The sequence below is a fragment of the Callithrix jacchus genome, chromosome 3 (genome assembly GCF_049354715.1).
Source record: "Callithrix jacchus isolate 240 chromosome 3, calJac240_pri, whole genome shotgun sequence".
In the NCBI taxonomy this organism is placed as follows: domain Eukaryota; kingdom Metazoa; phylum Chordata; class Mammalia; order Primates; family Cebidae; genus Callithrix; species Callithrix jacchus.
The window spans coordinates 27,125,404-27,197,492 of record NC_133504.1 but is presented as its reverse complement, the minus strand read 5'-3'; positions in this window follow the sequence as shown (position 1 = coordinate 27,197,492).

Here is a 72,089-nt window from a genome sequence, read left to right as displayed (position 1 = left end):
AGAAAAGTTTAGGCAGGGCAATTTCAGGCAAATCCAGCCAAGGCAATTCGAGCCAATACAACATCAGGCAATTCCAAGCGAGGAAATTTCAGGCAAGGCTTTTCAAGGCCATTTTCATCAAGGAAATTTTAAACAAGGAAACTTAAGAAATACAAGGCAAGGCATTTCTAGGCAAGGCAATTTCAGGCAAATCCAGGCAAGGCAATTCCAGGCAATTCCAGGCAAGGCAATTCCAGACAATGCATCTTTAGGCAATTCCAGGGAAGGACATTTCAAGCAATAAAATTAAAAACAATTTCAGGCAATGAAATTCCAGAAAAGGCATCTCCACATTATTCCAGGAAATGCAATGTTGTGAAGAAATTTCGAGGCAAGGCTATTATAGGCAAGGTAATTCTAGGTATCTCTGTGCAACACCAGACAGGGCAATTACATGCAAGACAATTCCAGGTGATTTCCAGCAATTCACATATAGGCAAGGCATTTTAAAATAAAGAAAGGCAGGCAAGGCAATTTCAGGGGAGTCAATTTCAGGGAAGGCAATTTCATGGAAGGCAATTTCAGTCAATTGCTGAAAAAGAAATTCCTGGCAAGGCAACTGCAGGCAAGGCAATTCTTGACAAAACAAGTTTAAGCTAGGCAATTCCAGGAAATCTCAGGAAAGGCAATCTTTGGCAAGGCAATTCCAGGAAAGGACATACCAGGCAAATCCAAGATGAGTAATTTTAGTCCAGGCAATTCCAGGCAATGGAATTTCAGCAAGGCAAGTCTAGACAAGGCAATTCCAGGCCACACACTTCGAAGCAAAGCAATTTCTGAAAAGGCAAAAATAGGTAAAACCATTCCAGGCAAGGCAATTGCAGGGAATTCCAGGCAAGGCAATTCCAGGCAATGCAACTCCAGAAAATTTTAGGCAAGGCAATTTCAAACAACTCCAGACAAGACAATTTCTTGCAAGGCATTCCAGACAACTTCAGGCAAGCAGTTTCAGGGGAGGCAATTCCAGAAATTTCTAGGCAAGTAACTTTAAGGTAGAGCAATTCCGGGCAATTCCAGAAAAAACCATTCCAGCGAGGCAATTATATAGAATGCAATTCCAGGCAAGGCAATTCCGGACAATACCAGGCCAAACAATTTCAGGTAAGAAAATTTCAGGCAACTTGAGGCAAGGTAATTTTAGGCAAGGCAATTCCATGCAATTCAAGTCAAAATAATTTTAGGTTATTCAATGCCAGTCAACTCCAGGACAGGCAATTTCATGGAAGGCTATTCCTGGCAAGACAAATCCAGGGAATTCCAGGAAAAGCAGATTTAGACAAGGCATTTTCAGGCATTTCTAAGCATGGCACTTCCAGGTATGGCAATTCCAGGCAATTCCAGGAAAGGCAATTTCAGCAAGGCAATTATCCAGAAGGCAATTCCAGGCAATGCAATTTCAAGTAATTACATGCAATGCAATTCCAGGCATTATTTTAGGCAATCCAAGGCACAGCAATTCCAGACATGGCAATTGCAGGCAATTTCAGCCAAGGCAATTCCAGGATATTTCAGGCAAGGCAATTTCAGGCAAAGAGATTTGATATAAGAAAATTCCAGACCATTTCAGGCTGCACATTTTAGGCAAGGCATTTCCAAGCAACTCCAGCCAAGGCAGTTCCAGCCAGTTCGAGGAAAGACAATTCCAGGCAAGGAAGTTACGGGCAATTCCAGAGAACACAATTCCTGGCCAGGTCATTCCACGCATGTTCAAATAAAAATGTTTCTGGAGAGTCAACAGCAGGCAAATCCAGGCAAAGCAAATCCAGGAAACACAATGTTAGGAAATAGAATTCCAGGCAATTAAAGGAAATAAAATTTCAAGAAAAAGTTGTTAGGCAATTTCAGGAAAGGCAATTACAGACAACGCAACTACAGAAAATTCCAGACAAGGCAATTTGAGTCAAAAAAACTTCCAGAAAATTCCAGGAAAGAAAACTCCAGACAGGGCAATTCCAGGCAACTCCAGCCAAGGCAATTGCAATCAAGGCAATTTCAGGCCAGGCTTTTCCAGGCAATTTCAATCAAGCCAATTTTAAACAAGAAAACAAGAGAATTCCAGGCAGGGCCATCCCAGGCAAGGCAATTCAAGGCAATTTTAGACAAGGCAATTCCAGAAGAGACTATTTCATGGAATGTCAGGCAGGCAAATCCAGGCAATGTAACTTTAGGCATTTCCAGGCAAGGCAATTCCAGGCTAGGCATATCCAGGCAAAACAATTCCAGGCAAGGCAATTTCAGGATATTCCAGGCTAGGCATATCCAGGCAAAACAATTCCAGGCAAGGCAATTTCAAGATATTCCAGGCAAGGCAATTCAAGGCAAAGCAACACCACAGAATTACAGGCAATGCAATCCCAGGTAAGGAAATTTCAGGCAATTCCAAACAAGGCAATTCCAGGAAAGGTCATTGCAGTCAAGGAAATTCCAGGCAATATTAGGCAAGGCAATTCCAGATAAGGCAACTCCAGGAAACTTTTGAAAATGGAACTGGAATCAAGAACATTTCAGGCAATAACAGGCATAAAAACTTTAGGCAGGGCAATTCCAGGCAAATCCAGCCAAGGCAATTCGAGCCAATACAACTTCAGGCAATTCCAAGGGAGAAAATTTCAGGCAAGGCGTTTCAAGGCCATTTTAAAAAAGGCAATTTTAAACAAGGAATCTTTAGGAAATACAAGGCAAGGCGATTCTACACAAGGCATTTTCAGGCAATTCCAGGCACTGCATCTTTAGGCAATTCCAGGGAAGTCCATTTCATGCAATAAAATTTAAAGCAATTCCAGGCAATGAAATTCCAAAAAAGGCATCTCCACATCATTCCAGGACATGCAATTTCGTGAACAAATTTCCAGGCAAGGCTATTATAGGCAAGGTAATTTCAGGTATCTCTGTGCAACTTCTGGCAAGGCAATTACATGCAAGACAATTCCAGGCTATTTCAAGCAATTCAAATCCAGGCAACGCATTTGAAAAAAAGGAAAAAAGGCAAGGCAATTTCAGGGAAGGCAATTCCATGAAAGGCAATTTTAGTCAATTGCAGAAAAAGAAATTCCTGGCAAGGCCACTGAAGGCAAGGCAATTCTTGACAAAACAAGTTTTAGCTAGGCAATTCCAGGCAATTTCAAAAAAAGCAATCGTTTGTTAGGCAATTCCAGGAAAGGACATACGAGGCAAATCCAAGATGAGTAATTTTAGTCGAGGCAATTCCAGGCAATGGAATTTCAGCAAGGCAAGTCTAGGCTAGGCAATTCCAGGCCACACACTTCCAAGAAAGCAATTTCAGTATAGGCATGGATAGGTAAGGGAATTCCAGGCAAGGCAATTCCAAGCAATGCATCTTTAGGCAATTCCAGGGAAGGCCATTTCAAGCAATGAAATTAAAAACAATTTCAAGCAATGAAATTCCAGGAAAGGCATCTCCACATTATTCCAGGAAATGCAAATTGGTGAACAAATTTCCCTGCAAGGATAGTATAGGCAAGGTAATTCCAGGTATCTCTGTGCAACTCCTGGCAAGGCAATTACATGCAAGACAATTAGAGGCGATTTCCAGCAATTCAATTCCAGGCAACACATTTTAAAAGAAGGAAGGCAGGTAAGGGAATTTCAGGCAAGTCAATTTCAGAAAAGGCAATTCTATAAAAGGCAATTTCAGTAAATTGGAGAAAAAAAATTCCTGGCTAGGCAACTGCAGGCAAGGCAATTCTTGACAAAACAAATTTTAGCTAGGCAATTCCAGGCATTTTCAGGAAAGGCAATCTTTGGCAAGGCAATTCCAGAAGAAAACATACCAGGCACATCCAAGATGAGTAATTTTAGTCCAGAAAATTCCAGGCAATGGAATTTCAGAAAGGCATGTCTAGGCAAGGCAATTCCAGGCCACACACTTCCACGCAAAGCAATTTCAGAAAACGCAAAAATAAGTAAGGCCATTCCAGGCAAGGCAATATCAGTCAATTCCAGACAAGGCAATTCCAGGCAAGGCAACTCCAGTAAATCTCTGGAAATAGAACTAGAATCAAGAACATTTCAGGGAATACAAGGCAAAGAAAGTTTAGGCAGGGCAAATCCAGGCAACTCAAGCCAAGGCAATTCGAGCCAATACCACTTCAGGCAATTCCAAGTGAGGAAATTTCAGGCGAGGCTTTTCAAGGCAATTTTAATCAAGGCAATCTTAAACAAGGAAACTTTATAAAATACAAAGCAAGGCGATTCCAGTCAAGGTGATTTCAGGCAATTCAAGGCAAGGCAATTCCAGTCAAGGCAACTCCAGAAAATTATGGGCATGGCAATTCCCTGAAAGGCAATTTCAAATAATTCCAGGCAAGAAAACTACTGGCAAGGCAAATCCAGGCAACTTCAGGCAAGGCAGTTTCAGGCAAGGCAATTCCACCAATTTCTAGGCAAGGCAATTTCAGGTAGAGCAATTCCAGGCAATTCCAGGAAAGGCCATTCCAGCAAGGTTATTATATAGAAGGCAATTCCAGGCAAGGCAATTCCGGGCAATACCAGGCAAAACAATTTCAGGTATGAAAATTCCAGGCAACTCGAGCAAGGTCATTTTAGGCAAGGCAATTCCATGCAATTCAAGTCAAAATAATTTTAGGTAAGGCAATTCCAGTCAACCCCAGGACAGGCAAATTCATGCAAGGCAATTCCTGACAAGGGAAATCCAGGAAATTACAAGAAAAGCAGATTTAGACAAGGCATTGCCAGGCATTTCTAAGCAAGGCCATTCCAGGTATGGCAATTCCAGGCAATTCAAGGAAAGGAAATTTCAGCAAGGCAATTATAAAGAAGGCAATTTCAGGCAATGCAATTGCAGGCAATTACATGCAATGCAATTCCAGGAACGTGTATTATAGGCACTCCAAGGCAAAGCAATTCCAGACATGGCAATTGCAGGCAATTCCAGCCAAGGCAATTTCAGGATATTCCAGGCAAGGCAATTTCAGGCAATTCAAGGGAACTCATTCAATATAAGGAAATTTCAGACAATTCCAGGCAAGAAATTTTAGGCAAGGCATTTCCAAGCGACTCCAGCCAAGGCAATACCAGCCAGTTCAACACAAGACAATTTCAGGCAAGAAAGTGATGGGCAATTCCAAAGAACACAGTTCCTGGCTAGGTCATTCCACGCATGTCCAAATAAAAAAATTTTTGGAAAGTCAGCATCAGGCAATTCCAGGCAAGGCAAATTCAGGAAACACAATGTTAGGCAAAACAGTCCCAGGCAACTACAGAAAATGAAATTCCAAAAATAAAATTATTAGGCAATTTCAGGAAAGGCAATTACAGACAACGTAACTAGAGGCAATTCCAGGCAAGGAAATTTGAGTAGGAAAACTTCCAGATAATTCCACATAAGGAAACTCCAGGAAGGGCAATTCCAGGCAACTCCAGCCAAGGCAACTTTAGGCAATTCCAATCAAGGCAATTTCAGGCAAGGCTTTTCCAGGCAATTTCAATCAAGGAAATTTTAAACAAGGAAACAAGAAAATTGCAGGCAGCGCGATCCCAGGCAAGGCAATTCAAGGCAATTTCAGACAAGGAAATTCCAGAGGAGGCTATTTCATTGAATGTCAGGCAGGCAAATCCAGGCAATGCAACTTTAGGCATTTCCAGGCAAGGCAATTTTAGGCAAGGCATATCTGGGCAAAACAATTCCAGGCAAGGCAATTCCAGGATACTCCAGGCAAGGCAATTCAAGGCAGAGCAACTCCACACAATTACAGGCAATGCAATCCCAGGTAAGGAATTTTCAGGCAATTCCAAACAAGGCAATTCCAGGCAATTCCAGAAAAGGCCATTGCAGTCAACCTAATACAAGGCAATATCAGGGAAGGCAATTCCAAATAAGGCAACTCCAAAAAAATTTCTGGAAATGGAACTAGAATAAAGAACATTTCAGGGAATAACAGGCAAGAAAAGTTTAGACAGGGCAATTCCAGGCAACTCCAGCCAAGGCAATTCGACCCAATACCACGTCAGGCAATTCCATGCGACGAAATTTCAGGCAAGGCTTTGTCAGGCAATATCAAACAAGGCAATTTAAAAAAAACCAAGGAAATTCCAGGAAGGGCAACCTCAGCCAAGGCCATTCGAGGCAATTTCAGACAAGGCAATTCCAGAAGAGGCTATTTCCTGAAATGTCAGGCAGGCAAATCCAGGCAATGCAATTTTTGGCATTTTCAGGCAAGGCAATTCCAGGCAAGGCATATCCAGGCAAAACAATTCCAGGCAAATCAATTTTAGAATACTCCAGGGAAGGAAATTCAAGAGAAAGCAACTCCACACAATTACAGGCAATGCAATCCCAGGTAAAGAAATTTCAGGCAATTCAAAATAAGGCAATTCCACGCAATTCTAGGAAAGGCCATTGCAGTCAAGAAAATTCCAGGCAATATCAGGCAAGGCAATTCCAGATAAAGCAACTCCAACAAATTCCTGGAAATGGAACTAGAATCAAGAACATTTCAGGGAATAACAGGAAAGAAAGTTCAGGCAGGGCAATTCCAGGCAACTCCTGTCAAGGCAATTCGACCCAATACAACTTCAGGAAATTCCAAGCGAGGAAATTTCAGGCAAGGCTTTCCACGGCCATTTTAATCAAGGCAATTTTCAACAAAGCAACTATAGGAAATACAAGGCAAGGCGATTCCAGGGAAGGCAATTTCAGGCAATTCAAGGCAAGGCCATTCCAGGCAAGGCAACTGCAGATAATTATAGGCAAGGCAATTCCAGGCTAGGCAATTTCAAAAAACTACAGGCAAGACAATTCCTGGCAAGGCAAATCCAGGCAACTTCACGCAAGGCAGTTTCAGTCAAGGTAATTCCAGCCATTTCTTGGCAAGGCACTTACAGGTAGAGCAATTCCAGGCAATTCCAGAAAAGGCAATTCCAGGAAGGCAATTATATAGAAGGCAATTCCAGGCAAGGCAATTCCGGCCAATACCAGGCAACACAATTTCAGGTAAGAAAATTCGAGGAAACTCGAGGCAAGGTAAGTTTAGGCAAGGCAATTCCATGCAATACAAGTCAAAGTAATTTTAGGTAAGGCAATGCCAGTAAACTTCAAGACAGGCAATTTTATGCAAGGCAATTCCTGGCAAGGCAAATCCAGGGAATTCCAGGAAAAGCAGATTTAGACAAGGCATTTCCAGGCATTTCTAAGGAAGGCACTTCCAGGTATGGCAACTCCAGGCAATTTCAGGAAAGGCAATTTCAGCAAGGCAATTATAAAAAAGGCAATTCCAGGCAAGGAAATTTTAGGCAATTACATGCAATGCAATTCCAGGAATGGGTATTTTAGGCAATCCAAGGCAAAGCAATTCCAGACATGGCAATTGCAGGAAATTCCAGCCAAGGCAATTCCAGGCAATTTCAGGAAAGGCTATTGCAGTCAAGAAAATTCCAGGCAATATCAGGCAAGGCAACTGCAGATAAGGCAACTGCAGGAAATTTCTGAAAACGGAACTAGAATCAAGAAAATTTCAGAAAATAACAGGCAAGAAAACTTTAGGCAGGGCAATTCCACGCAACTGCAACCAAGACAATTAGAGTGAATACCACTTCAGGCAATTCTAAGCAAATAAATTTTAGGCAAGGTTTTTCAAGGCGATTTTAATCAAGGCAATTTTAAACATGGAAACTTTAAAAAATACAAGGCAAGGCGACTCCAGGCAAGGCAATTTCAGGCAAGGCAAATCTAGGAAACACAATGTTAGGCAAAACAATTCCAGGCAATTACAGAAAATGAAATTCCGAAAAAAATTATTAGGCAATTTCAGAAAAGGCAATTACAGACAAGGCAACTACAGGCAATTCCAGGCAAGGAAATTCGAGTCGAAAAACTTCCAGGAAATTTCAGGTGAGGAAATTCCAGACAGGGAAATTCCAGGCAACTCCAGCCATGGCAACTTCAGGCAATTACTATCAAGGCAACTTCAGGGAAGGCTTTTCCAGGCAATTTCAATCAGGGCAATTTTAAACAAGGGAACAAGAAAATTCAAGGCAAGGTAATCCCAGGCATGGCAATTCAAGGCAATTTTAGACAAGGCAATTCCAGAAGAGGGTGTTTCATGGAATGTCAGGCAGGCAAATCCAGGCAAGGCAACTTTAGGCATTTCCAGGCAAGGCAATTCCAGGCAAGGCATATCCAGGCAAAACAATTCCAGGCAAGGCAATTCCAGGATACACCAGGCAAGGCAATTCAAGGCAAAGCAACTCCACACAATTACAGGCAATGCAATCCCAGGTAAGGAAATTTCAGGCAATTCCAAACAATGCAATTCCAGGCAATTACAGGAAAGGCCATTGCAGTCAAGGAAATTCCAGGCAATACCATGCAAGGCAATACCAGATAAGGCAACTCCAGGAAATTGCTGAAAATGGAACTAATATCAAGTACATTTTAGGGAATAACAGGTAAAAAAAGTTTACGGAGGGCAATTCCAGGCAACTCCAGCCACGGCAATTCAAGCCAATACAGCTTCAGGCAATTCCAAGCGAGGAAATTTCAGGCAAGGCTTTTCAAGGCCATTTCAATCAAGGCAATGTTAAACAAAAAAACTTTAGGAAATAAAAGGCAAAGCGAATCCAGGGAAGGCAATTTAAGGCAATTCCAGGCAATGCATCTTTAGGCCATTCCAGGGAAGGCCATTTCAAGCAATGAAATCAAAAACAATTTCAGGCAATGAAATTCCAAGAAAGGCATCTCCACATTATTCCAGAAAATGCAAATTGGTGAACAAATTTCCCAGCAAGGCTAGTATAGGCAAGGTAATTCCAGGTATCTCTGTGCAACTCCTGGCAAGGCAATTACATAGAAGACAATTCCAGGTGATTTCTAGCAATTCAATTCCAGGCAACACATTTTAAAAGAAAGGAAGGCAGGCAAGGCAATTTCAGGCAAGTCAGTTTCAAGGAAGGCAATTCCATGAAAGGCAATTTCAGTAAATTGGAGAAAAAAGAATTCCTGACTAGGCAACTGCAGGCAAGGCAATTCTTGACAAAATAAATTTTAGCTAGGCAATTCCAGGCATTTTCAGGAAAGGCAATTTTTGGTAAGGCAATTCCGGAAGAAAATATAACAGGCACATCCAAGATGAGTAATTTTAGTCCAGGAAATTCCAGGCAATGGAATTTCAGCAAGGCAAGTCTAGGCAAGGCAATTCCAGGCCACACACTTCCAAGAAAAGCAATTTCAGAAAACGCAAGGATAGGTAAAACCATTCCAGGCAAGGCAATTTTAGTCAATTCCAGGCAAAACAATTCCAGGCAAGGCAACTCCAGGAAATCTCTGGAAATGGAACTAGAATCAAGAACATTTCAGGGAATAAAAGGCAAAGAAAGTTTAGGCAGGGCAAATCCAGGCAACTCAAGCCAAGGCAATTTGAGCCAATACCACTTCCGGCAATTCCAAGGGAGGAAATTTCAAGCAAGGCCTTTGAAGGCAATTTTAATCAAGGCAATATTAAACAAGGAAACTTTAGGAAATACAAAGCAAGGAAATTCGAGTCAAGGCAATTTTAGGCAATTCCAGGCATGGCAATTCCACGCAAGGCAACTCCAGATAATAATAGGCAAGGCAATTCCCGGAAAGGCAATTTCAAATAATCCCAGGCAAGACAATTCCTGGCAAGGCAAATCCAGGCAGCTTCAGGCAAGGCAGTTTCAAGAAAGGCAATTCCAGCAATTTCTAGGCAAGGCACTTTCAGGTAGAGCAATACCAGGCAATTCCACGAAAGGCCATTCCAGCAAGGCAATTATATAGAAGGCAATTCCAGGCAAGGCAATTCCAGGCAATACCAGGCAAAACAATTTCAGGTAAGAAAATTCCAGGAAACTCGAGGCAAGGTAATTTTAGGCAAGGGAATTCCATGCAATTAACATCAAAATAATTTTACGTAAGGCAATTTCTGTCAACTCCAGGACAAGCAATTTCACGCAAGGCAATTTCTGGCAAGGCAAATCCAGGGAATTCCAGAAAAAGCAGATTTAGACAAGGCATTTTCAGGCACTTCTAAGCAAGTCACTTGCAGGTATGGCAATTAAAGGCAATTCCAGGAAAGGCAATTTCAGCAAGGCAATTATAAAGAAGGCAATTCCAGGCAAGGCAATTTCAGGAACATGTATTTTAGGCAATCCAAGGCAAAGCAATTCCAGACATGATAATTGCAGGCCATTCCAGCCAAGGCATTTCCAGGATAGTCCAGGCAAGGCAATTTCAGGCAATTCCAGGCAAAGAGATTCGATATAAGAAAATTCCACATAATTCCAGGCAAAAAATTTTAGGCAAGGCATTTCCAAGCAACTCCAGCCAAGGCAATTCCAGCCAGCTCGAGGCAAGACAATGCCAGGCAAGGAAGTTACAAGCAATTCCAGAGAACGCTATTCCTGACTAGGTCATTCCACGCATGTCCAAATATAGAAATTTTGGAAAGTCAACAGCAGGCAATTCCAGGCAAGGCAAATCCAGAAAAGACAATGTGAGGCAAAACAATTTCAGGCAATTACAGGAAATAAAATTCCAGAAAAAATAAATTTTAGACAATTTCAAAAAAGCAATTACAGACAAGGCAACTACAGGCAATTCCAGGGAAAAAAATTTGAGTCGAAAAATTTCTAGGAAATTCCAGGTAAGGAAACTCCAGGCAGGGCAATTCCAGGCAACTAAAGCCAAGGCAACTTCAGGCAACTCCAATCAAAGCAATTTCAGGCAAGCCTTTTCCAGGCAATTTCAATCAAGGCAATTTTAAACAAAAGAACAAGAAAATTCCAGGCAGGGCGATCCCAGGCAAGGCAATTCAAGGCAATTTAACACAAGGCAATTCCAGAAGAGGCTATCTCATGGAATGTCAGGCAGGCAAATCCAGGCAATGCAATTCCAGGCAAGGCATATCCACAAAAAACAATTCCAGGGAAGGCAATTCCAGGATACTCAAGGCAAGGCAATTCAAGGCAAAGCAACTTCACACAATTACAGGCAATGCAGTCCCAGGTAAGAAAATTTCAGGCAATTCCAAACAAGGCAATTCCAGGCAATTTCAGAAAAGACCTTTGCAGTTAACAAAACTCCAGGCAATACCAGGCAAGACAATTCCAGATAAGACAAATCCAGAAAATCCCTGTAAATGGAACTAAAATCAAAAACATTTCAGGGAATAAAAGAAAATAAGAGTTTAAGCAGGGCAATTCCAGACAACTACAGCCAAGGCAATTCGAGTCAATACAACTTCAGGCAATTCCAAGCGAGGAAATTTCAGGCAAGGCTTTTCAAGGCCATTTTAATCAAGGCAATATTAAACGAGAAAACTTTAGGAAATAAAAGGCAAGGTGAAACCAGGCAAGGAAATTCAAGGAAAGGCAACTCCAGAAAATTATAGCAAGGCAATTCCAGGCAAGGCAATTTCATAGAATTCCAGGCAAGACAATTCCTGGCAAGAAAAATCCAGGCAACTTCAGGCAAGGCAGTTTCAGGCAAGGCAATTCCAGCAATGTCTATGCAAGGCACGTTCAGGTAGTGAAATTCCAGGTAATTCCAGGAAAGGCCATTCCAGCAGAACAAATATATAGAAGGCCATTCCAGGCAAGGCAATTCTGGGTAATACCAGGCAAAACAATTTTAGGTAAGAAAATTCCAGGCAACTCGAGGCAAGATAATTTTAGGCAAGGCGATTCCATGCAATTCAAGTCAAAATGATTTTAGGTAATGCAATTTCAGTCAACTCCAGGACAGGCAATTTCACGCAAGGCAATTCCTGTCAAGGAAAATCCAGATAATTCCAGGAAAAGCAGATTTAGACAAGGCATTTTCAGGCATTTCTAAGCAAGGCACTTCCAGTTATGGCAATTCAAGGCAATTCCAGGAAAGACAATGTCAGGAAGGCAATTATAAAAAAGACAATTCCAGGCAAGGCAATTGCAGGCAATTACATGCAATGCAACTCCAGGAATGGGTATTTTAGGCAATCCGAGGAAAAGAAATTCCAGACATGGCAATTGCAGGTAATTCCAGCCAAGGCAATTCCAGGATATTACAGGCAAGGCAATTTCAGGCAATTCCAGGCAGAGAAATTCGATATTAGAAAATTCCAGACAATTTTAGGCCAGAAATTTCAGGCAAGGCATTTTCAAGCAACTCCATCCAAGGCAATTCCAGCCAGCTCGAGGGAAGACAATGCCAGGCAAAAAAGTTACAAGCAATTGCAGAGAACACACTTCCTGGCTAGGTCATTCCATGCATGTCCAAATAAAAAAATTCTGAAAAGTCAACAGCAGGCAATTTCAGGCAAGGCATATCCAGAAAACACAATATTAGGCAAAACAATTCCAGGCCATTACAGGAAATAAAATTCCGAAAAAAAATTATTAGGCAATTTCAGAAAAGGCAATTACAGACAATGCAAGGACAGGCAATTCCAGGCAAAGAAATTCGAGTTGAAAAACTTCCAGGAAATTCCAGGTAAAAAACTCCAGGCAGGCAACTTCAGGCAATTCGAATCAAGGCAATTTTAGGGAAGGCATTTCTAGGCAATTTCAGTCAAGGCAATTTTAAACAAGGAAACAAGAAAATTTCAGGCAAGGCGATCCCAGGCATGGCAATTCAAGGCAATTTCAGACAAGGCAATTCCAGAAGTGGCTATTTCATGGAATGTCAGGCAGGCAAATGTAGGCAATGCAACTTTAGGAATTTTTAGGCAAGACAACTCCAAGCAAGGCACATCCAGGCAAAACAATTCCTGTCAAGGCAATTCCAGGATACACCAGGCAAGGCAATTCAAGGCCAAGCAACTCCACACAATTACAGGCAATGCAATCCCAGGTAAGGAAATTTCAGGCAATTCCAAACAATGCAATTCCAGGAAAGGCCATTGCAGTCAAGAAAATTCCAGGCAATATCAGGCAAGGCAATTCCAGATAAGGCAACTCCAGGAAATTTCTGGAAATGGAACTAAAATCAAGAACATTTCAGGGAATAACAGGAAAGAAATGTTTAGGCAGGGCAATTCCAGGCAACTCCAGCCAAGGCAATTCGAGCCAATACAGCTTCAGGCAATTCCAAGCGAGAAAATTTCAGGCAAGGCTTTTGAAGGTCATTTCAATCAAGGCAATGTTAAACAAGGAAACTTTAGGAAATACAAGGCAAGGCGATTCCAGGGAAGGCAATTTTACGCGATTCCAGGCAAGGCAATTCCAGGCAATGCATCTTTAGGCAATTCCAGGGAAGGCCATTTCACGCAAGAAAATTAAAAACAATTTCAGGCAATGAAATTCCAAGAAAGGCATCTACACATTATTCCAGGAAATGCAATTTCGTGAACAAATTTCCCAGCAAGGCTATTATAGGTCAGGTAATTCCAGGCATCTCTGTGCAACTCCTGGCAAGGCAATTACATGCAAGACAATTCCAGGTGATTTCCAGCAATTCAAATCCAGGCAACGCATTTTAAAAGAAAGGGAGGCAGGCAAGTCAATTTCACGGAAGGCAATTCCACGAAAGGCAATTTCAGTCAATTGGAGAAAAGAACATTCCTGGCAAGACAACTGCAAGCAAGACAGTTCTTGTCAAAACAAGTTTTAGCTAGGCAATTACAGGCATTTTCAGGAAAAGCAATCCTTGGAAGAGCAATTCCAGAAGAAAACATACCAGGCAAATCCAAGACGAGTAATTTTAGTCCAGGAAATTCCAGGCAATGAAATTTCAGCAAGGCAAGTCTAGGCAAGGCAATTTCAGGCCACCCACTTCCAAGCAAAGCAATTTCAGAAAAGGCAAGGATAGAGAAGGCCATTAGAGGCCACACACTTCCAAGCAAAGCAATTTCAGAATAGGCAAGGATAGGTTAGGCAATTCCAGGCAACGCAATTTCAGGCAATTCCAGGCAAGACAACTCCAGAAAATTATAGGCAAGGCAATTTCAAACAATTCCAGGCAAGACAATTCCTGGCAAAACAAATCCAGAAAACCTCAGGCAAGGCAGTTTCAGGCAAGGCAATTTTAGCAATTTCTCGGCAAGGCACTTTCAGGTAGAGCAATTCCAGGCAAGGCCATTCCAGCAAGGCAAGTATATAGAAAACAATTCCAGGCAACGTAATTCCGGGCAATACCAGGCTAAACAATTTCAGGTAAGAAAATTTCAGGCAACTCAAGGCAAGAATATTTCAGGCAAGGCAATTCCATGCAATTCAAGTCAGAATAATTTTAGGTAAGGCAATGCCAGTCAACTGCAGGACAGGTGATTTTATGCAAGGCAATTCCTGGCAAGGCAAATCCCAGAAAAGCAGATTTAGACAAGGCATTTCCAGGCATTTCTAAGCAAGGCCCTTCCAGGTATGGCAATTCCAGGCAATTCCAGGCAAGGCAATTTCAGGCAATTACATGCAATGCAATTTCAGGAACGTGTATTTTAGGCAATCCAAGGCAAAGCAATTCCAGACATGGCAATTGCAGGGAATTCCAGCCGTGGCAATTCCAGAATATTCCAAGCAAGGCAATTTCAGGCAATCCCAGGCAAAGGGATTCGATATAAAAAAATTCCAGGCGATTTCAGGCAAAAAATTGTAGGCAAGGCATTTCCAGGCAACTCCAGCCAAGGCAATTCCAGCTTGTTAGAGGCAAGACAATTCCAGGCAAGGAAGTTATAAGCAATTCCAGAGAACACAATTCCTGACTAGGTCATTCCACGCATGTCCAAATATAAAAATTTTGGAAAGTCAACAGCAGGCAATTCCAGGCAAGAAAAATCCAGGAAACACAATGTGAGGTAAAACAATTCCAGGCAATTAAAGGAAATAAAATTCCAAAAAAAAGTTTTAGGCAATTTCTAAAAAGCAATTACAGACAATGCAACTACAGGCAATTCCAGGCAAGGAAATTCGAATTGAAAAACTTCCAAGTAATTCCAGGTAAGGAAAATCCAGGCAGGGCAATTCCCGGCAACTCCAGCCACGGCAACCTCAGGAAATTCCAATCAAGGCAATTTCCGGCAAAGCTTTTCCAGGCAATTTCAATCAAGGCAATTTTAAACGAAAGAACAAGAAAATTCCATGCAGGGTGATCCTAGGCAAGGCGATTCAAGGCAATTTCAGACAAGGCAATTCCAGAAGAGGCTATTTCATGGAATATCAGGCAGGCAAATCCAGGCAGTGCAACTTTAGGCATTTCCAGGCAAGGCAATTCCAGGAAAGGCATATCCAGGCAAAACATTTCCAGGCAAGGCAATTCCAGGATACTCCAGGCAAGGCAATTCAAGGCTAAGCAACTCCACACAATTACAGGCAATGCAATCCCAGGTAAAAATTTTCAGGCAATTACAAACAAGGCAATTTCAGGCGATTCCAGAAAAGACCATTGCAGTCAAGGAAATTCCAGGCAATACCAGGCATGACAATTCCAGATAAGGCAACTCCAGGAAATTTCTGGAAATGGAACTAGAATCAAGAACATTTCAGGGAATAACAGGAAAGAAGCATTTAGGCAGGGAAATTCCAGGCAACTCCAGCCAAGGCAATTCCAGCCAATACAACTTCAGGCAATTCCAAGCGAGGAAATTTCAGGCAAGGTTTTTCAAGACCATTTTTATCAAGCCAATATTAAACAAAAAAACTCTAGGAAATACAAGGTAAGGCGATTCCAGGCAAAGCAATTTCAGGCAATTCCAGGCAAGGCAACTCCAGGAAATTATAGGCAAGGCAATTCCAGGCAAGGTAATTTCAGGCAATTCCAGGCAGAGGGATTCGATGTTAGGAAATTCCAGACAATTCCAGGCCAGAAGTTTTAGGCAAGGCATTTTCAAGCAACTCAATCAAAGGCATTCCAGCCAATTCGAGGCAAGACATTTCCAGGCAAAAAAGTTACAGGCAATTGCAGAAAACACACTTCCTGGCTACGTCATTCCACACATGTCCAAATAAAAAAATTTCTGGAAGGTCAACAGCAGGCAATTCCAGGCCAGGCAACTCCAGGAAACACAATGTTAGGCAAAACAAATCCAGGCTGTTACAGGAAATAAAATTCTGAAAAAAAATTATTAGGCAATTTCAGAAAAGGCAATTACAGACAATGCAACAACAGAAAATTCCAGGCTAGGAAATTAGAGTTGAAAAAGTTCCAGAAAATTCCAGGTAAAAAAAACTCGAGGCAGAACAATTCCAGGTACCTCCAGCCAGGGCAACTTCAGGCAATTCCAATCAAGGCAATTTCAGGCAAGTATTTTCCAGGCAATTTCAATCAAGGCAATTTTAAACAAGGGAACAAAAAATTCCAGGCAAGGCGATCCCAGGCATGGCAATTCAAGGCAATTTCAAACAAGGCAAATCCAGAAGTGGCTATTTTATGGAATGTGAGCAGGCAAATGTAGGCAATGCAAATTTAGGCATTTTTAGGCAAGACAACTCCAGGCAAGACATATACAGCCAAAACAATTTCAGGCAAGACAATTCCGGGATAACCCAGGCAAGGCAATTCTAGGCAAAGCAATTCCACACAATTACAGGCAATGCAATTTCAGTTAAGGAAATTTCAGGCTATTCAAAACAATGCAATTCCAGGCAATTCCAGGAAAGGCCATTGCAGTCAAGGAAATTCCAGGCAATATCAGGCAAGGCATTCCAGATAAGGCAACTTCAGGCAATTTCAGGAAATGGAACTAAAATCAAGTACATTTCTGGGAATAACAGGCAAGAAAATTTAGGCAGGGCAATTCCACGCAACTCCAGCCAAGGCAATTCGAGCCAATACAGCTTCAGGCAATTCCAAGCGAGAAAATTTCAGGCAAGGCTTTTCAAGGCCATTTCAATCAAGGAAATTTTCAACAAGAAAACTTTAGGAAATGCAAATCAAGGCGATTCCAGGGAAGGCAATTTCAGGCAATTCCAGGCAAGGCAATTCCAGGCAATGCATCTTTAGGCAATTCAAGGGAAGGCCATTTCGAGCAATGAAATTAAAAACAATTTCAGGCAATGAAATTCCAAGAAAGGTATCTCCACATTATTCCAGGAAATGCAATTTTGTGAACAAATTTCCAGGCAAGGCTATTATACCCAAGGTAATTCCAGGCATCTCTGTTCAACTCCTGGCAAGGCAATTGCATGCAAGACAATTCCAGGCGATTTCCAGCGATTCAAATCCAGGAAACGCATTTTAAAAGAAAGAAAGGCAGTCAAGGCAATTTCAGGCACGTCAATTTCAAGGAAAGCAATTCCATGAAAGGCAATTTCAGTCAATTGGAGAAAAGAACATTCCTGGCAAGGCAACTGCAGGCAAGACAATTCTTGACAAAACAAGTTTTAGCTAGGCAATTCCAGGCATTTTCAGGAAAGGCAAACTTTGGCAAGGCAATTCCAGAAGAAAACATACCAGGCACATCCAAGACGAGTAATTTTAGTCCAGAAAATTCCAGGCAATGGAATTTCAGAAAGGCAAGTCTAGGCAAGGCAATTCCAGGCCACACACTTCCAAGCAAAGCAATTTCAGAAAACGCAAGGATAGGTAAAACCATTCCAGGCAAGGCAATTTCAGGCAATTCCAGGCAAGGCAACTCCGGGAAATTTTTGGAAATGGAACTAGAATCAATAACATTTTAGGGAATAAAAGTCAAAGAAAGCTTAGGCAGGACGAATCCAGGCAATTCAAGTCAAGACACTTCGAGCCAATAAAACTACAGGCAATTCCAAGGGAAAAATTTCAGGCAAAACTTTTCAAGGCCATTTTAATCAAGGCAATTTTAAACAAGGAAACTTTAGAAAATACAAAGCAAGGCAATTCCAGACTAGGCAATTTCAGGCCATTCCAGGCCAGGCAATGCCAGGCAAGGCAACTCCAGAAAATTATAGGCAAGGCAATTCCTGGCAAGGCAAATTCAAATAATTCCAGGCAAAATAATTCCTGGCAAGGCAAATCCAGGCAACTTCAGGCAAGGCAGTTTCAGGAAAGACAATTCCAGCAATTTCTAGGCAAGGCGCTTTCAGGTTAAGCAGTTCCAGGCGATTCCAGAAAAGGCCATTCCAGAAAGGCAATTATAGAGAAGGCTATTCCAGGCAAGGCAATTCAGGGTAATACCAGGCAAAACAATTTCAGGTAAGAAAATTCCAGGCAACACGAGGCAAGGTAATTATAGGAAAGGCAATTCCATGCAATCCAAGTCAGAATAATTTTAGGTAAGGCAATTCCAGTCAACTCCAGGACAGGCAATTTCATGCAAGGCAATTCATGACAAGGCAAATACAGGCAATTCCAGGAAAAGCAGATTTAGACAAGGCATTTCCAGGCATTTCTAAGCAAGGCACTTCCAGGTATGGCAATTCCAGGCAATTCCAGGAAAGGCAATTTCAGCAAGGCAATCATAATAAAGGCAAATCCAGCAAGGCAAATTCAGGCAATTACATGCAATGCAATTCCAGGAATGGGTATTTTAGGCAAACCAAGGCAAAGCAATTCCAGACATGGCAATTGCAGGCAATTCCAGCCAGGCAATTCCAGGATATTACAGGCAAGGCAATTTCAGGCAATTCAAGGCAAAAGATTCGATATAAGGAAATTCAAGACAATTTCAGGCAAGAAATTTTAGGCAAGGCATTTCCAAGCCACTCCATCCAAGGCAATTGCAGCCAGTTCGAGGCAAGACAATCACAGGCAAGGAAGTTATGGGCTATTCCAGAGAATAAAATTCCTGGATAGGTCATTCCACGCATGTTCAAATAAAAAAGTTTCTGGAAAGTCAACAGCAGGCAATTCCAGGCAAGGCAAATCCAGGAAACACAATGTTAGGAAAAACAATTCCAGGCAACTACAGGAAATGAAATTCCAAAAAAACTTATCAGGCAATTTCTGGAACGGCATTACAGACAATGCAACTACAGGCAATTCCAGGCTAGGAAATTCGAGTCAAAAAACTTCCAGGAAATTCGAGGTAAGGAAACTCCAGGCAGGGCAATTCCAGGCAACTTCAGCCAAAACAACTTCAGGCAATTCCAATCAAGGCAATTTCAGGTAAGGCTTTTCCAGGCAATTTCAATCAAGGCAATTTTAAACAAGGAAACAAAAAAATTCCATGCAGGGCGATCCCAGGCAAGGCAATTCAAGGCAATTTCAGACAAAACAATTCCAGAATAGGCTATTTCATGAAATGTCAGGCAGGCAAATCCAGGCAATGCAACTTTAGGCATTTTTAGGCAAGGCAACTCCAGGCAAAACAATTCCAGGCAATGCAATTCAAAGATACACCAGGCAAGGCAATTTAAGGCAAAACAACTCCACACAATTACAGGCAATGCAATCCCATGTAAGGAAATTAGAGGCAAATCCAAACAAGGCAATTCCTGGCAATTCCAACAAATGCCATTGCAGTCAAAAAAATTCCAAAAAATATCAGGCAAGGCAATTTCAGATAAGGCAACTCCAGAAAATTCCTGGAAATGAAACTAGAATTAAGCACATTTCAGGGAATAACAGTCATGAAAAATTTAGGCAGGGCAATTTCAGGCAACGCAAGCAAAGGCAATTCGAGCCAACACAACTTCAGGCAATTCCAAGCGAGAAAATATCAGGCAAGGCTTTTCAAGGCCTTTTTAATTAAGGCAATTTAAAAAACGGAAACTCTAGGAAATACAAGGCAAAACGATTCCAGGCAAGGCAATTTTAGGCAATTCCAGGCAAGGCAATTCCAGGCAAGGCAACTCATGAAAATTATAGGCAAGGCAATTACCAGCAAGGCCATTTTGAACAATTCCAGGCAAGACAATTCCTGGCAAGGCAAATCCAGAAAACTTCAGGCAAGGCAGTTTTAGGCAAGGAGATTCCAGCAATTTCTAGGCAAGGCACTTTTTGGTACAGCAATTCCAGGCAATTGCAGGAAAGGCCATTCCAGCAAGGCAATTATATAGAAGGCAATTCCAGGGAAGGCAATTCCGGGCAATACCAGGCAAAAAATTTTAGGTAAGAAAATTCCAGGAAACTCGAGGCAAGGTAATTTTAGGCAAGGCAATTTCATGCAATTCAAATTAAAACAATTTTGGGTAAGGCAACTCCAGTAAACTGCAGGACAGGCGATTTCATGCAAGGCATTTGTTGGCAAAGCAAATTCAGGGAATTCCAGGAAAAGCAGATTTATAAAAGGCATTTCCAGGCATTTCTAAGAAAGGCATTTCCAGGTATGGCAATTCCAGGCAATTTTAAAAAACAATTTCATGAGGCAATTATAAAGAAGGCAATTCCAGGCAAGGCAATTTCAGGCAATTACATGCAATGCAATTCTTGGAACGGGTATTTTGGGAAATCCAAGGCAAAGCAATTCCAGACATCGCAATTTCAGGCAACTCCAGACAAGGCAATTCCAGGGTATTCCAGACAAGACAATTTCATGCAATTCAAGGCAAAGGGATTCTAAATAAATAAATTCCAGACAATTCCAGGCATCAAATTTTAGGCAAGGCATTTCCAAGCGACTTTAGCCATGGCAATTCCAGCCAGTTTGAGGCAAGACAATTCCAGGCAAAAAAGATACGGGCAATTCCAGACAACACAATTCCTAGCTAGGTCATTCCACGCATGGCAAGAGAAAAAAATTTCTGGAAAGTCAACAGCAGGCAATTCCAGGCAAGGCAAATCCAGGAAACACAATTTGAGACAAAACAATTCCAGGCAATTACAGAAAACGACATTCCAAAAAAATTTTTTTTAGGCAATTTTAGGAAACGCAATAACAGACAAAGCAACTACAGGCAATTCCAGGCAAGGAATTTCGAGTTGAAAATCTTCCAGGAAATCCCAGGAAAGAAAACTCCAGGCAGGGCAATTCCAGGCAACTACAGCCAAGGCAACTTCAGGCAATTACAATCAAGGAAATTTCAGGCAAGGCTTTTTCACGCAATTTCAATCAAGGCAATTTTAAACAAAGAAACAAGAAAATTCCAGGCAGGGCGATCCCAGGCAAGGCAATTCAAGGCAATTTCAGACGAGGCAATTCCAGTAGAGGCTATTTCATGGAATGTCAGGCAGGCAAATCCAGGCAATGCAACTTTAGGCATTTCCAGGCAAGGCAATTCCAGGCAAGGCATATACAGGCAAAACAATTCCAAACAAGGCAATACCAGGATACTCCAGACAAGGCAATTCAAGGCAAAGCAATTCCACACAATTACAGGCAATGCAATCCCAAGTAAGGAAATTTCAGGCAATTCCAAACATGGCAATTCCAGGCAATTCCTAGAAAGGCTATTGCAGTCAAGGAAATACCAGGCAATATCAGGCAAGGCAATTCCAGATAAGGCAACTCCAGAAAATTCCTAAAAATGGAACTAGATCAAGAACATTTCAGAGAATAACAGGCAAGAAAACTTTAGGCACGGCAATTCCAGGCAACTCCAGACAAGGCAATTCGTGCCAATACAACTTCAGGCAATCCCAAGCGAGAAAATTTCATTCAAAGCTTTTCAAAGCCATTTGAATCAAGGCAATTTTTAACAAGGAAACTAGGAAATACAAGGCAAGGCGATTTCAGGCAAGGCAATACCAGACAAAACATATCCAGGCAAAATAATTCCAGGCAAGGCAATTCCAGGATACTCCAGGCAAGGCAATTCAAAACAAAGCAACTCCACGCAATTACAGGCAATGCAATCTCAGGTCAAAAATTTCAGGCAATTCCAAACAAGACGATTCCAGGAAATTACAGGAAAGCCCATTGCAGTCAAGAAAATTTTAGGTAACTCCAGCCACTGCAATTCCAGATAAGAAAACTCCAGGAAATTCCTGGAATTGGAACTAAAATCAAGGACATTTCAGGGAATGACAGGCAAGAAAAGTTTAGGCAGGGCAATTACAGGCAACTCCAGGCAAGGCAATTCGAGTCAATATAACTTCGGGCAATTCCAAGCGAGAAAATTTCAGGCAAGTCTTTTCAAGGCCATTTTAATCAAGGCAATTTTAAGCAAGGAAACTCTAGGAAATTCAATGTAAGGCGACTCCAGGCAAGGCAATTTAAGGCAATTCCAGGCATGGCAATTAGAAGCAAGGCAACTCCAGAAAATTATAGGCAAGGCAATTCCAGGCAAGGCAATTTCAAACAATATCAGGCAAGAAAATTCCTGGCAAGGCAAATCCAGGCAACGTCAGGCAAGGCAGTTTCAGGCAAGGCACTTCCAGCAATTTTTAGGCAAGGGACTTTCAGGTAGAGCAATTACAGGCAATTCCAGGAAAGGCCATTCCAGCAATGCAATTATATAGAAGGCAATTCCAGGCAAGGCAATTCCAGACAATACCAGGCAAAACAATTTCAGGTAAGAAAATTAGTGGCAACTCGATGTAAGGTAAATTTAGGCAAGGCAATTCTATGCAATTCAAGTCAGAATAATTTTAGGTTATTCAATTCCAGTCAACTCCAGCACAGGCAATTTTGTGGAAGGCAATTCCTGGCGAGGAAAATCCAGGGAATTCCAGGAAATGCAGATTTAGACAAGGCATTTCTAATCAAGGCACTTTCAGGTCTGGCAATTCCAGGCAATTCCAGAAAATGCAATTTCAGCAAGGCAATTATAAACAAGGCAATTCCAGGCAAGGCAATTTCAGGCAATTACATGCAATGCAATTTCAAGAATGGGCATTTTAGGCAATTCAAGGCAAAGCAATTCCAGACATGGCAATTGCAGGCAAATACAGCCAAGGCAATTCCAGTATATTCCAGGCAAGGGAATTTCAGGCAATTCCAGGCAAAGAGATTCGATATAAGAAAATTACAGACAATTCCAGGCAAGAAATTTTAGGCAAGGCATTTCCAAGCAACTCCAGCCAAGGCAATCCAGCAAGTTCGAGGAGAGACAATTCCAGGCACGGAAGTTATGGGAAATTCCAGAGAACACAATTCCTGGCTAGATCATTCCACGCATGTCCATATAAAAAATTTCTAGAAAGTCAACAGCAGGCAATTCCAGGCAAGGCAAACCCAGGAAACACAATGTTAGGCAAAACTATTCCAGGCAATTAAAAAAAATTAAATTACAAAAAAAAAACTATTAGGCAATTTCAGAAAAGGCAATTACAGACAATGCAACTACAGGCAATTCCAGGCAAGAAAATTCGAGTCTAAAAACTTCCAGAAAATTCAAGGTAAGGAAACTCCAGGCAGGGCAAGTCCAGGAAACGTCAACCAATGCAAATTCAGGCCATTTCAATCAAGGCAATTTCAGGCAAGGCTTTTCTAGGCAATTTCAATCAAGGCAATTTTTTTTAAATTTTTTATTGGATTTTAGGTTTTGGGGTACATGAGCAGAGCATGCAAGACAGTTGCGTAGGAACACACATGGCAGTGTGCTTTTCTTTCCTTCTCCCCTTCACCCACATTTGGCATTTCTCCCCAGGCTAACCCTCCCGACCTCCCCCCCAACTGGCCCTCCCCGTTTCCCCCCAATAGACCCCAGTGTTTAGTACTCCCCTTTCTGTGTCCATGTGTTCTCATTTTTCATCACCCGCCTATGAGTGAGAATATGTGGTGTTTCATTTTCTGTTCTTGTGTCAGTGTGCTGAGGATGACGTTCTCCAGATTCATCCATGTCCCTACAAACGACACAAACTCATCATTTCCGATTGCTGCATAATATTCCATGGTGTATATGTGCCACATTTTTCCAATCCAGTCTAAACAAGGATTCAAGAAAATTCCAGGCAGGGCGATCCCAGGCAAGACAATTCAAGGCAATTTTAGACAAGGCTATTTCATAAAATGTTAAGCAGGCAAATCCAGGCAATGCAACTCTAGGCATTTCCAGGCAAGGCAATTCCAGGCAAGGCATATCCAAGCTAAATAATTCCAAACAAGGCAATTCCAGGATACTCCAGGCAAGGCAATTCAAAGCAAAGCAACTCCACACAATTACACCAATGCAATCCAAGGTAAGGAAATTTCAGGCAATTCCAAACAAGGCAATTCCAGGAAAGGCCATTGCAGTAAAGACATTTCCAGGCAATTTCAGGCAAGGCAATTCCAGATAAGGCAACTCAAGAAAATTCCTGAAAATGGAATTAGAATCAAGAATATTTTAGGGAGTAACAGGCAAGAAAATTTTAGGCAGGGCAATTCCAGGCAATTCCAACCAAGGCACTTCGAGCCAATACAACTTCAGGCAATTCCAAGCGGGGATATTTCAGGCAAGGCTTTTCACGGCCATTTCAATTAAGGCAGGGTTTTTTTTTGTTTTTTTGTTTTTTTTTTTTGAGACGGAGTTTCACTCTTGTTTACCCAGGCTGGAGTACAATGGCACGATCTCAGCTCACCGCAACCTCCGCCTCCTGGGTTCAGGCAATTCTCCTGTCTCAGCCTCCCGAGTAGCTGGGATTACAGGCACACGCCACCAGGCCCAGCTAATTTTTCTTATATATTTAGTAGAGACGGGGTTTCACCATGTTGACCTGGATGGTCTCGATCTCTTGACCTTGTGATCCACCCACCTCGGCCTCCCAAAGTGCTGGGATTACAGGCTTGAGCCACCGAATTAAGGCAGTTTTAAACAAGGAAACTTTAGAAAATACATGGCAAGGCGACTCTAGGCAAGGCAATTTCAGGCAATTCCAGGCAAAACAATTCTAGGCACGGCAACTCCGGAAAAATGTAAGCAAGGCAATTCCAGACAAGGCAATTTCAAACAATTCCAGGCAAGACAATTTCTGACAAGGCAAATCCAGGCAACTTCAGGGAAGGCAGTTTCAGGCAAGAAAATTCCAGCAATTTCTAGGCAAGGCACGTTCAGGTAGAGCAATTCCAGGCAATTCGAGGAAAGGCCATTCCAGCAAGGCAAATATATAGAAGGCAATTCCAAACAAGGCAATTTCAGGCAAATCAAGGAAAGGCCATTGCAGTCCAGCAAATTCCAGGCAATATCAGGCAAGATAATTGCAGATAAGGCACCTCCAGTATATTCCTGGAAATGGAACTGGAATCAAAAACATTTCAGGGAATAGCAGGCAATAAAAGTTTAGGCAGGGCAATTCCAGGCAACTCTAGCCAAGGCAATTCGAGCCAATACAACTTCAGGAAATCCCAAGCGAGGAAATTTCAGGCAAGGCTTTTCAGGGCCATTTGAATCAAGGCAATTTTTAACAAGGACACTTTAGGAAATACAACGCAAGGCGATTCAGGGCAAGGCAATTCCAATCAAGGCAATTCCAGGCAATTACAGGAAAGACCATTGCAGTCAAGAAAATTCCAGGCAATATCAGGCAAGGCAATTCCAGATAAGGCAACTCCAGGAAATTCCTGAAAATGGAACTAGAATCAAGAACATTTCAGAGAATAACAGGCAAATAAAAATCTAGGCAGGTCAATTCCAGGCAACTCCAGACAAGGCAATTCGAACCAATACCACTTCAGACAATTCCAAGCGGGGAAATTTCAGGCAAGGCTTTTCATGTCCATCTTAATCAAGGCAATTTTAAACAAGGAGACTTAAGAAAATACAAAACAAGGCGATTCTAAGCAAGGCAATTTCAGGCAATTCCAGGCAAGGCAACTCCAGAAAATAATACGCAAGACAATTCCAGGCAAGTCAATTTCAAACAATTTCAGGCAAGAAAATTTCTGGCAAAACAAATCCAGGCACATTCAGGCAAGACAGTTTCAGGCAAGACCATTCCAGCAATATCTAGTAAAGGCATTTTCAGGTAAAGCAATTTCAGGCAATTCCAGGAAAGGTTATTTCAGAAATGCAATTATATAGAAGGCAATTCAAGGCAAGGCAATTGCGGGCAATACCAGGCAAAACCATTTCAGGTAAAAAAATTCCAGACAATATGAGTCAACGTAAATTTAGTCAAGGCAATTCCATGCAATTCAAGTCAAAATAATTCTAGGTAAGGCCATTCCAGTCAACTCCAGGACAGGCAATTTCATGCAAGGCAATTCCAGGCAAGGCAAATCCAGGGAATTCCAGGAAAAGAAGATTTAGACAAGGCATTTCCAGGCATTTCTTAGCAAGGCACTTCCAGGTATGGCAATTCCAGGCAATTCCTTGAAAGGCAATTTTAGCAAGGCAATTATAAAGAAGGCAATTCCAGGCAAGGCAATTTCAGGCAATTACATGCAATGCAATTCCAGGAAGGGTTATTTAAGGCAATCCAAGGCAAAGCAATTCCAGACACGGCAATTGCAGGCAATTCCAGTCAAGGCAATACCAGGATATTCCAGGCAAGGCAATTTCAGGCAATTTCACTCAAAGAGATTCGATATTAGGAAATTACAGACAATTTCAGGCTAAAAATTTTAGGCAAGGCATTTCCAAGCAACTCCAGCCCAGGCCTTTCCAGGCAGTTCGAGGCAAGACAATTCCAAGCAAGGAAGTTACAGGCAATTCCAAATAACACACTTCCTGGCTAGAACATTCCAAGCCTATTTAAATAAAAAATTTCTGGAAAGTCAACAGCAGTCAATTCCAGGCAAGGCAAATCCAGGAAACACAATGTTAGGAAAAACAATTCCAGGCAATTACAATAAATGAAATTCCAAATAAAATCATTAGGGAATTTCAGGAAAGACAATTACAGACAACGCAACTAACGGAAATTCCAGGCAAGGAAATTTGAGTCGAAAAACTTCCGGGAAATTTAAGGTAAAAAAACTCCAGGCAAGGCAATTTCAGGCAACTCCAGCCAAGGCAACGTCAGGCAATTCCAATCAAGGCAATTTCAGGCAAGGCTTTTCCAGGCAATTTCAATCAAGGCAATTTTAAACAATGAAACAAGAAAATTCCAGGCAAGGCAAACCCAGGCAAGGCAATTGAAGGCAATTTTAGACAAGGCAATTCGAGAAGAGGCTATTTCATGGAATGTCAGGCAGGCAAATCCAGGCAATGCAACTTCAGGCATATCCAGGCAAGGCAATTCCAGGCAAGGCATATCCAGGCAAAACAATTCCAGGCAAGGCAATTCCAGGATACTCCAGGCAAGGCAATTCCAGACAAATCAACTCCACGCATTTACAGGCAATGCAATCCCAGGTGAGAAAATTTCAGGCAATTCCAAACAAGGCAATTCCAGGCAATTCCAGGAAAGGCCATTGCAGTCAAGGTAAATCCAGGCAATATCAGGCAAGGCAATTCTAGATAAGGCAAGTCCAGGAAGTTACTGGAAATGGAACAAGAATTAAAAACATTTCAGAAAATAACAGGCAAGAAAATTTTAGGCAGGGCAATACCAGGCAACTCCAGCCGAGGCGATTCGAGCTTATACAAATTCAGGCAATTCCAAGCGAGGAAATTTCAGGCAAGGCTCTTCAAAGCCATTTTAGTCAAGGCAATTTTAAACAAGGAAACTTTAGGAAATACAAGGCAAGGCAATTCCCAAAAAGGCAATTTCAGTCTATTCCAGGCAAGGCAACTCCAGAAAATTATTGGCAAGGCAATTTCAGGCAAGGCAATTTCAAACAAATCCAGGCAAGACAATTTCTGGCAAGGCAAATCCAGGCAACTTCAGGCAAGGCAGTTTCAGGCAAGGCAATTCCAGCAATTTCTCGGCAAGGCACTTTCAGGTAGAGCAATTCCAGGCAATTCCAAAAAACGCCATTCTAGCAAAGCAATTGTATAGAAGGCAATTCCAGGCAACGTAATTCCGAGCAATACAAGGCTAAACAATTTCAGGTAAAAAAATTTCAGGCAACTCGAGGCAAGAAAATTTTAGGCAAAGCAATTCCATGCAATTCAAGTCAAAATAATTTTAGGTAAGGCAATGCCAGTCAACTCCAGGACAGGCAATTTCATGCAAGGCAATTTTTGGCAAGGCAAATCCAGGGAATTCCAGAAAAAGCAGATTTACACAAGGCATTTCCAGGCATTTATAAGCAAGGCACTTCCGTGTATGGCAATTCCTGGCAATTCCAGAAAAGGCAATTTCAGCAAGGCAATTATAAAAAGGCAATTCCAGGCAATTACATGCAATGCAATTCCAGGAACTGGTATTTTAGGCAATCCAAGGCAAAGCAATTCCAGACATGGCAATTGCAGGCAATTCCAGCCAAGGCAATTCCAGGATATTCCAGGCAGGGAAATTTCAGGCAATTCCAGGCAAAGAGATTTGATAAAAGAAAATTCCAGACAATTCCAGGCAAGAAATTTTAGGCAAGGCATTTCCGAGCAACTCCACCCAAGGCAATCCCCGCCAGTTCGAAGCAAGACATTTTCAGGCAAGGAAGTTACGAACAATTCCAGAGAACACAATTTTTGGCTACGTCATTCCACGCATGTCCAGATAAAAAATTTCTGGAAAGTCAACAGCAGGTAATTCCAGGCAAGGCAAATCCAGGAAACACAATGTGAGACAAAATAATTTAAGGCAATTACAGGAAATGAAATTAGAAATAAAAATTATTAGGCAATTTCAGGAAAGGCAATTACAGACAATGCAACTACAGGCAATTCTAGGCTAGCAAATTCGAGTCGAAATATTTCCAGGAAATTCCAGGTAAGAAAACTCAAAGCAGGGCAATTCCAGGCAACTCCAGCCAAGGCAAATTCAGGCAATTCCAATCAAGGCAATTTCAGGCAAGGCTCTTCCAGGCAATTTCAATCAAGGCAATTTTAAACAAGAAAACAAGAAAATTCCAGGCATGGCGATCCCAGGCTAGGCAATTCAAGGCAATGTCAGACAAGGCAATTTCAGAAGAGGCTTTTTCATGCAATGTCAGGCAGGCAAATCCAGGCAATTCCACTTTAGGCATTTCCAGGCAAGGCAATTCCAGGCAAGACATATCCAGACAAAACAATTCCAGGCAAGGCAATTCAAGGCAAATCAACTCCACACAATTAGAGGCAATGCAATCCCAGGTAAGGTAATATCAAGCAATTCCAGACAATTCAATTCCAGGCAATTGCAGAAAAGGCCATTGCAGTCAAGGAAATTCCAGGCAATATCAGTCAAGGCAATTCCATATAAGGCAACTCCAGAAAAGTTTTGGAAATGGAACTAGAATCAAGAACATTTAAGGGAATAACAGGCAAAAAAACTTTAGGCAGGGCAATACTAGGCAACTCCAGCCAAAGCAATTTGAGCGAGTACAACTTCAGGCAATTCCAAGCGAGTAAATTTTAGGCAAGGCTTTCCAAGGCCATTTTAATCAAGGCAATATTAAACAAGGAAACTTTAGAAAATACAAGGCAAGGCGATTCTCGGCAAGAAAATTTCAGGCAATTCCAGGCAAGGCAACTACAGAAAATCATAGGCAAGGCAATTCCAGGCAAGGCAATTTCAAACAATTCCAAGCAAGACAATTTTAGGCAACACAAATCCAGGCAACTTCAGGCAAGACAATTTCAGGCAAGGCAATTCCATCAATTTCTAGGAGAGGCACTTTCAGGTAGAGCAATTCCAGGCCGTTCCAGGAAATGCCATTCTAGTAAGGCAATTATATAGAAGGCAATTCCAGAAAGCATAATTCCGGACAATACCAGGCAAAACAAATTCAGGTGAAAAACTTCCAGGCTACTCAAGGCAAGGTAATTTTAGTCAAGGCAATTTCATGCAATTCAAGTCAAAATAATTTTAGTAAGGCAATTCCAGTAACTCCAGGACAGGCAATTTCATGAAAGGCAATTCCTGGCAAGGCAAATCCAGGGAATTCCAGGAAGAGCAGATTTAGGCAAGGCATTTCCAGGCATTCTTAAACAAGGAACTTCCAGGTATGGCAATTCCAGGCAATTCCAGGAAAAGCAATTTCAGCAAGGCAATTATAAAAAGGCAATTCCATTCAAGGCAATTGAAGGCAATTACACGCAATGCAATTTCAGAAATTGCCATTTTAGGCAATCCAAGGCAAAGCAATTCCAGACATGGAAATTGCAGGCAATTCCAGCAGAGGCAATTCCAGGATATTCCCAGCAAGGCAATTTCAGGCAAAGAGATTCGATATAAGAAAATTCCAGACAATTCCAGGCAAGAAATTTTAGGCAAGGCATTTCCGAGCAACTCCAGCCAAGGCAATTCCCGCCAGTTCGAGACAAGACAATTCCAGGCAAGGAAGTTACGGGCAATTCCAGAGAACACAATTCTTGGCTAGGTCATTCCATGCATGTCCAAATACAAAAATTTCTGGAATGTCTACAGCAGGCAATTCCAGGCAAGGCAAATCCAGGAAACACAATGCAAATCCAGCAAAACAATTCCAGGCAATCACAGGAAATGAAATTCCCAATAAAAATTATTAGTCAATTTCAGGAAAGGCAATTACAGACAACGCAACTACAAGCAATCCCAGGCAAGAAAATTCGAGTCGTAAAACTTCCAGGAAATTCCAGGTGAGGAAACTCCAGGCAGGGCAATTCCAAACAACTACAGCCAAGGCAACTTCAGGCAATTTCAATCAACACAATTTCAGGCAAGGATTTTCCAGGCAATTTCAATTAAGGCAATTTTAAACAACAAAACAAGAAAATTCCAGGCATGGCGATCCCAGGCAAGGCAATTCAAGGCAATTTCAGATAAGGCAATTCAAGAAGAGACTATTTCATGGAATGTCAGGCAGGCAAATCCACGCAAGGCAACTTTAGGCATTTCCAGGCAAGGCAATTTTGGCAAGGCATATCCAGGCAAAACAATTCCAGGCAAGGCAATTCCAGGATAGTCCAGGCAAGGCAATTCAAGTCAAAGCAACTCCACACAATTACAGGCAATGCAATCCCAGGTAAGAAAATTTCAGGCAATTTCAAACAAGGCATTTCCAGGCAATTCCAGGAAAAACCGTTGCAGTCAACAACATTCCGGGACATATCAGGCAAGGCAATTCCAGATGAGGCCACTCCAGGAAATTCCAGGAAATGGAACTAGAGTCAAGAACATTTCAGAAAATAACAGGCAAGAAAAGCGTAGGCAGGGCAATTCCAGGCAACTCCAGCCAAAGCATTTCGAGCCAATGCAACTTTAGGCAATTCCAAGCAACGAAATTTCAGGCAACGCTTTCAAGGCCATTTTAATCAAGGCAATTTTAAACAAGGAACCTTTAGGAAATACAAGGCAAGGCGATTCAAGCCAAGGCCATTTCAGGCAATTCCAGAAGAGGCAATTTCAGGCAAGGCAACTCTAGACAATTATAGGCAAGGGAATTTCAAGCAAGGCAATTTCAAACAATTGCAGAAAAGACAATTTCTGGCAAAACAAATCCAGGCAACTCCAGGCAAGGCAGTTTCAGGCAAGAAAATTCCAGCAATTTCTGGGCAACACACTTTCAGGTAGAGCAATTTCAGACAATTTCAGAAAAGGCCATTCCAGGAAGGCAATTATATAAAAGGTAATTCCAGGCGAGGCAAATTCCAGCAATACCAAACAAAACAATTTCAGGTAAGATAATTCCAGGCAACTCGAGGCAAGGTAATTTTAGGCAAGGCAATTTCATGCAATTCAAGTCAGAATAATTTTAGGTAAGGCAATGCCAGTCAACTCCAGGACAGGCAATTTTATGCAAGGCAATTCCTGGCAAGGCAAATCCAGGGAATTCCAGAAGAAAACAGATTTAGACAAGGCATTTCCAGGCATTTCTAAGCAAGGCACTTCCAGATATGGCAATTCCAGGCAATTCCAGGAACGGCAATTTTAGCAAGGCAATTATAAAAAAGGCAAGTCCAGGCAAAGCAATTTCAGGCAATTACATGCAATGCCATTTCAGGAACGGGTATTTTAGGCAATCCAAGGCAAGCAATTCCAGACATGGCAATTGCAGGCAATTCCAGCCAAGCAAATTCCAGAATATATCAAGCAAGGCAATTTCAGGCAATTCCAGGCAAAGATATTCGATATAAGAAAACTCCAGACAATTTCAGGCAAGAAATTTTAGGCACAGCATTTCCAAGCAACACCAGCCAAGGTAATTCCAGCCAGTTCGAGGCAAGACAATTCCAGGCAAAGAAGTTACGGTCAATTTCAGAGACGAAAATTCCTGGCTAGGTCATTGCATGCATGTCCAAATAAAAAAATTTCTGGGAAGTCAACAGCAGGCAATTTCAGGCAAACCAAATCCAGGGAACACAATGTAAGGCCAAACAATCCCAGGCAACTTCAGGTAAGGAAATTCCAAAAAAAATTATTAGACAATTTCAGGCAAGGCAATTACAGACAACGCAACTACAGGCAATTCCAGGCAAAAAAATTCGAGTCAAAAAACTTCCAGGAAATTCCAGGTAAGGAAACACGAGGCAGAACAATTCCAGGCAACTCCAGGCAAGGCAACTTCAGGCAATTCCAATCAAGGCAATTATAGGCAAGGCTTTTCCAGGCAATTTCAATGAAGCAATTTTAAACAAGGAACCAAGAAAATTCCAGGCAGGGCGATCCCAGGCAAGGCAATTCAAGGCAATTTCAAACAAGGTCATTCCAGAAGAGAATATTTCATGGAATGTCAGGCAGGCAAATCCAGGCAATGCAACTTTAGGCATTTCCAGGCAAGGCAATTCCAGGCAAAACATATCCAGGCAAAACAATTCCAGGCAAAGCAATTTCAGGTTACCCCAGGCAAGGCAATTCAAGGCAAAGCAACTCCACACAATTAGAGGCCATGCAATACCAGGTAAGGAAATTTCAGGCAATTCCAATCGAGGCAATTCCAGGTAATTTCAGGAAAGGCAACCCCAGGAAATTTTTGGAAATGGAACTAGAATTAAGAACATTTCAGGGAATAACAGGCAAGAAAACTTTAGGAAGGGCATTACAGGCAACTCCAGCCAAGGCATTTCGAGCCAATACAACTTCAGGCAATTTCAAGCGAGGAAATTTCAGGCAAGGCTGTTCAAGGCCATTTTAATCAAGGCAATTTTAAACAAGGAAACTTTAGGAAATACAAGGCAAGGCGATTGAAGGCAAAGAAATTTTAGGCAATTTCAGGAAAGGCAATTCCAGGCAAGGCAACTCTAGAAAATTATAGGAAATGCAATTCCAGACAAGGCAATTTCAAACAATTCCAGGCAAGACAATTCCTGTAAAGGCAAATCCAGGCAACTTCAGGCAAGGCAGTATCAGGCAAGGCAATTCCAGCAATTTCTAGGCAAGGTACTTTCAGGTAGAGCATTTCCAGGCAATTCCAGGAAAGGCCATTCCAGCAAGGCAATTATATAGAAGGCAATTCCAGGCAAGGCAATTCCAAGCAATACCAGGCAAAACAATTTTAGGTAAGAAAATTCCAGGCAACTCGAGGCAATTTAAGTTGAGGCAAGGCAATTCCATGCAATTCAAGTCAAAATAATTTCAGGTAAGGCAATGCCAGTCAACTCCAGGACAGGCAATTTCATGCAAGGCAATTCCTGGCAAGGCAAATCCAGGGAATTCCAGGAAAAGCTGATTGAGACAAGGCATTTTCAGGCATTTCTAAGGAAGGCACTGCCAGGTATGGCAATTCCAGGCCATTCCAGCAAAGGCAATTTCAGCAAGGCAAATATAAAGAAGGCAATTCCAAGCAAGGCAAATTCAAACAATTTTAGGCAAGACAACTTTGGCAAGGTAGATCCAGGAAACTTCAGAAAAGGCAATTCCAGCAATTTCTAGGCAAGGCACTTTCAAGTAGAGTAAGTCCAGGCAATTCCAAGAAAGACAATTAAAGCAAGGCTATTATATAGAAGGAAATTCCAGACAAGGCGATTCTTAGCAATACCAGAGAAAAAAAATTTATATAAGACAATTCCAGGCAACGAGGCAAGTTAATTTTAGGCAAGGCAATTCCATGCAATTGAAGTCAAAATAATTTTAGGTAAGGCAATTCCAGGCAACTCCAGGACACGCAAATTCATGCAAGGCAATTTCTGCCATGGCAAATTCAGGGAATTCCAGGAAAAGCAGATTTAGACAAGGCATTTCTAGGCATTTCTAAGCAGGGCACTTCCAGGTATGGCAATTTCAGGCAATTTCAGGAAAGGCAATTTGAGCAAGTCAATTATCAATAAGGCAATTCCAGGCAAAACAATTGCAGGCAGTTACATGCAATGCAATTCCAGGAACGGGTATTTTAGGCAATCAAAGGCAAAGCAATTCCAGATATGGCTATTGCAGGCAATTCCACCCGAGGCAATTCCAGGGTATTTCAGGCAAGGCAATTTCAGGCAATCCCAGGCAAAGAGATTCGATATGAGAAAATTCCAGACAATTCGAGGCAAGACATTTTAGGCAAGGCATTTCCAAGAAACTCCAGCCAAGGCAATTCCAGCCAGTTTGAGACAAGACACATCCAGGCAAGGAAGTTATGTGCAATTCTAGATAACACAATTCCTGGCTAGGTCATTCCACGCATGTCCAAATAAAAAAATTTCTGGAAAGTCAACAGTAGGCAATTCCAGGCAAGGCAAATTAAGAAACACAATATTAAGCAAAACAATTCCAGGCAATTACAGGAAATGAAATTCCAAAAATAAATTATTAGGCAATTTCAGGGAAGGCAATTACAGACATCGCAACTACAGGCAATTCCAGGCAAGAAAATTCGAGTCAAAAAACTTTCAGGAAATTCCAGGTAAGGAAACTCCAGGCAGTTCAATTCCAGGCAACTCCAGCCAATGCTACTTGAGGCAATTCCAATCAAGGCAACTTTAGGCAAGGCTTTTCCAGGGAATTTCAATCAAGGCAATTTTTAACAAGAAAACAATAATATTCTAGTTAGGGAGATCCCAAAGAAGGCAATTCAAGGCAATTTCAGACAAGGCAATTACAGAAGAGGTTATTTCATCAAATGTCAGGCAGGCAAATCCACGCAATGCAACTTTAGGCATTTCCAGGCAAGGCAATTCCAGGCAAGGCATATCCAGGCAAAACATTTCCAGGCAAGGCAATTCCAGGATATTTCAGGCAAGGCAATTCAAGGCAAAGCAACTCCACATGATTACCGGCAATGCAATCCCAGGTAAGAAAAATTCAGGCAATTCCAAACAAGGCAATTCCAGACAATTCCAGAAAAGCCCAATGCAGTCAAGAAAATCCCAGGCAATATCAGTCAAGGCAATTCCAGATGAGGCAACTCCAAGAAATTTCTGGAAATGGAACTAGAATCAAGAATATTTCAGGGAATAACAGTTGAGAAAAGTTTAGACAGGGCAATTCCAGGCAACTCCAGCCAAAACAATTCGAGCCAATACAACTTCAGGCAATCCCAAGTAAGGAAATTTCACGCAAGGCTTTTCTAGGTCATTTTAATCAAGGCAATTTTACACAAGGAAACTTTAGAAAATACAAGGCAAGGCGATTGTGGGCGAGCAATTTCAGGCAATTCTAGGCAAGGCAACTACAGGCAAGGCAACTCCACAATATTATAGGCAAGGCAATTTCAAGCAAGGCAATTTCAAACAATTCCAGGAAAGACAATACCTGGCAAGGCAAATCCAGACAATTTCAGGCAAGGCAGTTTCAGGCAAGGCAATTCCAGCAATTCTAGGCAAGGAACGTTCAGGTAGAGCAATTCCAGGCAATTCCAGAAAAAACCATTCCAGCAAGGCAACTATATAGAAGGCAATTTCAGGCAAGGCAATTCTGGGCAATACCAGGCAAAACAATTTCAAGTAAGAAAATTCCAGGCAACTCGAGGCAAGGTAATTCTAGGCAAGGCAATTCCATGCAATTCAAGTCAAAATAATTTTAGGTAATGCAATTCCAGTCAATTTTAGGACAGGCATTTTCAGGCAAGGCAATTCCTGAAAAGGCAAATCCAGGGAATCCCAAGAAAAGCAGATTAGACAAGGCACTTCCAGGTATGGCAATTCCAGGCAAGTCCAAAAAACGCAATTTCAGCAAGGCAATTATAAAGAAGGCAATTCCAGGCAAGGAAATTGCAGGCAATTATATGCAATGCAATTCCAGGAACGGGTATTTTAGGCAATCCAAGGCAAAGAAATTCCAGACATGGCAATTGCAGGCAATTCCAGCCAAGGCAATTCCAGGATATTACAGGCAAGGCAATTTCAGGCAATTCCAGGCAAAGATATTTGATATAAAGAAATTTTAGACAATTTTAAGCAAGACATTTTAGGCAAGGCATTTCCAGGCAACTTCAGCCAAGACAATTCCAGCCAGTTCGAGACAAGACACATCCAGGCAAGGAAGTTATGGGCAATTCCAGAGAACACAATTCCTGGCTAGGTCATTCCACGCATGTCCAAATAAAAAAATTTCTGGAACGTCAAAAGCAGGCAATTCCAGACGAGGCAAATTAAGAAACACAGTGTTAAGCAAAACAATTTCAGGCAATTACAGGAAATGAAATTCCAAAAAAAAATTATTAGGCCATTTCAAGAAAGGCAATTACAGACAACGCAACTACAGGCAATTTCAGGCAAGAAAATTCTAGTCGAAAACCTTCCAGGAAATTTAAGGTAAGGAAACTCCAGGCAGGGCAATTCCAGGCAACTTCAGCCAATGCTACTTCAGAAAATTCCAATTAAGGCAACTTCAAGCAAGGCTTTTCCAGCCAATTTCAATGAAGGCAATTTTAAACAAGGAAACAAGAAAATTCCGGGCAGGTCGATCTCAGGCAAGGCAGTTCAAGGCAATTTCAGGCAAGGCAGTTCCAGAAGAGGCTATTTAATGGAATGTCAGGCAGGCAAATCCAGGCAATGCAACTTTAGGCATTTCCAGGCAAGGCAATTCCAGGCAAGGCATATCCAGGCAAAACAATTCCAGGCAAGACAATTTGAGGATACTCCAGGCAAGGCAATTAAAGGCAAACCAACTCCACATAATTACAGACAATGCAATCCCAGGTAAGAAATTTTCAGGCAATTCCAAACAAGTCAATTTCAGGTAATTTTAGGAAACACCATTTCAGTCAAGGAAATTCCAAGCAATATCAGGCACGGCAATTCCAGATGAGACAACTCCAGGAAATTCCTGGAAATGGAACTAGAATCAAGAACATTTCAAGAAATAACAGGGAAGAAAAGTTTAGGCAGGGCAATTTGAGGCAACTCCAGCCAAGGCAATTCTAGCCAATACAAATTCAGGCAACTCCAAGCGAAAAAATTTCAGGCAAAACTTTTCAAGGCCATTTTAATCAAGGCAGTTGTAAACAAGAAAACACTAGGAAAGACAAGGCAAAACGATTTCAGGCAAGGCAATTTCAGGAACTATCAGGCAAGGCAATTTCAGGCAATGCAACTCCAAAAAGTTACATGCAAGGCAATCTCAGGCAAGGCAAATTCAAACAATTCCAGGCAAGAGAGTTCCTGGCAAGGCATATCCAGGCAACTTCAGGCTAGGAAGTTTCAGGCAAGGCAATTCCAGCAATTTTTAGGCAAAGCACTCTCATATACAGCAATTCCAGGCAATTCCAGGAAAGGCCATTCCAGCAACGCAATTATATAGAAGGCAATTCCAGGCAAGGCAATTCCGGACAATACCAGGCAAAACAATTTCAGGTAAGAAAATGCCAGGGAACTCGAAGCAAGGTAATTATAGGCAAGGAAATTCCATGCAATTCAAGTCAAAATAATTTTAGAGAAGGCAATTCCAGTCAACTCCAGGACAGGCAATTTCATGCAAGGCAATTCCTGCCAAGGCAAATCCAGGGAATTTCAGGAAGAGCAGATTTAGACAAGGCATTTCCAGGCATTTCTAAGCAAGGCACTTCCAGGTATGCCTATTCCAGGCAATTCCAGGAAAGCCAATTTTAGCAAGGCAATTATAAAGAAGGCAATACCAGGCAAGGCAATTTCAGGCAATTACATGCAATGCAATTCCAGGAATGGGTATTTTAGGCAATCCAAGGCAAAGCAATTACAGACAGGGCAATTGCAAACAATTCCACACAAGGCAATTCCAGGATATTCCAGGCAAGGCAATTTCAGGCAATTCCAGAAACAGAGATTTGATATAACAAAATTCCAGACAATTCCAGGCAAAAAAGTTACCAGCAATTCCAGAGAACACAATTTCTTGCTAGGTCATTCCATGCATGTCCAAATAAAAAAATTTCTGAAAAGTCAACAGCAGGAAATTCCAGGCCAGTCAAATCCAGGAAACACAATGTGAGGCAAAACAATTTCAGGCAATTACAGGAAATGAAATTCCAATAAAAAATTATTAGGCAATTTCAGAAAAGGCAATTACAGACAACGTAACTACGGGCAATTCCAGGCAAGGAAATTCGAAGCAAAAACCTTCCAGGAAATTCCAGGTAAGGAAACTCCAGGCAGGGCAATTACAGGCAACTCCAGCCTAGGCAACTTCAGGCAATTCCAATCAAGGCAATTTCAGGCAAGGCTTTTCCAGGCAATTTCAATCAAGGCAATTTTAAACAAGGAAAGAAGAAAACTCCAGGAAGGGCGATCCCAGGCAAGGCAATTCAAGCCAATTTCAGACAAGACAATTCCAGAAGAGGCTATTTCATGGAATTTCAGGCAGGTAAATCCAGGCAATGCCACTTTAGGAATTTAGGAATTTCAGGCAAGGTATATCCAGGCAAAACAATTCCAGGCAAGCCAATTCCAGAATACTCCAGGCAAGGCAATTCAAGACTAAGCAACTCCACACAATTACAGGCAACACAATCCTAGGTAGGGAAATTTCAGGCAATTCCAAACAAGGCAATTCCAGGAAAGGCTATTGCAGTCAAGTAAATTCCAGACAATATCAGGCAAGGGAATACCAGATAAGGTAACTCCAGGAAATTCCTGGAAATGGAACTAGAATAAAAAACATTTCAGGGAATAACAGGCAAGAAAAGTTTAGATAGGGAAATTCCAGGGAAATCCAGCCAAGGCAATTCGAGCCAATACAACTTCATGCAATTCCAAGCGACAAAATTTCAGGCAAGGCTTTGTCAGGCAATTTCAATCAAGGTAACTTTAAACAAAAAAACAAGAAAATTCAAAGAAAAGCGATCTCAGACAAGGCCATTTGAGACAATATCAGACAAGACAAATCCAAAAGAGGCTATTTCCTGAAATGTCAGGCAGGCAAATCCAGGCAATGCAACTTTAGGCATTTCCAGGCAAGGCAATTCCAGGCAAGGCATATCCAGGCAAAACAATTCCAGGCAAGGCAATTTTAGGATACTCCAGGCAAGGGAATTCAAGGCAAAGCCACTCCACCCAATTACAGGCAATGCAATCCCAGGTTAAAAAATTTCAGACATTTCCAAACGAGGCAATTCCAAGAAAGGCCATTGCAGTCAAGGAAATAACAAGCAATATCAGCCAAGGCAATTCCAGGAAAGACAACTCCGGGAAATTCCTGGAAATGGACTAGATCAAGAAAATTTCAGGGAATAACAGGCAACAAAATTTAGGCAGGGCAATTCCAGGCAACTCTAGCCAAGGCAATTCGAGCCCATACAACTTCAGGCTATCCCAAGCGAGGAAATATCAGGCAAGGCTTTTCAAGGCCATTTTAATCAAGGCAACTTTAAACAAGGAAACTCTACGAAATACTAGGCAAGGCGATTCCAGGCAAGGCAATTCCCAGCAAGGCATATCCAGACAAAACAATTCCAGGCACGGGAATTCCAGAATACTCCAGGCAAGGCAATTCAAGGAAAAGCAACTCCACACAATTACAGGCAATTCAAAACCAGGTAAGATAATTTCAGGCAATTCCAAACAAGGCAATTACAGGAAACTCCAGGAAAGGCCATTGCAGTCAAGTAAATTCCAGGCAATATCAGGCAAGGCAATTCCAGATAAGGCAACTCCAGGAAATTCCTGGAAATGGAACTGGAATCAAGAACATTTCAGGAAATAACAGGCAAGAAAACTATAGGAAGGGCAATTCCAGGCAACTCCAGCTGAAGCAATTCGAGCCAATACAACTTGAGGCAATTCCAAGAGATGAAATTTCAGGCAAGGCTTTCCAAGGCCATTTTAATCAAGGCAATTTTCAACAAAGCAACTGTAGGAAATACAGGGCAGGGCGATTCCAGGGAAGGCAATTTCAGACAATTCCAGGCAAGGCAATTTCAGGCAATGCATCTTTAGGCAATTCCAGGGAAGGCCATTTTGAGCAATAAAATTAAAAACAATTCCAGGCAATGAAATTCCAAAACAGGCATCTCCACATTATTCCAGGAAATGCAATTTTCTGAACAAATTTCCAGGCAAGGCTATTATAGGCAAGGTAATTTCAGGTATCTCTGTGCAACTCCTGGCAAGGCAATTACATGCAAGACAATTCCAGGCGATTCCCAGCAATTCATCCAGGCAACGCATTTTAAAAGATAGGAAAGCAGGCAAGGCAATTTCAGGCGAGTCAATTCCAGGGACTCAATTCCATGAAAGACAATTTCAGTTAATTGCAGAAAAAAATATTCCTGGCGAGGCAACTGCAGGCAAAACAATTATTGACAAAACAAGTTTTAGAAAGGCAATTCCAGGCAATTTCAGAAAAGGCATTCGTTGGTAAGGCAATTCCAGAAGAGGACATACCAGGGAAATCCAAGACAAGGAATTTTATTACAGGCAATTCAAGGCAATAAAATTTCAGCAAGGCAAGTCTAGGCAAGGCAATTCCAGGCCACACACTACCAAGCAAAGCAATTTCAGAAAAAGCTAGGAAAGGTAAGGCCATTCCAGGCATGGCAGTTTCAGGCAATTCCAGGCAAGGCAATTCAAAAAAATTATAGGCAAGGCAATTTTAAACAATTCCAGGCAAAACAATTCCTGGCAAGGCAAATCCAGGCAACTTCAGGCAAGGCAGTCTCAGGAAAGACAATTCAAGCAATGTCTAGGCAAGGCAATTTCAGGTAGAGCAATTCTAGAAAATTCCAAAAAACGCCATTCCAGCAAAGCAATTATACAGAAGGCAATTCCAGGCAAGGCAATTCCGGCAATACCGGGCAAAACAATTTCAGGTAAGGAAATTCCAGGCAACTCGAGGAAAGGTAATTTTAGGCAAGGCAATTCCATGCAATTCAAGTCAAAATAATTTTAGGTAAAGCAATTTCAGTAAACTCCAGGACAGGCAATTTCATGCAAGGCAATTCCTGGCAAGGCAAATCTAGGGAATTCCACAAAAAGCAGATTTAGACAAGGCATTTCCAGGCATTTCTAAGCAAGGCACTTCCAGCTATGGCAATTCCAGGCAATTCCAGGAAAGGCAATTTCAGCAAGGCAATTATAAAGAAGGCAATTCCAGGCAAGGCAATTTCAGGCAATTACATGCAATGCAATTCCAGGAACGGGTATTTTAGGCAATTTGAGGCAAAGCAATTCCAGACATGGCAATTGCAGGCAATTCCAGCCAAGGCAATTCCAGAATATTCCAGGCAAAACAATTTCAGTCAATTCCAGGCAAAGAGATTCGATATAAGGAAATTCAAAACAATTCTAGGCAAGCAATTTTAGGCAAGGCATTTCCAAGCAACTCCAGCCAAGGCAATTTCAACCAGTTTGAGGCAAGACAATGCCAGGCAAGAAAGTTACAAGCAATTCCAGAGAACACAATTCCTTGCTAGGTCATTCCATGCATGTCCAAATAAAACAATTTCTGGAAATTCAATAGCAGGCAGTTCCAGGCAAGGCAAATCCAGGAAACACAATATTAGGCAATACAATTCCGGGCAATTACAGGAAATGGAATTCCTAAAAAATTATTAGGAAATTTCAGGAAAGGCAACTACAGACAACGGAACTACTGGCAATTCCAGTCAAGGAAATTTGAGTCGAAAGACATCCAGGAAATTTCCAGTAAGGAAACTCCAGGCAGGGCAATTTCAGGCAACTCCAGCCAAGGCAACTTCAGGCAACTCCAATCAAGGCAATTTCATGCAAGGCTTTCTTAGGCAATTTCAATCAAGTCAATTTTAAACAACAAAACAAGAAAATTCCAGGCAGGGTGATCCCAGGCAAGGCAATATAAGGCAATTTCAGACAAGGCAAATTCAGAAGAGGCTATTTCTTGGAATGTTGGGCAGGCAAATCCAGGCAATGCAACTTTAGGTATTTCCAGGCAAGGCAATCCCAGGCAAGGCATATCCAGTCTAAACAATTCCAGGCAAGGCAATATCAGGATAATCCAGGCAAGGCAATTCAAGGCAAAGCAACTCCACACAATTACAGGCAATGCAATCCCAGATACAAAAATTTCAGGCAATTCCAAACAAGGCAATTCGAGGCTATTTCAAAAAAGGACATTTCAGTCAAGGAAATTCCAGGCAATATCAGGCCAGGCAATTCCAGATGAGGCAACTACAGGAAATTCCTGAAAATAGAACTAGAATCAAGAATGTTTCAGATAATAATAGGCAAGAAAAGATTAGGCAGGGCAATTCCAGGCAACTATAGGCAAGGTAATTCGAGCCAATAAAACTTCAGGCAATTCCAAGCGAGGAAATTTTAGGCAAGGCTCTTCAAGACCATTTTAATCAAGGCAATTTTAAACAAGGAATCTTTAGGAAATACAACGCAAGGCGATATTATGCAAGGCAATTTCAGGCAATTCCAGGCAAGGCAATTCCAGGCAAGGCAACTCCAGAATATTATAGGCAAGGCAATCCCAGGCAAGGCAATTTCAAACAATTCCAGGCAAGACAATTCCTGGCAAGACAATTTCAAACAATTCCAGGCAAGACAACTTCTGCCAAGGCAAATCCAAGGCACTTTCAGGTAGAACAATTGCAGGCAATTCCAGAAAAGGCCATTCCAGCAAGGCAATTATATAGAAGGCAATACCAGGCAAAACAATTTTATGTAAGAAAATTCGAGGCAACTCGAGGCAAGGTAATTTTAGGCAAAGCAATTCCATGCAATTCAAGTCAAAATAATTTTAGGTTAGGCAATTCCAGTCAACCCCAGGACAGGCAATTTCATGCAAGGCAGTTCCTGGCAAGGCAAATCCAGGGAATTCCATTAAAAGCACATTTATAAAAGGCATTTCCACGCATTTCTAAGCAGGGCACTTCCAGGTATGGCAAATCCAGGCAATTCCAGGAAAGGAAATTTCAGCAAGGGAATTATAAAGAAGGCAATTCCAGGCAAGGCAATTGCAGGCAATTACATGTAATGCAATTCCAGGAACGGGTATTTAGGCAATCCAAGGCAAAGCAATTCCAGACATGGCAATTGCAGGCACTTCCAGCCAAGGCAATTTCAGGATATTCCAGGCAAGGCAATTTCAGGAATTCCAGGCAAAGAGATTCGATGTAAAAAAATTCCAGACAATTCCAGGCAAGAGATTCTGGGCAATGCATTTTCAAGCAACTCCAGCCAAGGCAATTCCAGCCACTTCGAGGCAAGACAATTCCAGGCAAGGAAGTTACGGGCAATTCCAGAGAACACAATTTCTGGCTAGGTTATTCCACGCATGTCCAAATAAAAAAATTTCTGGAAAGTCAACAGCAGGCAATTCCAGGCAAGGCAAATCCAGAAAACACAATTTGATGCAAAACAATTCCAGGCAATTACAGGAAATAAAATTACAAAAGAAATTATTTGGCAATTTCAGGAAAGGCGATTGCAGACAATGCAACTACAGGCAATTCCAGGCGAGGAAATTTGAGTCAAAAAACTGCCTTGAAATTCCACGTAAGGAAACTTTAGGCAGAGCAATTCCAGGCAACTCTAGCTAAGGACACTTCAGGCAATTCCAATCAAGACAATTTCAGGCAAGGCTTTTCCAGGCAATTTCATTCAAAGCAATTTTAAAAGACGAAACAAAAACATTATAGGCAGGGCGATCCCAGTCAAGGAAATTCTTGGCAATTTCAGAAGAGGCTAGTTCATGAAATGTCAGACAGGCAAATCTATGCAAGGCAACTTTAGGCATTTCCAGGCAAGGCAATTTTAGGCAATGCATATCCAGGCAAAACAATTCCAGGCAAGGATATTCCAGGATACCCCAGGCAAGGCAATTCAAGGCAAAGCAACGCCACACAATTACAGGCAATGCAATCTCAGGTAAGAAAATTTCAGGCAATTCCAAGCAAGGCAATTCCAGGAAAGGCTTTTGCAGTCAAGGAAATTACAGGCAATATCAAAAAAGGCAATTCCAGATAAGGGAACTCCAGGAAATTCTTGTAAATGGAACTAGAATCAAGAATATTTCAGGGAATAACAGGCAAGAAAAGTTTAGGCAGGGCAATTCCAGGAAACTCCAGCCAAGGCAATTCAAGCCAATACAACTTCAGGCAATTCCAAGCGAGGAAATGTCAGGCAAGGCTTTTCATGCCCATTTCAATCAAGGCAATTTTAAACAAGGAAACTTTAGAAAATACAGGGCAAGGCGATTCCAGGGAAGGCAATTTCAGGCAATTCCAGGCAAGGTAACTCCAGAAAATTTCTGGAAATGGAACTAGAATCAAGAACATTTTAGGGAATAAAAGGCAAATAACGTTTAGACAGGGCAATTCCAGGCAACGCCAGCCAAGGCAATTTGAAAAAATACATCTTCCGGCAATTCCAAGCAAAAAAATTTCAGGCAAGGCTTTTCAAGTCCATTTTAATCAAGGCAATTTTAAACAAGGAAAATTTAGAAAATAGAAAGCAAGGCGATTCCAGGCAAGGCAATTCCAGGCAAGGCAACTCCAGAAAATTATAGGCAAGGCAATTCCCGGCAAGGCAATTTCAAATAATTCCAGGCAAGACAATTCCTGGCAAGGCAAATCCAGGCAACTTCAGGCAAGGCAGTTTCAAACAAGGCAATTCCAGAAATTTCTAGGCAAGGCACTTTCAGGTAGAGCAATTCCAGGCTATTCCAGGAAAGGCCATTCCAGCAAGGCAGTTATATAGAAGGCAATTCCAGGCCAGGCAATAACGCACAAGGCCAGGCAAAACAATTTCAGGTAAGAAAATTCCAGGCAACTCGAGAAAAGGTAATGTTAGACAAGGCAATTTCATGCAATTCAAGTCAAAATAATTTTAGGTAAGGCAATTACAGTCAACTCCAGGACAGGCAATTTCATGCAAGGCAATTCCTGGCAAGGCAAATCCAGGGAATTCCAGGAAAAGCAGATTTAGAAAGGCATCTCCAGGCATTTCTAAGCAAGGCACTTCCAGGTATGGCAACTCCAGCCAATTCCGGGAAAGTCAATTTCAGCAAGGCTATTATAAAGAAGGCAATTCCAGGCAAGGCAATTTCAGGGAATTACATGCAATGCAATTCCAGGAACGTGTATTTTAGGCAATCTAAGGCAAAGCAATTCCAGATATGGCAATTGCAGGCAATTCCAGCCAAGACAATTCCAGGATATTTCAGGCAAGGCAATTTCAGCCAATTCCAGGCAAAGAGATTCGATATAAGGAAATTTCAGATAATTCCAGGCAAGAAATTTTAGGCAAGGCATTTCTAAACAACTCCAGCCAAGGCAATTCCAGCCAGTTGGAGGCAAGACAATTCATGGCAAGGAAGTTATAAGCAATTCCAGAGAACACAGTTCCTGGCTAGGTCATTTTACGCACACCCAAATAAAAAAAATTCTGGAAAGTCAACAGCAGGCAATTCCAGGCAAGGCAAATTCAGAAAACAGAATGTTAGTCAAAACAATTCCAGGAAATTACAGGTAATGAAATTCCAAAACAGGCATCTCCACATTATTCCAGTAAATGCAATTTTCTGGACAAATTTCCAGGCAAGGCTATTATAGGCAAGGTAATTTCAGTTATCTCTGTGCAACTCCTGGCAAGGCAATTACATGCAAGACAATTCCAGGCGATTCCCAGCATTTCACATCCAGGCAACGCATTTTAGAAGAAAGGAAGGCAGGTAAGGCAATTTCAGGTGAGTCAATTCCAGGGAAGGCAATTCCATGAAAGGCAATTTCAGTTAATGCAGAAAAAAATATTCCTGGCGAGGCAACTGCAGGCAAAACAATTCTTGACAAAACAAGTTTTAGCAAGGCAATTCCAGGCAATTTCAGGAAAGGCAATCGTTGGCAAGGTGACTCCAGGAAAGGAAATACCAGGCAAATCCAAGACGAGAAATTTTATTCCAGGTAATTCAAGGCAATAAAATTTCAGCAAGACAAGTCTAGGCAAGCCAATTCCAGGCCACACACTACCAAGCAAAGCAATTTCAGAAAATGCTAGGAAAGTTAAGACCATTCCAGGCAAGGCAATTTCAGGCAATTCCAGGCAAGGCAATTCAAAAAAATTATAGGCAAGGCAATTTCAAACACTTCCAGGCAAAACAATTCCTGGCAAGACAAATTCAGGCAACTTCAGGCAAGGCAATTCAAGCAATTTCTAGGCAAGGAAATTTTAGGTAGAGCAATTCCAGGCAATTCCAAAAAAAGGCCATTCAAGCAAGGCAATTATACAGAAGGCAATTTCAGGCAAGGCAATTCCGGCAATACCGGGCAAAACAATTTCAGGTAAGAAAATTCCAGACAACTCGAGGCAAGGTAATTTTAGGCAAGGCAGTTCCATGCAATTCAAGTCAAAATAATTTTAGGTAAAGCAATTCTAGTCAACTCCAGGACAGTCAATTTCATTCAAGGAAATTCCTGGCAAGGCATATCCAGGAAAAACAATGCCAGGCAATGCAATTCCAGGATACTCCAGGCAAGGCAATTCAAGGCAAAGCAACTCCACACAATTACAGGCAATGCAATCCCAGGTAAGGAAATTTCATGTAATTCCATACAAGGCAATTTCAGGACATTCCAGGAAAGACCATTGCAGTCAAGGATATTCCAGGCAATATCAGGCAAGGCAATTCCAAATAAGGCAACTCCAGGAAATGCCTGGAAATGAAACTAGAATCAAGAAGATTTCAGGGAATAACAGGAAAGAAAAGTTTAGGCAAGGCAATTTCAGGCAACTCCAGCCAAGGCAATTCGAGCCAATAAAACTTCAGGCAATTCCAAACGAGAAAATTTCAGGCAAGGCTTTTAAAGGCCATTATAATCAAGGCAATTTTAAACAAAAAGACTTTAGGAAATACAAGGCAATGCAATTCCAGGCAAGGCAATTTCAGGCAATTCCAGGCAAGGCAATTAAAGGCAAGGTAATTCTAGAAAATTATAGGGAAAGCAATATCAAACAGGGCAATTTCAAACAATTCCAGCCAAGACAATTCCTGGCAAGACAAATCCAGGCAACTTCAGGCAAGGCAGTTTCAGGCAAGGCAATTCCAGATATATCAAGGCAAGGCACTTTCAGGTAGAGCAATTACAGGCAATTCCAGGAAAGACCACTCCAGCAAGGCAATTATATAGAAGGCAATTCCAGGCAACGCTATTCTGGGCAATACCAGACAAAACAATTTCAGATAAGAAAATTCCAGGCAACTCGAAGCAAGGTAATTTTAGGCAAGGGAATTCAATGCAATTCAAGTAAAAACAATTTTAGGTAAGGCAATGCCAGTCAACTCCAGGACAGGCAATTTCATGCAAGGCAATTCCTGGCAAGACAAATCCAGAAAATTATAGGCAAGGCAATTTCAGGCAAGGCAATTTGAGGCAAGGCAATTTCAAACCATTCCACGCAAGAAAACGTCTGGCAAGGAAAATCTAGGCAACTTCAGGCAAGGCAGTTTCAGGCAAGGCAATTTCAGCAATTTCTAGGCAAGGCACTTTCAGGTAGAGCAATTCCAGGCAATTCCAGGAAAGGCAATTCCAGGCAAGGCAATTCCAGGCAATACCAGACAAAAAATTTCAGGTAAGAAATTTCCAGGCAACTCAAGGCAAGGTAATATTTGGCAAGGCAATTCCATGCAATTTAATTCAAAATAATTTTATGTAAGGCAATGCCAGTTAACTCCAAGACAGGCAATTTCATGCAAGGCAATTTTTGACAAGGCAAATCCTGGGAATTCCAGAAAAAGCATATTTAGACAAGGCATTTCCAGGCATTTCAAAGCAAGGTACTTCCAGGTAGGGCAATTCCAGAAAAAAACAATTTCATCAAGGCAATTATAAAGAAGGCAATTCCAGGCCAGGCAATTTCAGGCAATTACATGCAATGCCATTCCAGGAACGGGTACTTTAGGCAATGCAAGGCAAAGCAATTCCAGCCAAGGTAATTCAAGGATATTCCAGGCAAGGCAATTTCAGGCAATTCCAGTCAAATTGATTCGATGTAAGAAAATTTCAGACAATTCCAGGCGAGGAGTTTGAGGCAATGCCTTTCCAAGCAACTCCAGCCAAGGCAATTCCAGCCAGTTCGAGGCAACACAATTCCAGGCAAGGAAGTTACGGGCAATGCCAGAGAACAGCATCTCTGGCTAGGTCATTCCACGCATGTCCAAATAAAAATATATCTGGGAATTCAACAGCAGGCAATGCCAGGCAAGGCAAATCCAGGGAACAAAATTTTAAGCAAGACAATTCCAAGCAATTACAGGAAATGAAATTCCAAAAAAAAATTATTAGGCAATTTCAGGAAAGGTAATTACAAACAGAGAAAATACAGGCAATTCCAGGCAAGGAAATTAGAGTCGAAAAATTTCGAGGAAATTCCAGGTTGGGAAACTCCAGGCAGGGCAATTCCAGGCAACTCCAGCCAAGGCAATTTCAGGAAATTCCAATCAAGGCAATTTCAGGCAAGGCTTTTCCAGGCTATTTCAATCGAAAAAATTTTAAACAAGAAAACAAGAAAATTCCAGGCATGGCGATCCAAGGCAAGGCAATTCAAGGCAATTTAAGACAAGGCAATTTCACAAGACACTATTTCATGGAATGTCAGGCAGGCAAATCCAGGCAATGCAACTTTAGGCATTTTTAGGCAAGGCATTTCCAGGCAAGACATATCCAGGCAAAAGAATTCCAGGCAAGGCAATTCCAGGATACTCCAGGATAGGCAATTCAAGGCAAAGCAACTCCACACAATTACAGGCAATGCAATTTCAGGTAAGGGAATTTCAGGCAATTCCAAACAAGGCAATTCCAAGCAATTTCAAGAAAGGCCATTGCAGTCAAGAAAATTACAGGCACTATCAGGCAAGGCAATTCCAGATAAGGCAACTCCAGGAAATTCCTGGATATGGAACTAGAATCAAGAACATTTCAGGGAATAACAGGCAATAAAGTTTAGGCTGGGCAATTCCAGGCAACTCCACCCAAGGCAATTTGAGCCAATACAACTTCAAGCAATTTCAAGCGAGGAAATTTCAAGCAAGGCTTTTCAAGGCCATCTTAATCAAGACAATTTTAAACAAAAATACTTTAGGAAATACAAGGCAAGATGATTCAGGGCAAGACAATTTCAGGCAATTCCAGGCAAGGCAATTTCAAACAATTCCAGGAAAGACAATTCCTGGCAAGGCAATTCCAGGCCTTTTCATCCAAGGCAGTTTCAGGCAAGGCAATTCCCGCAAATTCAGAGCAAGGTCCTTTCATGTAGACCAATTCCAGGCAATTCCAGGCAAGGCAATTTCAAGCAATACCAGGCAAAACAATTTCACGAAATAAAATTCCAGGCAATTTGAGGCAAGGTAATGTTATGCAAAGCAATTCCATGCAATTCAAATCAAAATAATTTAAGGTAAGGCAATGCCAGTCAACTCCAGGACAGGCAATTTTATGCAAGGCAATACCTGACAAAACAAATCCAAAGAATTTTAGGAAAAGCAGAATAAGACCAGGCATTTTGAGGCACTGCTAAGCAAGGCACTTCCAGGTATGGCAATTCCAGGCAATTATAGGAAAGGCAATTTCAGCAAGGCAAATATAATAAGGCAATTCTAGGCAAGGAAATTTCCGGCAATTACATGCAATGCAATTCCAAAAACGGGTATTTTAGGCAATCAAAAGCAAAGCAATTCCAGACATGGCAATTGCAGGTAATTCCAGCCAAGGCAATTTAAAGATATTCCAGGCAATTCCAGGCAAAGGTATTTGATATAAGGAAATTTTAGTCAAGAAAATTTCCAGGCAAGAAATTTTAGGCAAGGCATTTCCAAGCAACTCCAGCCAAGGCAATTCCAGCCACTTCGAGGCATGAAAAATCCAGGCAAAAATGTTACTGGCAATTCCAAAAATCCAAATTCCTGGCTTGGTCATTCCACGCATGTCCAAATAGAAAAATTTCTTGAAAGTCAACAGAAGGCAATTCCAGGAAAGGCAAATCCAGAAAACACAATGTTAGGCAAAACAATTCCAGGCAATTACAGGAAATGAAATTTCAAAAAGAAATTATTAGGCAATTTCAAGAAAGGCAATTACAGACAACGCAATTACATAAAATTCCAGGCAAAAGCATTCGAGTCGAAAACTTTCAGGAAATTCCAGGTAAGGAAACTCCAGGCAGGGCAATTCCTGGCAACTCCAGCCAAGGCAACTTCAGCCAAATCCAATCAAGGCAATTTCAGGTAAGGCTTTTCCAGGCAATTTCAATCAAGTCAATTTTAAACAAGGAAACAAAAAAATTCCAGGCAGAACGATCCCAGGTAAGGCAATTCAAGGCAATTTCAGGCAAGGCAATTCCAGAATAGGCCATTTCATGGAATGTCAGGCAGGGAAATCCAGGCAATGCAACTTTAGGCATTTCCAGGTAAGGCAATCCCAGGCAAGGCATATTCAGGCAAAACAATTCCAGGCAAGGCAATTCCAGGATAGTTTAGGCATGGCAATTGAAGGCAAAGCAACTCCACACAATTACAAGCAATGCAATTTCAGGTAAGAAAATTTCAGGCAATTCCAAACAATGCAATTCCAGGCAATTCAAAAAAAAAAAAACCATTGCAGTCAAAGAAATTCCAGGTAATATAAGGCAAGGCAATTCCAGAAAAGGCAACTTCAGAAAATTCTTGAAAATAAAACTAGAATCAAGAACATTTCAGTGAATAACAGGCAAGAAAAGTTGAGGCAGGGCAATTCCAGGCAACTCCAGCCAAGGCAATTCGAGCCAATAAATCCTCAGGCACTTCCAAGAGAGAAAACTTCAGGCAAGGCTTTTCAAGGCCATTTTAATAAAGGCAATGTTAAACAAGGAAACTTTAGGAAGTACAAGGCAAGGCGATTCCATGCAAGGCAATTTCAGGCGATTCCAGGCAAGGCAACTCCAGAAAATTATAGGCAAGGCAATTTCAAACAATTCCAGGCAAGACAATTCCTGGTAAGAAAAACCCAGGCAACATCAGGCAAGGCAGTTTCAGGCCAGGAAATTCCACCAATTTCTAGGCAAGGCACTTTCAGGTAGAGCAATTCCAGGCAATTCCAGGAAAGGCTATTTCAGCAAGGCAATTTTATAGAAGGCAATTTCAGGCAAGGCATTTCTGGGCAATAACACGCAAAACAATTTCAGGTAAGAAAATTCCAGGCAACTCGAGGCAAGGTAATTTTAGGCAAGGGAATTCCATGGAATTCAAGTAAAAATAATTTTAGGTAAGGCAATTCCAGTCAACTACAGGACATGCAATTTCATGCAAGGCAATTCCTGGCAAGGCAAATCCAGGGAATTCACTGTAAAGCAGATTTAGACAAGGCATTTCCAGCCATTTCTAAGCAAGGCACTGTCAGGTATGGCGATTCCGGGTAATTAAAAAAAAAAAACAATTTCAGCAAGGCAATTATAAAGAAGGCAATTCTATGCAAGGCAATTTCAGCCAATAACATGCAATGCTATTCCAGAAACCGTTATTTAAGGCAATCCAAGGCAAAGCAATTCCAGACATGGCAATTTCAGGCAATTCCAGCCAAGACAATTCCAGGATATTCCAGGGAAGGCAATTTCAGGCAATTCCAGGCAAAGAGATTCAATATAAAATATTCCAGGCAATTAAAGGCAAGAAATTTTAGGCAAGGCATTTCCAAACAACTCCAGCCAAGGCAATTCCATTAAGTTCTAAGCAAGACAATTCCAGGCAAAAAAGTTATGAGAAATTCCAGAGAACACAATTTTTGGCTAGGTCATTCCACGCATGTCCAAATAAAATAATTTCTTGAAAGTCAACAGCAGGCAATTCCAGGCAAGGCAAATCCAGGAAACACAATATGAGGAAAAAGAATTCCAGGCAATTACAGGAAATGAAATTTCAAACAAAAGTATTAGGCAATTTCAGGAAAGGCAATTACAGACAACACAACTACAGGCAATTCCAGGCAAAGAATTTCGATTTGAAAAACATCCAGGAAATTCAAGGCAAAGAAACTCCATGCAGGGCAATTTCAGGCAACTCCAGTCAAGGAAACTCCAGAAAATTATATGCAAGGCAATTCCAGGCCAGGCAATTTTAAACAATTCCAGGCAAGACAATTCCTGGCAAGGCAAATCCAGGCAACTTCAGGCAAGGCAGTTTTAGACAAGGAATTCCAGCAATTTCTAGGCAAGGCACTTTCAGGTAGAGCAATTCCAGCTAATTCTATGAAAGGCAATACCAGCAAAACAATTATATAGAAGGCAAATCCAGGCTAGGCAACTCCGAACAATACCAGGAAAAGAATTCCAGGAAACAAAATTCCAGGCAACTCGAGGAAAGGTAATTCTTGGCAAGGCAATTCCATGCAATTCAAATCAAAATAATTTAAGGTAAGACAATGCCAGTCAACTCCTGGACAGGAAATTTCATGCAATGCAATTCCTGGAAAGGCAAATTCAGGGAATTCCAGAAAAAGCAGATTTAGAAAAGGCATTTCCAGGCATTTCTAAGCAAGGCACTTCTAGATATGGCAATTCCATGGAATTCCAGGAAAGGTACTTTCAGCAAGGCAAATATAAAGAAGGCAATTCCAGGCAAGGCAATTTCAGTCAATTACATGCAATGCAATTCCAGAACGGGTATTTTAGGCAATCCAAGACAAATCAATTCCAGACATGGCAATTGCAGGCCATTCCAGTATATTCTAGGCAAGGCAATTTCAGGCAATTCAAGGCAAAGAGATTCGACATAAGAAAATTCCAAAAAAATTCCAGGCAAGAAATGTTAGGCAAGGCATTTCCAAGTAACTTCTGCCAAGGCAATTACAGCCGGTTCGAGGCCAGACAATTCCAGGCAAGGAAGTTAAAAAAATTCCAGAGAACACAATTTTAGGCTAGGTCATTTCATGCAAGTCCAAATAGTAAAATTTCTGGAAAGTCAAAAGCAGACAATTTCAGGAAAGGCAAATCCAGGAAACACAATGTTTGGCAAAACAATTCCAGGCAATTACAGAAAAAGAAATTCCAAAAAAAATTAGTAGGCAATTTCAGGAAAGCCAATTAAAGACAACGCAACTACAGGCAATTCCAGGCAAGGAAATTCGAGTCGAAAACTTCCAGGAAATTCCAGGTAAGCAAACTCAAGGCAGGGCAATTCCAGGCAACTCCAGCCAAGGCAACTTTAGGCAATTCCAATCAAGGCAATTTCAGGCAAGGCTTTTCCAGGCAATTTCAGTCAAGGCAATTTTGAACAAAAATCCAAGAAAATTCCAGGCAGGGCTATCCCAGGCAAGGCAATTCAAGGCAATTTCAGACAAGGCAATTTCAGAAAAGGCTATTTCATGGAATGTCAGGCAGGCAAATCCAGGCAATGCAACTTTAGGCATTTCCAGGCAAGGCATTTCCAGGCAAGGCATATCCAGGCAAAACAATTCCAGGCAAGGCAATTCCAGGATACTCCAGGCAAAACAATTCAAGGCAAAGACTCCACACAATTACAGGCAATGCAATCCCAGGTGAGAAAATTTCAGGCAATTTCAAACCAGGCAATTCTAGGAAAGGCAACTCCAGAAAATTTCTGGAAATGGAAATAGAATCAAAAACATTTCAGGGAATAACAGGCATAAAAGCTTTAGGCAGGGCAATCCAGGCGACCCCAGTGAAGGCAATTCGAGCCAATACAACTTCAGGAAATTTCAAGCGAGGAAATTTCAGTCAAGGCTCTTCAAGTCCATTTTAATCAAGGCAATTTTAAACAAGAAAACTTTAGAAAATACAAGGCGAATGGATTGTAGGCAAAGTAATTTCTGGCAATTCCAGGCAAGGCAATTCCAGGCAAGGCAACTCTATAAAATTATAGGAAAGGCAATTCCAGACAAGGCAATTTCAAACAATTCCAGGCAAGACAATTACTGGCAAGGCAAATCCAGACAACTTCAGGCAAGGCAGTTTCAGGCAAGGCAATTCCAGCAAATTCTAGGCAAGGCACTTTCAGGTAGAGCAATTTCAGCCAATTCCAGGAAAGGCAATACCAGCAAGGCAATTATATAGAAGGCAATTCCCGGCTAGGCAACTACGAACAATACCAGGTAAAACAATATTAGGTAATAAAATTCCAGGCAAATCAAGGCAAGGTAATTCTAGGTAAGGCAATTCCATGCAACTCAAGTCAAAATAATTTTAGGTAAGGCAATGCGAGTCAACTCCAGGACAGGCAATTTCATGCAAGACAATTCCTGGCAAGACAAATCCAGGGAATTCCAGGAAAAGCAGATTTAGACAAGACATTTACAGGCATTCCTATGCAAGGCAATTCCAGGTATGGCAATACCAGGCAATTCCAGGAAAGGCAATTTCAGCAAGGCAATTATAAAAAAGGCAATTCCATGCAAAGCAATTGCAGGCAATTACATGCAATGCAATTCCAGGAACGGGTATTTTAGGCAATCCAAGGCAAGGCAAGTCCAGACATGGTAATTGCAGGCAATTCCAGCCAAACCAATTCCAGGATATTCCAGGCAATTCAATTTCAGGCAATTCCAGGCAAAGAGATTCGATACATAAAAATTTCAGACAATTCCAGGCAAGAAATTTTACGCAAGGCATTTCCTAGCAACTCCAGCCAAGGCAATTCAAGCCAGTTCAAGGTAAGTCAATTCCAGGCAAAGAAGTTATGGGCAATTCCACAGAACCCATTTTTACCTAGGTCATTCCACACATGTCCAAATAAAAAAATGTCTGGAAAGTCAACAGCAGGCAATTCTAGGCACGGCAAATGCAGAAAACACAATGCTAGGAAAAACAATTCCAGGCAATTTCAGAAAATGTAATTGCAAAAAAAAAATTATTAGGCAATTTCAAGAAAGCCAATTACAGACAACACAACCACAGGCAATTCCAGGCATGTAAATTCGAAACGAACAACTTCCAGGAAAGTCATGGTAAGGTAACTCCAGGCAGGGCAATTCCAGGCAACTCCAGCCAAGGCAATTTCAGACAAGACAATTTTAGAAGAGGCTTTTTTATGGAATGTGAGGCAGGCAAATCCAGGCAATTCAACTTTAGGCATTTCCACGCAACGCAGTTTCAGGAGAGGGATATCCAGGCAAAACAATTCCAGGCAAGGCAATTCCAGGATACTCCAGGCAAGGAAATTCAAGACAAAGCAACTCCACACAATTCCAGGCAATGCAATCCCAGGTTAAGAAATTTCAGGCAATTCCACACAAGGCAATTCCAGGCAATTCCAGGAAAGGCCATTGTAGTAGAGGAAATTCCAGGCAATATCAGGCAAGGCAATTCCAGATAAGACAACTCCAGGAAATTCCTGGAAATGGAACGAGAATCAAGAACATTTCAAAAAATAATAGGCAAAGAACGTTTAGGCAGGGCAATTCTACGAAACTCCAGCCAAGGCAATTCGAAAAAATACAACTTCAGGCAATCCCAAGCGAGGCAATTTCAGGCAAGACTCTATATGGCCATTTTAATCAAGGCGATTTTAAACAAGAAAATTTAGAAAATACAAGGCAAGGCGATTCCAGGCAAGGCAATTTCAGGCAATTCCAGGCAAGGCCATTTCAGGCAAGGCTTTCGCAGGCTATTTCAATCAAGGCAATTTTAAACAAGCAAACAAGAAAATTCCAGGCAGGGCGATACCAGGCAAGGCAATTCAAGGCAATTTCAGAGAAGGAAATTCCAGAAGAAGCTATTTCATGGAACGTCAGGCACCCAAATCCAGGCAATGCAACTTAGGCATTTCCAGGCAAGGCCACTCCAGGCAAGGCATTTCCAGGCAACACAATTCCAAGCAAGGCCATTCCAGAACATTCCAGGCAAGGAAATTTAAGGCAATTCAAGGCAGAGCAACTCCACACAATTACAGGCAATGCAATCCCAGGTAAGAACATTTCAGGCAATTCCGAACAAGGCAATTCCAGGCAATTCCAGGAAAGGCCATTGCAGTCAAAAAAATTCCAGGCAATATCAGGCAAGGCAATTCCAGATAAGGTAACTCCAGGACATTTTTGGATATAGAACTAAAATCAAGAATATTCAGGAAATAACAGGCAAGAAAAATTTAGGCAGGGCAATTCCAGGCAACTCCAGCCAAGTCAATTCGAGCCAATACAACTTCAGGCAATTCAAAGAGAGTAGATTTCAGGCAAGGCTTTTCAAGGCCATTTTCATCAAGGCGATTTTAAACAAGAAAATTTTAGGAAATAGAAGGTAAGGCGATATTCGGCAAGGAAATTTCAGGCAATTCCAGGCAAGTCAATTCTATTCAAGGCAACTCCAGAAAATTGTAGGCAAGGCAATTCCAGGCAAGGCAATTCCATGCAAGGCAATTTCAAACAATACCAGGCAAGACAATTCCTGGCAAGGCAAATCCAGGCAACTTCAGGCAAGGCAGTTTCAGGAAAAGCAATTCCAGCAATTTTCAGGCAAGGCAATTTCAGGTAGAGCAATTCCAGGAAATTCCAGGAATCCCCATTCCAGCAAGGAAGTTATATAGAAGGCACTTCCAGCAAGTCAATTCGAGCCAATACAACATCAGGCAATTCAAAGAGAGTAGATTTCAGGAAAGGCTTTTCAAGGCCATTTTCTTCAAGAAAATTTTAAACAGGACAACTAGGAAATACAAGGTAAGGCGATTTTCGGCAAGAAAATTCCAGGCAATTCCAGGCAAGCCAATTCCAGGCAAGGCAACTCCAGAAAATTATAGGCAAGGCAATTCCAGGCAAGGTAATTTCAAAGAATTCCAGGCAAGACAATTCCTGGCAATGCAAATCCAGGCAACTTCAGGCAAGGCAGTTTCAGGCAAAGCAATTCCAGCAATTTTTAGGCAAGGCACTCTCATGTAGAGCAATTCCAGGAAATTTCAGGAAACCCCATTCCAGCAAGGAAATTATATAGAAGGCACTTCCAGGCAAGGTAATTCCAGGCAATACCAGGCAAAACAATTTTAGGTAAGAAAATTCCCGGCAACTCGACGAAAGGTCATTTTAGGCAAGGCAATTCCATGCAATTCAAGTCAAAATAATATTACGTAAGGCAATGCCAGTCAAATCCAGGACAGGCAATTTCATGCAAGACAATTCCTGGCGAGACGAATCCAGGGAATTCCAGGAAAACAGATTTAGACAAGACATTTCGAGGCATTTCAAAGCACGGCAATTCCAGGTATGGCAATACCAGGCAATTCCAGGAAAGGCAGTTTCAGCAAGGCAATTATAAAAAAGGAAATTCCATGCTAGGCAACTGCAGGCAATTACATGCAATGCAATTCCAGGAACGGGTATTTTAGGCAATCCAAGGCAAGGCAATTCCAGACATGGCAATTGCAAGCAATTCCAGCACAAGCAAGTCCAGGATATTCCAGGCAATGAAATTTCAAACAATTCCAGCAAAAGAGATTCGAAATAAAAAAATTTCAGACAATTCCAGGCAAGAAATTTTAGGCAAGGCATTTCCTAGCAACTCCAGCCAAGGCAATTCCAGCCAGTTCGAGGTAAGTCAATTCCAGGTAAAGAAGTTATGGGCAATTCCACAGGACCCCATTTTTACCTAGGTCATTCCACGCATGTCCAAATAAAAAAATTTCTGGAAAGTCAACAGCAGGCAATTCCAGGCACGGCAAATGCAGAAAACACAATGCTAGGAAAAACAATTCCAGGCAATTACAGAAAATGTAATTGAAAAACAAAATCATTAGGCAATTTCAAGAAAGGCAATTACAGACAACACAACCACAGGCAATTACTGGCATGTAAATTCGAAACGAACAACTTCCAGGAAAGTCATGGTAAGGTAACTCCAGGCAGGGCAATTCCAAGCACCTCCAGCCAAGGCAAATTCAGGCAATTCCAATCAAGGCAATTTCAGACAAGACAATTTTAGAAGAGGCTTTTTTATGGAATGTGAGGCAGGAAACTCCAGGCAATGCAACTTTAGGCATTTCCATGCAACGCAATTCCAGGCAAGGGATATCCAGGCAAAACAATTCCAGGCAAGGCAATTCCAGGATACTCCAGGCAAGGCAATTCAAGACAAAGCAACTCCACACAATTACAGGCAATGCAATCCCAGGTTAAGAAATTTCAGGCAATTCCACTCAAGGCAATTCCAGGCAATTCCAGGAAAGGCCATTGCAGTAGAGGAAATTCCAGGCAATACCAGGCAAGGCAATTCCAGATAAGAAAACTCCAGGAAATTCCTGGAAATGGAACGAGAATCAAGAACATTTCAGGAAATAACAGGCAAAGAACGTTTAGGCAGGGCAATTCTACAAAACTCCAGGAGAGGCAATTCGAATAAATACAACTTCAGGCAATCCCAAGCGAGGCAATTTCAGGCAAGGCTCTTTATGGCCATTTTAATCAAGGCGATTTTAAACAAGAAAACTTTAGGAAATACAAGGCAAGGCGATTCCAGGCAAGGCAATTTCAGGCAATTCCAGGCAAGGCATCTCAAGAGAATAATAGGCAAGGCAATTCCAGGCAAGGCAATTTCAAACAATTCCAGGCAAGACAATTCCTGGCAAGGCAAATCCAGGCAACTTCAGGCAAGGCAGTTTCAGGCAAAGCAATTCCAGCAATTTTTAGCCAAAGCACTCTCATGTAGAGCAATTCCAGGAAATTTCAGGAAACCCCATTCCAGCAAGGAAATTATATAGAAGGCAATTCCAGGCAAGGGAATTCCGGGCAATACCAGGCAAAACAATTTTAAGTAAGAAAATTCCAGGCAACTCGAGGCAAGGTAATTTTATGCAAGGCAATTCCATGCAACTCAAGTCAAAATAATTTTAGGTAAGGCAATGCCAGTCAAATCCAGGACAGGCAATTTCATGCAAGGCAATTCCTGGCAAGACAAATCCAGGGAATTCCAGGAAAACCAGATTAACGCAAGGCATTTTTAGGCATTTCTAAGCAAAGAACTTCCAGGTATCACAATTCCAGGCAATTCCAGGAAAGCCAGTTTAAGCAAGGCAAGAATAAAAAAGGCAATTCGAAGCAAAACAATTTCAGGCAATCACAAGATATGTAATTTTAGGAATAGGTATTTTAGGCAATCCAAAAAACGTATTTCCAGACATGGCAATTGCAGGCAGTTCCAGCCGAGACTGTTCCAGGATATTTCAGGCAAAACAATTTCAGGCAATTCCAGGCAAAGTGATTTGATATAAGAAATTCCCAGACAATTCCAGGCAAGAAATTTTAGGCAAGGCATTTCCAAGGAACTCCAGACAAGGTAATTCCAGCCAGTCCAAATGAATATAATTCCAGGCAAGGAAGTTACGGGCAATTTCTAAGAAAACAATTCCTGGCTAGGTCATTCCACGCAAGTGCAAATAAAAAAATTTTTGGGAATTCAACAGCAGGCAATTCAAGGCAAGGTAAATTGAGAAAACACAATGTTAGGCAAAAAAATTCCAGGCAATTAACAGAAATGAAACACCAAAAAAAAATTATTAGGCAATTTCAGGAAAGGCAATTCCTGGCAAGACAAATCCAGGGAATTCCAGGAAAACCAGATTTAGACAAGGCATTTTCAGGCATTTCTAAGCAAGGAACTTCCAGGCATGACAATTCCAGGCAATTCCACGAAAGGCAATTTCAGAAAGGCAAGTATAAAAAAGGCTATTCCAGGCGAAACAATTTCTGGCATTTACAAGATATGCAATTCCAAGAACGGGTATTTTAGGCAATCCAAGAAACGCAATTCCAGACATGGCAATTGCAGGCAGTTCCAGCCGAGGCTGTTCCAGGATATTTCAGGCAAAACAATTTCAGACAATTCCAGGCAACGTGATTCGATATAAGAAATTTCCAGACTATTCCAGGCAAGAAATTGTAGGTAACGCATTTCCAAGGAACTCCAGACAAGGCAATTCCAGCCAGTCCGAATGAACACAATTCCAGGCAAGGAGGTTACGGGGAATTTCAGAGAAAACAATTTTTGTCTAGGTCATTCCACACAAGGGCAAATAATGAAATTTTTGGAAATTCAACAGCAGGCAATTCCAGGCAAGGTAAATTGAGAAAACACAATGTTAGGGAAAACAATTCCAGGCAATTAACAGAAACGAAACACCAAAAAGAAATTATTAGGCAATTTCAGGAAAGGCAATTACAGACAACGCAAATACAGGTAATTCCTGGCAAAAAAATTCGAAACGAAAGCCTTCCAGGAAATTCCAGGTAAGGAATCTCCAGGCAGGGCAATTCCAGGCAACTCCCGTCAAGGCAACTTCAGGCAGTTCCAATCAAGGCAATTTTATGCAAGGCTGTTCCAGGCTATTTCAGTCAAGGCAATTTTAAGCAAGCAAACAAGAAAATTCCAGGCAGGGAGATCCCAGGCAAGGCAATTCAAGGCAATTTCAGAGAAGGCAATTCCAAAAGAAGCTATTTCATGGAATGTCAGGCACGCAAATCCAAGCAATGCAACTTAAGCATTTCCAGCAAGGCAATTCCAGGCAAGGCATTTCCAGGCAACACAATTCCAGGCAAGGCCATTACAGGATACTCCAGGCAAGGCAATTCAAGGCAGAGCTACTCCACACAATTAGAGGCAATGCCATCCAAGGTAAAAAAATTTCAGGCAATTCCAAACAAGGCAATTCCAGGCATTTCCAGGAAAGGCCATTGCAGTCAAAAAAATTCCAGGCAATATCAGGCAATGCAATTCCAGTTAAGGCAACTCCAGGAAATTCCTGGATATGGAACTAGAATGAAGAACATTTCAGGAAATAAGAGGCAAGAAAAATTTAGGCAGGGCAATTCCAGGCAACTCTAGCCAAGTCAATTCGTGATAATACAACTTCAGGCAATTCAAAGAGAGTAGATTTCAAGCAAGGCTTTTCAAGACCATTTTCATCAAGACAATTTTAAAGAAGAAAATTTTAGGAAATACAAGGTAAGGCGATTTTCGGCAAGAAAATTTCAGGCAATCCCAGGCAAGTCAATTCCAGGCAAGGGAACTCCAGAAAATTATAGGAAAGGCAATTCCAGGCAAGGCAATTTCAAAAAATTCCAGGCAAGACAATTCCTGGCAAGGCAAATACAGGCAACCTCAGGCAAGGCAGTTTCAGGCAAAGCAATTCCAGCAATTTTAAGGCAAGGCACTCTCATATAGAGCAATTCCAGGAAATTCCAGGAAACCCCATTCCAGCAAGGAAATTATATAGAAGGCGCTTTAAGGCAACTCAATTGCGGGCAATACCAGGCAAAACAATTTAAGGTAAGGAAATTCCAGGCAACTCGAGCCTAGGTAATTTTCGGCAAGGCAATTTCATGCAATTAAAGTCAGAATAATTTTAGGTAAGGCAATGCCAGTCAAATCCAGGAAAGGCAATTTTATGCAAGGCAATTCCTGGAGAGACAAATCCAGCGCATTCCAGGAAAAGCAGATTTAGACGAGACATTTCCAGGCATTTCTAAGAAGGCAATTCCAGGTATGGCAATACCAGGCAATTCCAGGAAAGGCAATTTAAGCAAGGCAATTATAAACAAGGCAATTCCATGCAAGGCGATTGCAGGCAATTACATGCAATGCAATTCCAGGAACGGGTATTTTAGGCAACCCAAGGCAAGGCAATTCCAGACATGGCATTGCAAGGAATTCCAGCCAAAGCAAGTCCAGGATATTCCAGGCAAGGCAATTTCAGGCAATTCCAGGCAAAGAGATTCGATATAAAAAAATTTCAGGCAATTCCAGGCAAGAAATTTTAGGCAAGGCATTTCCTAGAAACTCCAGCCAAGGCAATTCCAGCCAGTTCGAGGTAAGACAATTCCAGGCAAAGAAGTTATGGGCAATTCCACAGAAACCCATTTTTACCTAGGTCATTCCACGCATGTCACAAAAAAAATTTTCTGGAAAATCAAGAGCAGACAATTCCAGGCACGGCAAATGCAGAAAACACAATGCCAGAAAAAACAATTCCAGGCAATTACAGAAAATGTAATTGCAAAAACAAAACAATTAGGCAATTTCAAGAAAGGCAATTACAGACAAAACAACCACAGGCAATTCCGGGCATGTAAATTCGAAAGGAACAACTTCCAGGAAAGTCATGGTAAGGCAATTGCAGGCAGGGCAATTTTAGGCAACTAGAGTCAAGGCAAATTCAGGCAATTGCAATCAAGGCAATTTCAGACAAGGCAATTTTAGAAGTGACTATTTTATGCAATGTAAGGCAGGCAAATCCAGGCAACGCAACTTTCAGCATTTCCATGCAATGCAATTACAGGCAAGGGATATCCAGGCTAAACAATTCCAGGCAAGGCAATTCCAGGATACTCCAGGCAAGAAAAGTTTAGGCAGGGCAATTCCAGGCAACGTTAGCTATGGCAATTTCAGCCAGTAAAAGGCAAGACAATTCCTGGCAAGGAAGTTACGGGCAGTTCCAGAGAACACAATTCCTGGCTAGGTCATTCCACGCATGTCCAAATAAAATACTTTCTGGAAAGTCAACAGCAAGCAATTCCAGGCAAGGCAAACTCAAGTAACACAATGTTAGGCAAAACAATTCCTGGAAATTACAGAAAATAAAATTTCAAAAAAAAATTATCAGGCAATTTCAGGAAAGGTAATTACAGACAACGGAATTATAGGCAATTCCAGGCAAGAAATTCGAGTCGAGAAACTTCCAGGAAAATCCAGGTAAAAAAACTCCAGGCAGGGCAATACCAGGCAACTCCAGTCAAGGCAACCTCAGGCAATTCCAAGCAAGGCAATTTCGGGCAAAGCTTTTCCAGGCAATTTCAGTCAAGGCACTTTGAAACAAAGAAGCAAGAAAACTCCAGGCAGGGCGATCCCAAGAAAGGCAATTCGAGGCAATTTCAAACAAGGCAATTCCAGAAGAGGCTATTTCATGGAATGTCAGGCAGGCGAATCAAGGCAATGCAACTTCACGTATTTCCAGGCAAGGAAATTCCAGGCATGGCATATCCAGGCAAAACAACTCCAGGCCAGGCAATCCCAAGATTCTCCAGGCAAGGCCCTTCAAGGCAAAGCAACTCCACAAATTACAGGCAATGCAATCCCAGGTAAGGATTTTTCAGGCAATTTTAAACAACGCAATTCCAGGCAATTCAAGGAAAGGCCATTGCAGTCGAGAAAATTCCAGGCAATATCAGGCAAGGCAATTCTAAATAAGGCAACTCCAGGAAATTCCTGTAAATGGAAACAGAATCAAGAACATTTCAGGGAATCACAGGCAAGAAAAGTTTATGCAGGGCAATTCCAGGCAACGTTAGCCATGGCAATTTCAGCCAGTTCGAGGCAAGACAATTCCTGGCTAGGAAGTTACGAACAGTTCCAGAGAACACAATTCCTGGCTAGGTCATTCCACGCATGTCCAAATAAAATACTTTCTGGAAAGTCAACAGCAAGCAATTCCAGGCAAGGTAAACTCAGGAAACACAATGTTATGCAAAACAGTTCCTGGCAATTACAGAAAATGCAATTTCAAAAAAAAATTATCAGGCAATTTCAGGAAAGGTAATTACAGACAACGGAACTATAGGCAATTCCAGGCAAGAAATTCGAGTCGAGAAACTTCCAGGAAAATCCAGGTAAGGAAACTCCAGGCAGGGCAATTCCAGGCAACTCCAGTCAAGGCAACCTCAGGCAATTCCAAGCAAGGCAATTTCAGACAAAGCTTTTCCAGGCAATTTCAGTCAAGGCACTATGAAACAAAGAAGCAAGAAAACTCTCACCAGGGCGATCCCAAGAAAGGCAATTCGAGGCAATTTCAAACAAGGCAATTCCAGAAGAGGCTATTTCATGAAATGTCAGGGTGGCAAGTTGAGGCAATGCAACTTTAGGCATTTCCAGGCAAGGCAGTCGCAGGCAAGGCATATCCAGGCAAGGCATATCCAGGCAAAAAACGTCCAGGCAAGGCAATTCCAGGATACTACAGGCAAGGCAATTCAAGGCAAAGCAACTTCACACAATAGCAGGCAATGCAATTCCTGGTAAGAACATTTCAGGCAATTCCCAACAAGGCAATTCCAGGCAAATCCAGGAAAGGCCATTGGAGTCAAGAAAATTCAAGGCCATATCAGTCTAGGCAATTCCAGATAAGGCAACTCCAGGAAATTCCTGGGAATGGAACTGGAATCAAGAAAATTTCAGGGAATAACAGGAAGAAAAGGTATAGGCAGGGCAATTCCAGGCAACTCCAGCCAAGGCAATTAGAGCCAATACAACTTCAAGCAATTCCAAGCGACAAAATCTCAGGCAAGGCTTTTCAAGGCCATTTTAATCAAGGCAAATTTAAACAAAATACTTTAGGAAATACAAAGCAAGGCGATTCCGGGCAAGGGAATTTCAGGCCAAACCGGCAAGGCAATTCCAGGAAAGGACACACCTGAAAATCTCTGGAAATGGAACTCAAATCAAGGACATTTCAGGAAATATAAGGCAAAGTAAGTTTTGGCTAGGCAATTCCAGGCAATTCCAGCCAAGGCAATTCGAACCAATACAACCTCAGGCAATTCCAAGCGAAAAACTTTCAGGCAAGGCTTTTCAAGCCATTTTAATCAAAACAAATTTAAACAAGGAAACTTTCGAAAATACAAAGCAAGGCGATTCCGGGCAAGGCAATTTCAGGTGAAACCAGGCAAGGCAATTCCAGGCAAAACAACTCCAGAAATTTATAGGCGAGGCAATTCCAGGCAAGGCAATTTCAAACAATTCCAGGCAAGACAATTCCTGGCAAGGCAAATCCAGGCACCTTCAGGCAAGGCAGTTTTAGCAAGCTAATTCCAGTAATTCCAAGGCAAGGCGCTTTCACGTAGAGCAATTCCAGGTAATTCCAGGAAAGGCAATTCCAGCAAGGCAATTATATAGAAGGCAATTCCAGGCAAGGCAATTCCGGGCAATACCAGGCCAAACAATTTCAGGTAAGAAAATTCCAGTTAACTCGAGGCACGCTAATTTTATGCAAGGCAATTTCATGCAATTCAAGTCGAAATAATTTTACAAACGGCAATGCCAGTCAACCCCAGGAGAGGCAATTTCGTGCAAGGCAATTTTTGGCAAGGCGAATCCTGGACATTCCAGGAAACGCAGATTTAGACAAGGCATTTCCAGGCATTTCTAAGCAAGGCACTTCCAGGTATGGCAATTCCAGGCAATTCCAGGAAAGGCCATTTCAGCAAGGGAATGAGTAAAAACGCAATTCCAGACAAGGCAATTTCAAATAATTACATGTAATGCAATTCCAGGAACGGGTCTTTTATGCAATCCAAGTCAAAGCTATTCCAGACATGGCAACTGCAGGGAATTCCAGCCTAGGAAATTCCAGGCAAGGCAATTTCAGGCAATTCCAGGCAACGAGGTTCGCCATGAGGAAACTACAGACAATTCCAGGCAAGAGATTTTAGGCAAGGCATTTCCAAGCAACTCCAGCCAAGGCAATTCCAGCCAGTGCGAGGAAACACAATTTCCGGCAAGGAAGTTACTGGCAATTCCAGAGAACACAATTCTTGGCTAGGTCATTCCACTCATGTCCAAATAAAATAACTTCTGGAAAGTCAGCAGCAGGCAATTCCAGGCAAGGCAAATCGAGAAAACACAATGTTAGGCAAAACAATTCCAGGCAATTACAGGAAATGAAATTTCAGAAACATATTATTAGGCAGTTTCATGAACGGCAACGACAGACAATGCAACTACATGCAATTTAATGTAAAGAATTTCGGGTCTAAAATCTTCCCGGAAAATCCAGGTAAGGAAACTCCAGGAAGGGCAATTCCCAGCTACTCAAACCAAGGCAACTTCAGGCAATTCCAATCAAGGCAATTTCAGCCAAGGCTTTTCCAGGCAATTTCAATCAAGGCAATTTGAAACCAGGAAACAGGAGAATTCCAGGCAAGGCAATTCAAGGCAATTTCAGACCAGGCAATTCCAGAAGAGGCTATTTCATGGAATGTCAGGCAGCCGAATCAAGGCAATGCAACTTCACGTATTTCCAGGCAAGGAAATTCCAGGCATGGCATATCCAGGCAAAACAACTCCAGGCCAGGCAATCCCAAGATACTCCAGGCAAGGCCATTCAAGGCAAAGCAACTCCACAAATTACAGGCAATGCAATCCCAGGTAAGGAAATTTCAGGCAATTTTAAACAACGCAATTCCAGGCAATTCGAGGAAAGGCCATTGCAGTAGAGAAAATTCCAGGCAGTATCAGGCAAGGCAATTCTAAATAAGGCAACTCCAGGAAATTCCTGGAAATGGACCCAGAATAAAGAACATTTCAGGGAATCACAGGCAAGAAAAGTTTATGCAGGGCAATTCCAGGCAACGTTAGCCATGGCAATTTCAGCCAGTTCGAGGCAAGACAATTCCTGGATAGGCAGTTACGGGCAGTTCCAGAGAACACAATTCCTGGCTAGGTCATTCCACGCATGTCCAAATAAAATACTTTCTGGAAAGTCAACAGCAAGCAATTCCAGGCAAGGCAAACTCAGGAAACACAATGTTAGGCAAAACAATTCCTGGAAATTACAGAAAATAAAATTTCAAAAAAAAATTATCAGGCAATTTCAGGAAAGGTAATTACAGACAACGGAATTATAGGCAATTCCAGGCAAGAAATTCGAGTCGAGAAACTTCCAGGAAAATCCAGGTAAAAAAACTCCAGGCAGGGCAATACCAGGCAACTCCAGTCAAGGCAACCTCAGGCAATTCCAAGCAAGGCAATTTCGGGCAAAGCTTTTCCAGGCAATTTCAGTCAAGGCACTTTGAAACAAAGAAGCAAGAAAACTCCAGGCAGGGCGATCCCAAGAAAGGCAATTCGAGGCAATTTCAAACAAGGCAATTCCAGAAGAGGCTATTTCATGGAATGTCAGGCAGGCGAATCAAGGCAATGCAACTTCACGTATTTCCAGGCAAGGAAATTCCAGGCATGGCATATCCAGGCAAAACAACTCCAGGCCAGGCAATCCCAAGATACTCCAGGCAAGGCCCTTCAAGGCAAAGCAACTCCACAAATTACAGGCAATGCAATCCCAGGTAAGGATTTTTCAGGCAATTTTAAACAACGCAATTCCAGGCAATTCAAGGAAAGGCCATTGCAGTCGAGAAAATTCCAGGCAATATCAGGCAAGGCAATTCTAAATAAGGCAACTCCAGGAAATTCCTGTAAATGGAAACAGAATCAAGAACATTTCAGGGAATCACAGGCAAGAAAAGTTTATGCAGGGCAATTCCAGGCAACGTTAGCCATGGCAATTTCAGCCAGTTCGAGGCAAGACAATTCCTGGCTAGGAAGTTACGAACAGTTCCAGAGAACACAATTCCTGGCTAGGTCATTCCACGCATGTCCAAATAAAATACTTTCTGGAAAGTCAACAGCAAGCAATTCCAGGCAAGGTAAACTCAGGAAACACAATGTTATGCAAAACAGTTCCTGGCAATTACAGAAAATGCAATTTCAAAAAAAAATTATCAGGCAATTTCAGGAAAGGTAATTACAGACAACGGAACTATAGGCAATTCCAGGCAAGAAATTCGAGTCGAGAAACTTCCAGGAAAATCCAGGTAAGGAAACTCCAGGCAGGGCAATTCCAGGCAACTCCAGTCAAGGCAACCTCAGGCAATTCCAAGCAAGGCAATTTCAGACAAAGCTTTTCCAGGCAATTTCAGTCAAGGCACTATGAAACAAAGAAGCAAGAAAACTCTCACCAGGGCGATCCCAAGAAAGGCAATTCGAGGCAATTTCAAACAAGGCAATTCCAGAAGAGGCTATTTCATGAAATGTCAGGGTGGCAAGTTGAGGCAATGCAACTTTAGGCATTTCCAGGCAAGGCAGTCGCAGGCAAGGCATATCCAGGCAAGGCATATCCAGGCAAAAAACGTCCAGGCAAGGCAATTCCAGGATACTACAGGCAAGGCAATTCAAGGCAAAGCAACTTCACACAATAGCAGGCAATGCAATTCCTGGTAAGAACATTTCAGGCAATTCCCAACAAGGCAATTCCAGGCAAATCCAGGAAAGGCCATTGGAGTCAAGAAAATTCAAGGCCATATCAGTCTAGGCAATTCCAGATAAGGCAACTCCAGGAAATTCCTGGGAATGGAACTGGAATCAAGAAAATTTCAGGGAATAACAGGAAGAAAAGGTATAGGCAGGGCAATTCCAGGCAACTCCAGCCAAGGCAATTAGAGCCAATACAACTTCAAGCAATTCCAAGCGACAAAATCTCAGGCAAGGCTTTTCAAGGCCATTTTAATCAAGGCAAATTTAAACAAAATACTTTAGGAAATACAAAGCAAGGCGATTCCGGGCAAGGGAATTTCAGGCCAAACCGGCAAGGCAATTCCAGGAAAGGACACACCTGAAAATCTCTGGAAATGGAACTCAAATCAAGGACATTTCAGGAAATATAAGGCAAAGTAAGTTTTGGCTAGGCAATTCCAGGCAATTCCAGCCAAGGCAATTCGAACCAATACAACCTCAGGCAATTCCAAGCGAAAAACTTTCAGGCAAGGCTTTTCAAGCCATTTTAATCAAAACAAATTTAAACAAGGAAACTTTCGAAAATACAAAGCAAGGCGATTCCGGGCAAGGCAATTTCAGGTGAAACCAGGCAAGGCAATTCCAGGCAAAACAACTCCAGAAATTTATAGGCGAGGCAATTCCAGGCAAGGCAATTTCAAACAATTCCAGGCAAGACAATTCCTGGCAAGGCAAATCCAGGCACCTTCAGGCAAGGCAGTTTTAGCAAGCTAATTCCAGTAATTCCAAGGCAAGGCGCTTTCACGTAGAGCAATTCCAGGTAATTCCAGGAAAGGCAATTCCAGCAAGGCAATTATATAGAAGGCAATTCCAGGCAAGGCAATTCCGGGCAATACCAGGCCAAACAATTTCAGGTAAGAAAATTCCAGTTAACTCGAGGCACGCTAATTTTATGCAAGGCAATTTCATGCAATTCAAGTCGAAATAATTTTACAAACGGCAATGCCAGTCAACCCCAGGAGAGGCAATTTCGTGCAAGGCAATTTTTGGCAAGGCGAATCCTGGACATTCCAGGAAACGCAGATTTAGACAAGGCATTTCCAGGCATTTCTAAGCAAGGCACTTCCAGGTATGGCAATTCCAGGCAATTCCAGGAAAGGCCATTTCAGCAAGGGAATGAGTAAAAACGCAATTCCAGACAAGGCAATTTCAAATAATTACATGTAATGCAATTCCAGGAACGGGTCTTTTATGCAATCCAAGTCAAAGCTATTCCAGACATGGCAACTGCAGGGAATTCCAGCCTAGGAAATTCCAGGCAAGGCAATTTCAGGCAATTCCAGGCAACGAGGTTCGCCATGAGGAAACTACAGACAATTCCAGGCAAGAGATTTTAGGCAAGGCATTTCCAAGCAACTCCAGCCAAGGCAATTCCAGCCAGTGCGAGGAAACACAATTTCCGGCAAGGAAGTTACTGGCAATTCCAGAGAACACAATTCTTGGCTAGGTCATTCCACTCATGTCCAAATAAAATAACTTCTGGAAAGTCAGCAGCAGGCAATTCCAGGCAAGGCAAATCGAGAAAACACAATGTTAGGCAAAACAATTCCAGGCAATTACAGGAAATGAAATTTCAGAAACATATTATTAGGCAGTTTCATGAACGGCAACGACAGACAATGCAACTACATGCAATTTAATGTAAAGAATTTCGGGTCTAAAATCTTCCCGGAAAATCCAGGTAAGGAAACTCCAGGAAGGGCAATTCCCAGCTACTCAAACCAAGGCAACTTCAGGCAATTCCAATCAAGGCAATTTCAGCCAAGGCTTTTCCAGGCAATTTCAATCAAGGCAATTTGAAACCAGGAAACAGGAGAATTCCAGGCAAGGCAATTCAAGGCAATTTCAGACCAGGCAATTCCAGAAGAGGCTATTTCATGGAATGTCAGGCAGCCGAATCAAGGCAATGCAACTTCACGTATTTCCAGGCAAGGAAATTCCAGGCATGGCATATCCAGGCAAAACAACTCCAGGCCAGGCAATCCCAAGATACTCCAGGCAAGGCCATTCAAGGCAAAGCAACTCCACAAATTACAGGCAATGCAATCCCAGGTAAGGAAATTTCAGGCAATTTTAAACAACGCAATTCCAGGCAATTCGAGGAAAGGCCATTGCAGTAGAGAAAATTCCAGGCAGTATCAGGCAAGGCAATTCTAAATAAGGCAACTCCAGGAAATTCCTGGAAATGGACCCAGAATAAAGAACATTTCAGGGAATCACAGGCAAGAAAAGTTTATGCAGGGCAATTCCAGGCAACGTTAGCCATGGCAATTTCAGCCAGTTCGAGGCAAGACAATTCCTGGATAGGCAGTTACGGGCAGTTCCAGAGAACACAATTCCTGGCTAGGTCATTCCACGCATGTCCAAATAAAATACTTTCTGGAAAGTCAACAGCAAGCAATTCCAGGCAAGGCAAACTCAGGAAACACAATGTTAGGCAAAACAATTCCTGGAAATTACAGAAAATAAAATTTCAAAAAAAAATTATCAGGCAATTTCAGGAAAGGTAATTACAGACAACGGAATTATAGGCAATTCCAGGCAAGAAATTCGAGTCGAGAAACTTCCAGGAAAATCCAGGTAAAAAAACTCCAGGCAGGGCAATACCAGGCAACTCCAGTCAAGGCAACCTCAGGCAATTCCAAGCAAGGCAATTTCGGGCAAAGCTTTTCCAGGCAATTTCAGTCAAGGCACTTTGAAACAAAGAAGCAAGAAAACTCCAGGCAGGGCGATCCCAAGAAAGGCAATTCGAGGCAATTTCAAACAAGGCAATTCCAGAAGAGGCTATTTCATGGAATGTCAGGCAGGCGAATCAAGGCAATGCAACTTCACGTATTTCCAGGCAAGGAAATTCCAGGCATGGCATATCCAGGCAAAACAACTCCAGGCCAGGCAATCCCAAGATACTCCAGGCAAGGCCCTTCAAGGCAAAGCAACTCCACAAATTACAGGCAATGCAATCCCAGGTAAGGATTTTTCAGGCAATTTTAAACAACGCAATTCCAGGCAATTCAAGGAAAGGCCATTGCAGTCGAGAAAATTCCAGGCAATATCAGGCAAGGCAATTCTAAATAAGGCAACTCCAGGAAATTCCTGTAAATGGAAACAGAATCAAGAACATTTCAGGGAATCACAGGCAAGAAAAGTTTATGCAGGGCAATTCCAGGCAACGTTAGCCATGGCAATTTCAGCCAGTTCGAGGCAAGACAATTCCTGGCTAGGAAGTTACGAACAGTTCCAGAGAACACAATTCCTGGCTAGGTCATTCCACGCATGTCCAAATAAAATACTTTCTGGAAAGTCAACAGCAAGCAATTCCAGGCAAGGTAAACTCAGGAAACACAATGTTATGCAAAACAGTTCCTGGCAATTACAGAAAATGCAATTTCAAAAAAAAATTATCAGGCAATTTCAGGAAAGGTAATTACAGACAACGGAACTATAGGCAATTCCAGGCAAGAAATTCGAGTCGAGAAACTTCCAGGAAAATCCAGGTAAGGAAACTCCAGGCAGGGCAATTCCAGGCAACTCCAGTCAAGGCAACCTCAGGCAATTCCAAGCAAGGCAATTTCAGACAAAGCTTTTCCAGGCAATTTCAGTCAAGGCACTATGAAACAAAGAAGCAAGAAAACTCTCACCAGGGCGATCCCAAGAAAGGCAATTCGAGGCAATTTCAAACAAGGCAATTCCAGAAGAGGCTATTTCATGAAATGTCAGGGTGGCAAGTTGAGGCAATGCAACTTTAGGCATTTCCAGGCAAGGCAGTCGCAGGCAAGGCATATCCAGGCAAGGCATATCCAGGCAAAAAACGTCCAGGCAAGGCAATTCCAGGATACTACAGGCAAGGCAATTCAAGGCAAAGCAACTTCACACAATAGCAGGCAATGCAATTCCTGGTAAGAACATTTCAGGCAATTCCCAACAAGGCAATTCCAGGCAAATCCAGGAAAGGCCATTGGAGTCAAGAAAATTCAAGGCCATATCAGTCTAGGCAATTCCAGATAAGGCAACTCCAGGAAATTCCTGGGAATGGAACTGGAATCAAGAAAATTTCAGGGAATAACAGGAAGAAAAGGTATAGGCAGGGC